The sequence below is a fragment of the Lytechinus variegatus genome, chromosome 1, assembly GCF_018143015.1.
Source record: "Lytechinus variegatus isolate NC3 chromosome 1, Lvar_3.0, whole genome shotgun sequence".
NCBI classification, from domain to species: Eukaryota; Metazoa; Echinodermata; class Echinoidea; order Temnopleuroida; family Toxopneustidae; genus Lytechinus; species Lytechinus variegatus.
In genome coordinates, this window is record NC_054740.1 from 32,566,735 (window position 1) to 32,628,663 (window position 61,929).

A 61,929-nucleotide genomic window follows, 5' to 3' on the forward strand; every position below is an offset into this window, starting at 1 on the left:
GCATCTCCCGTTTATCAAACATGAAATGAACTGTCAATACTGTTTTTGCCCTTCTAAACATGCTCAAGGTTGTGATTTGATGAGCCTGGTTAGATCATGGAGATTTCCCTGGTCAGATCAGGAATTCCTTGGTCAGAACAAGGAGATAGAGGTGAAATCTCCTTGGTCAGAATGGTCAAAGGTGGTTGATATGCAAGAAAGTGCAGAACACAAAGCAGTGTTGCATGCATATAAACTTGGAATGGGTTGAAAAGCACCACTGTTACATAATAGGCTGTGTATTCAAAACCACTGAAGCAAGACCAATGAAATTTTTATAGAAGTTAGGACATGAGATGGGCTTCCTATATCCATACATTTCATTGAGAATAATTTTTATTTTTGGAAGTTATAAAGCCGCATATCAGAGGGACATTTTTTTTGGGACGCGCTGTATGCAGCACTTAACAGATGTTAATTTTTATTGCCTCTGATAAGTATAAGCTTATATGTGGCATCACAACTGGATAACAAAAATAGTACTGAACTGTGATTATAATAAATGATGATATGGTCCATTTACCACATACAATATTTGGAGTTGATGTTAGATCTATAATTATTAGTTTATTTACAAAGTGAATCAAAACTTCTAAACATGCACTGTGAGAACATAGATAAGTATTATTACTACTAAATGGAAAATACAGCTTTTTTCTTGAATATTACTGATACTTATGAAAATAGAAAGTTTGTAACAAAAGAACAAGTACCATGATATCACATATATTTATATATATATATATATATATATATATATATATATATATATATATATATATATATATATATGCCTACATCCTACGTAAGGGCGAAGTCTATGAATGGGTTTATTCCGTCATAATACACATATAGACGTACAAAGGTAGAGGGCATTAAGGCGCATTACGAACATTGAAAGAAGACAACAAAATTCGCCTTAAACACAGATGTAGAGAAATACATATATGTATATTATACTGTATGTAAATATTGGCTATCCATACATAATGAGATTTGGTCAATAATTAAAATTGTTGCTTTTGTTCTATGGCACTATGCCATCATATCTCTGATGATTTGACCCAGGCTATTGTTGTGGGTGGGGGGGGGGGGTTGAATTTCTGACGATTTTCCATTTTAGCTAATAAATACCAGTACGCATCAGTTCTTACACTGTTAGAAAATTTATCCTTAAACTAAAAGAAGTTCCTGCAGCAGAGTCTCGAGAACACCTGTAATCTTACCAGATTGCGTAATCTTACAGGAAATTGGTATTTGGTGTGTGTAATCTTACAAATTTCCTTAAATAAAACACTCTTTTCCCCTTTTTCTAACAGACATGTTCTGTTAAATTGCAGAAAATTCCTGTTTCATGAATCTAAAGAATGATTCTGGTATTGCTTTCTGCAAAATCTTCTTTTATTTTTCCTGTAAAATCAGGGTTTTTTTAACAGTGTAGGCTTGAGAGTTAGTACCTGTGTTTTTCTCCCCCCCCCCCCCCCACCTTCACAGATCTGAGTGTCAGTTAATTTGTGATTAAAAGGTGTCTTTCTAGTGCACTTAGCATACTTACTACATGGTAAAGTTATACTCGAATTAAAAATGCCCAAGAATGAGGTCAATTTCATTCACATTAAAAAAACTCAAATTCATTCAGTAGAAGATATTAAAAAACATCACAATCTTAACAAAAATTAATAAACATGTTAATAAGTCATATCTTTATATATATCACTGGCATCTATGATTGCATATAATTCTTGGCTGACATAATATTTGAACTTGGGATAGAAGGATCACTTTGGAATGTTTCATAAATTTGTGAGCACTAACTGAATATCCAGCTCAGAATAATGAAGTGAAAATCCTTTTTTTTGTGGGGGGGGGGGGGGCTGAAGAGAACTGGCATCTTGTTATTACTACTATCAAAAATGCTTGTGAAACAATGCCCCAATCTTGAGTATAAGGTACATCTATGTCATCAACACTGATATTCCTAGATCTGCTTCAACTTACAATCATCATCTCAATCATAATGATGGTAAAATAAATACAGTAAAATAAATTAGTTTCATCTTAATTTGAACAGTGAGTTAAACTCCCTGATTTGACAAAATGATTTAAGAGGTAGAATTTGGAATATATTCTTGGATACCAGGTTCCCATTCCAAACTCTGGTTTAACTCAAGCCATGGTTATGTCAAAAAGTGTAAAATATTGTTTGCATTTACTCAGATATTGTTTATGTGTGTGTGCTCACTGGGATATATGTATATTCACAAGCTTGAATGATGTAGAAAAGTATTTCATTTATCACTCAATACATATTTATATAATGATTTGAGTATAAAAATGTGATAGTAAATTGAATATCTCATTAAAGAGCCTTACATCACACTTGATTATCTATAGTTAAACAGTTTCCAACCAGAGATTTAGATCATCATCATGCAAGGTCTTGATATTTAGTCATTTTTTCTCTGTTTCTCTCACATATTCTCTATAATAAATTCTCATCTCCCCACCATGACATACATATTAGCTTGTTTTCAATTCAAAAATTTATCCAGATAGTTAATAATACGCTATAGATAGTATCCCTTACATTTAAATATAAAACATATTGATCCAACTAAAAATACAATTAAAGACACAAAGCTGATCCATTATATCCTTAATCATGGGTACGTGGACACCTATAAAACATCTAGAGTTGAATAGAAAAATGATTGATAAACAATTTAATAAGTTCACAAGCTCTACGCAATCATATAATCTGGATTCTAATTCTCACAGATTTTATTAATAGATTCTGATTAATATAGATTTTAAAATATTAATCAGAATCTACTATTAAAATCTGAGAGAATTAGAATCTAGATTATAGGATTGTCTAGAGCTTATGAATTTACTATTTTGCTTATAAAAATGATAATTTCACACACCCAGAATAAAGCATCCACGTGACGTTCAAAACTATCCTTATAAATGCAACTTCTGAAGGTTGCCATGGTGAAGAAAAATAGTGCAGTAGGTTTCATGGTACACCATGTATCCTTTTAGAAGAAGAATGTGCTTCAGGAAGGGATTCCACTTGTAGGCAGTTGCATAGTACTTAATTTTGATATCAATATCTCTATGAAAAATATAAACACAAACAGGATGCATATATGAAGTCAGCAAATTGTACAAAAATTATCAACAAGCAATAACCCCTTAAAATTTGTATGAAATATAACAAACATTCACAATCAAACCTCAGAATGTCTGTTTTACATATCACAAAGGCAGCTTTAGTATTTAATAACTGTATGAGTTTTCTCCCAAGTCTTGTTCTGCAATTTCACTTATTGCTACTTTTAATTCAAGAAGTCAATACCAGATGGGTTTTAAGTTAAACAGCGCAAAATTGGACAAATGTTTTCTTCTACGGGGTCATGGATTGTTATTAATGAGATCCATCCCAAAATGGCAGGACCCTTACCAAGATTTGGACAAAACCATTCTCATATTGGCCATACTGTGGTTTAGAAAACCAGTCGTCGATGCACCTACTTGTGAACGATTTGATAGGAAGTGGAAATATGAAACTGATGACGCGCTGTTGTAAAGAGTGAATGGGGGTCCCAATTTCATGATAATACCCGCCTATACTTCTAGAGACAGTAGATGAAAATTTGTACTTAATACATTGGAGGAGAAATTCTGTATTCTGCACAAACAACTGATTGATAAAAAAAAAAAGGTGGAGCGCCTCTGGCAATCTAGCCTGCATTATGTGATTTGATATACTAGTAGCAGTAGTGCTAATTTTGAAAACAGCTATCAATTGAATAATTATTCACAAAAGAAAACATTCATATGATAACAAAATACTATGTCATTGACCCAAAATTAAGTTTGACCATGATCATGTGACCTAAAACGTGTGCAAAACAATCATTTATAGTTGTACATTAGTTGATTACCCTTATGTCTTTGTTTCATGAACTAGATCCATAAAGTTTTTAAGTTATGATGTCAATTCAACAAATACCCCCAACATGGCCAAAGTTTATTGACCTTAAATAACTTTTGATCTTGGTCATGTGACCTGAAACGCACAGAGGATGTTCAGGGATACATGGTTGCTCTTATGTCTAAATTTCATGAACTAGATCAAAAAATTTCAACTTATGATGTCAATTCAACAAATATCCCCAACATGTTTGTTGACCATATTGACTTTTGACCTTGGTCATGTAACCTGAAACTCAGGCAGGATCTTCAGTGATACACCATTATCTTTAAAGTTTCATGAGCTAGGTCCATATACTTTCTAAGTTACAAAGACATTTCAAAAACTTAACCTTGGTTAAGATTACAATGTTGATGCCGCCGCCATAAAAACAATGCCTATAGTCTCGCTCTGCAATGCAGGCGAGACAGAAAGTACCCCTTCTAACAAAAAAATACTATTTCAGTTACCTAAATCTCTATGACTAGGAGAAAATCAAAGCCTTAACCACAAAAAATAGCACTGTCTTTCTTAAGGTTGAAATAAACATGTAAAAATATTAGCACATCCCACATTGATATATGAATCTACATGCCTTAGTTATTACATTGCATTCACCATTACAAGGCCAAAAAACTACTTTACAAATATTTAATTGAATTCTAATTAAAGACATTTTTAAATAATTGACAGCTAGAAATTCATATATACATGACATATTTCTAAAAAATAATAATCATTCTTTGGCAGATATTACATGATATAAAAAACATCACACACAAAAAATATGAAAATAAACCAATTACTAATACATTTCTGCATGAGAAAAAGAAGAAAAATTGTAGGATTCTGGCCACCCCTATCTCAGCCTTGGCAGTGATATAAACTGACGTTGAATTTTTTGAAGAATCTCTCTACTTGTTTTCTCCCACTAGCACATTTTCCACCAATAATTTAAAGTGTTTTATACATGAGTGGATTTCAACATGTGAAAGCTATGCATGTGATTGGAATGTTATTATTGGTTTAAAAAGAATAATGATGATAAATCAGAGTGATGGAAGTTGACATGGGGTTGATATACAGTGAGTCCCAGAAAAAACGAAACCGAGATTTAGCGATCATTTATCATAACTTAATCATAAATAGAAGAGACAAATGACCTACCAATTTAAAGCTTAGAATCTCCTCTTTCATCTGATATTACCTGGGTTATTTCTTATTCACGCATGAGTGAGTAAAAACAATTTGAAAAAAGGATACCAAAAATTCATTTGGCGGGGGGTATCTGGGTTTCAAAAAGAAAACCATATTTCTGAAAAGTTCAATATCTGCTCTTTAATTTGGTACCTCAATTACAGAAAATGGTTGAGAAATAAAAAAGTTCTGGTCATTTGAAATAAGGCTTGTATTTCCATAATTTCATGAGATAAACGTGTTTTCACCGGTTTCCCACAGAAGCTATCGCATGGTGAACAAAAGGTTTAATGCATGGCTGATCGTCAACAAAACGGAGTGTCGAGTGAGTTTGAACGCCAGCCTGGAGAACCTCTTCATTTTATGAAATTATTGAAATTCAAGCCTTATTTACCGGTTAGATGATTTGTGTTACAACATGGCTATCCATCAACATTCATTGGCTATCTGACAACTTTAGACCAGAGAACAACTTCAGAACAATGTTCAGTGTCTGAATGCTAAAACATCCAAGATACAGGAAAAAGAGTACAATATACGATCAAACACACGAGATATGAGATGCAATATATTATATTCCAGTCGAAAAAAAATGATTTGTTGGGACATTGTGGGATTGGTGTTACTATTAACAAGTCCCTCTGGAAGGATGTAAAAAGAGTTGGTTCTTATCATAGGGTATAACTAGTCTAAGCAACAAATTATCTCTTATATAAAATAAGATAAAAATGTTTTCCTCTTTCCTGTACAAGATATTGTTAAATAAAACTCTAAAAACCATCAATCATATACTAGTAAACACCATTCCTTGTCTCTCAGTTGAACTGTCGTAACACAGGTTCCACTGAACATGCTTAGTTTGAAGAACAATCCAGCTGGGTCTTGAAGGAAGACTAGTGCCACTCAAATGCCACGTGGCAAATCAACAGGTAGATCATTGCAACAAAGGTGGTGCAAAGCATCATGGGAAATCCAACCCTAGTGAAGGGAGAAATGGGGCAAAGGGTCATTTCAAATTCATCATAGGATATCTTTGTATGTCTTAATTGCATTTAAATATTAGAATAATTACAACTAACAGATGAATAAAAATATGATTACAATCAATGTATGATTCCAAAAGTATAATTAAATCTAAAATCAAACATGTAGGTGTATTTTGTATATGCACTTTTTAGCATTTCCAGAAATCATCATGGTTTTGAGACACATACTTTGGAATGGGAAAAATATAATGTGACACTGTGATTTAAGTATGTTTCTAAAAATTGTGTGGATCGACTGGCATACTCAGCATATCCTGAAAATGGCCAGACGGATAATTTTGAACTTGAGGTATTAAGTTTTTCACCTTCTTTAAATCTGCAACATTCATAGGATTTTTAGACATTAATAAATCACCAAAAATATGTTTTATGAAAACTTTTTATTACATTTTATAAAATTGCGATATTGATCCTCATAAAATGATTGGCCAAATTCATATGACCAGTCATTCACATTAGCTAACAGGTAAATGCGCTCATGACTGGTATTAATGAATAAATGTTCTGACCAGTCATGGCTTTAAGATGGTGATGGTTCATCAAATAAAAAGGTCCCACATCATTATTATATCAAACATGTAATACAAATCAATTGTTTGGGAATAAAAATATTTACCCACACCAGGTACATTCAAAACAATCCAAAATGTGTTAGAGCTGGTCCAATTAATTAATTAATTACCGGGTATTGCTAAAACCCTTGGTGATGTGTAATATTATTTTGTAGGCCTATACTATATTTCGATCTTGCTTTTCACTTCATCGTCATAAACTGCAATATCCAATAAATGAAGTTTATCTAATCAGGAACATTGACAGCAAATGGTGTAGGTTACTTCTAATGCTATATTGTCATCAAGATAATCAATTTTCTGAAATGAATGGATATGCATACCCTTTCCAATTATCGTCAATCTCGGGTACACATACTCGCACTGGTATGTACAGCTCCATTGCGGTGATCTGTGGCTATTGAAGTATGTTGTATAATTCACTATTATGTAGTTTATGTAAAGTCGAATTGATTGGAAACATCGACTTTCAGGTTATAGTTATCTTTTTCCCCTTTTTCGGCATCCATGTGACTTTCCTTATCCCGTTGCCTGAATCTATTCATGTTTGTTGATAATTTACCAAATAATAATAATAAGTGATATTACTCACTTGAAGAAGTCAAAGAAAGTAAAGCCATATCCATGTTGATCAGCTATCCCAGCACACACCACGTTGGCCGAGGCACCGATGAGTGTTCCATTGCCTCCAAGACACGCCCCAAAGGCCAACGCCCAAACCAATGGCTGCAGAGGGAGCTCTAACTCCTCACGCTCAGCAAGATCTAGTATAATAGGGATCTGATGTACATACAAAATTTGGTACATAGCATTTATTCATAACATGTGCGAAGTAAATCATACACATATTTTGTTTGAGAGTGCATGAAAAGGGATTTGTACTGATGACCCTATGTATGAAGGCTGACAATGATTTTGAGTTGACAATAATTTAGCGAGGAGAATGCATATGATTATTTGATAAAATAAACAAAATGATTTTGTTTTGATATAATAGCAAATGCCAGGTACATTCACACAGTCTAAACAACTGTTCCAAAGGGACACACAGGGGCGGATCCAGGATTTTCCAAAAGGGGGGGGGATTTTTCGGAGGAAAATTTTGACAAGCAAAATAAAACATAACAAAAACAAATTAAGAATATTTTAAAAAAAGGGTCTTTTTTACATTTTAAATTGTAATTTTGCTTCTCAAAAGGGGGGCATCTGCCCCCCCTGGATCCGTGCTTGGGGACACATGTGATCAACCTCATTGATTTAATTTCCCCTTTTAATCTCTCTCATGATCTGGTCTCCTCCTCTCTCTCTCTCTTTCCATAATTGCCTTTTTGTTGAACTATTTGATCTTTCCATTCCATCTATACACAACAAAAAAAGTAAGTCCCCCCTAAATCAAATTGCTGTAACTCTTGAACGGAATCATTTTGTGATATGATATTTCGTAGGTGATTTTCTACATTGAGCAACTCCTGGGGAAAAATGAGATTGATCGGTTGAGTCATGCATGAGTAATTAAAGATTGAATTAAAAGTGGCCATTTTTGAAAGTCACAAGAGTTGTTTTTCAGATTGTGCAAATACAAAGTTGGGCAAAAGTTGTTTTTAGGTAAATTTTATGGTGTTAATGCTGTTTTACTATCCATCATTTAGCCACTCCACACACAATTTTGATATCATATGTTCATGGTTGAGTGAGCACAATATTGCAGGGGCTGCGGAAGCGGGGGTGGGGGGCTGTGGGCCCCCATTTTTTTCCAAAAGCATGTACAAAAATGTAAAAATGACCATACGGTTGTGATGATTTTTTGGTCGGCCCCCCCACTTTTGGCTCAGCCCCTCCCCCACATTTTGTAAACCGTTCCGCGGCCCCTGTCTTGTGACGTATCATCACAGGGGTTTCTGGTAGTATCCTCTACAACTTGTTAGGTCATATTAAAATTTGAAAATGTCGGTGGCTCCCCCGATTATAGGCCCCTCCCCCATTTTTGAATTTTGGATCCACCACTCTTTTGTCTATAAATAAAACTGATCATGGGAAATTGTTAGGAAAAGAATACATTTACGTAGTATAAAGAGTATTCATTCTAAGTTTTCGAATGTGCTCGCTCAACCATGGAAATGTTAAAAGTTCGGAAAGTGTGTGGTGATAGAAATGATGGATGAAAAAAACAACAGCAATTATAGTAACATTTGAAACCGAATTTGCCCCCAATATTCACCTTATTACCCTTTAAAATGAGTCTGTGACATTGAAAATACCCATTTTCCCACTTTGATGCGTGCTCACTCATCCATAACTAGACAAATCGATTTAATTTTTGCACAGAATTCTGCCCATATGTTGATAAACATTACTTCCAAATGACATTGCTAAAGACCGCCTTGAAAAAAAGTTCCACAATATTGAATAAGGGGTTACTTATTCTTAAACATATGCACCCATAATGTACACAAGTCTATGAGAGAGGAAGTCAACATTTTAACACATATGAAATGAGGGTTTGTTTCATGGATGGTTTTTGTTACTTCTACCAATAGTTATTTCATGAAACTTCGCACATGGCTTCAGAGTAACACTATCCAAAAGGCGCGCACACCAAAATAACAATTCGAAATGGCACAGAGTGTGGCCTTGAACTTTCTTCTCATTTGCAATATTTTCAAATATTGTGTGCTCACTGATACATTAAACATCAGGATTTTCATAAAAACCAAATCAAATGAACCATGCAAGGTTTGTGACAGATATCCATAGTCACAAATTGCATTTTTTACACTAACGTAAAAAAAGAGCTAATCACATTCCACATGTTCATTCAAGCGTGAATGTTTACTTAAATGCCTTTGAATCATTGAAGCATGTTAATTGGTCATGAACATAACAAAAAAGATGTTAAAAGATCAGTTTCAATTACCCAAATGAAACAATACTTGCCTATGATAATTGAATATTGTATTTTTTGTTTTCAATAAATGTTAATTGAACCATTAAACGATGAATATTGTTGAAAATACTCTTCCCAAAAATAACTGTCACCATATTCTATCATTTTTATTGATAAAAATATGTAAAAAATCCAATTATAGCAAATTTGGACTTGTGTTTATTCAACCATGAAATTTAGCCCAAAAAGTTGTATCATCTTTTAGAAAGTACCTTTTAGAAACCTTCTATTTTTCATGATGAAATTGTGTAATCAGTTCCAATAAAATGGAATCAAAGTCATGATATTTGGCTTGTGACTTTTGAAAAGTGACATTTTTGCCTTCTGATGGTGCTCACTGAAGCATGACATAAAATACGTCCATAACATTTACTCAGAGGGTAGTTTATAAAATTACTTACACGCTCATGTAAAAATATATCAGAAACTCGCATTGGTTCGGAAATTATTGATGTTTGTTCAAGGGGGGACTTACTTTTTTTGTTGTGTATATTTATTTGCCCGTCTTTATTTTTCTAAATCTAATCTATTATTCTGACTTTCTCTCTATCATTCTCTCTTTCTTTCTTCTTCACTTCCTTTCTTACTCCAAGAATAGAGGCTTGCGTTTATGCATGCTACTGACTCATCATTCTTTTGCTGATGCTTGACTCGAGTTGACATATCTACTTACCATTGCTGTTGTAAATGGTATATTATCAATGAAAGATGACGCTAGGGCTGATACCCAGAGTATAAGAATAAGAGCAACAGCTAGTCTGGCATTAGGAGGAACATCCTAGATTTGAAAGGGGAAAAGAGAAGATATTATCACTTAACAGGTGTCAACTGCATTATATACATTCAAACGTCCCAAAATATTCATCACCTCAAGCAAACTTTAAAACTAGATAATAGGCATATCATTATCAGTATGACATAGGAATAAATGGCATGAGATCCTTCTATTGACAAACATACCAGAAATACACAGAAACAATGGAATCCCTTCTTGTCGAGTTTGCCATGTACAGTTGTCCTCAAAATTATTCATACCCCTTGTGGAAAAACATTCTTTGGTAGATTCTTTACTTGTAAAAGCTATTATGATGTAACTTTCTTTGTATCCTTTGTCTGCTTGTTGCTATGCATGATTTGACATATGAGCTGGCAAGTCTTCATTAGCATAATAATAGATAGGGTCGAATCTTATTTTTTGCACTTGTTCAGAATTATTCATACCCTTGCCAATACCTCAGCAAAAATGTCCTTTTATGACAATGCGCATTATTTTCACTGTCTGGGAATGTGTTATTCTTTGTTCTATAGTTATTTCAAGATGTTCCAATGAATTAAATACCCTCTTTGTTAAAAAAGCCATTAAACAATGATAGAAAATAGCATCTTTCTAAAAGGGTATAAATAGAGGAAAGCATTCTGTTTATTCTCAGTCTCTGATAATCATGGCCAAGAAGAAGGAGCTCAGTGAGGACCTACAGCAACGTCTTGTGAATGCCCACATTGAGGGAAAAGGTTACAAGGCCATTTCCAAGCAGTATGACGTCCCTGTGGCAACAGTCCAGAGCGTAATCAAGAAGCACAAGAGGTACAACACTGTGAAGAACCTTAGTGGGCGTGGCAGGAAGTGCAAGGTGTCCCCTAAACTTGCCAGGAAAATCTGCAGAGAGGTCAACAACAACCCCCGGACCACAACCAAGGCCCTACTTGAAACGCTTGACCGGTCAGGGACGAAGGTGTCCCGGTCCACCATCGAGCGAGTCTTGCACAAATGAGGTCTCCATGGACGCAGGCCTCGGAAGACACCGTTGCTTAGGAAGAAACACTTGAAGGATCGACTGGCCTTTGCTAGAATTCATCTGAAGCAAAATCCAAGCTTTTGGTCAACCATCCTGTGGTCTGATGAGACGAAGTTGGAGTTATTTGGCCATATGGATGTTGAATACGTCTGGAGGAAGAAAGGGCAAGCATACAATCCAAAGAACACTGTGCCAACCATCAATGGTGGTGGGCACATAATGCTATGGGGATGTTTCTCTTCCAGTGGCACAGGGAACCTCGTTAGAGTCAAAGGAATCATGAAAAAGGAGGATTACATCCAGATCCTTGATGAGAACTTGAAGGAATCTGTCAAAAAACTCCAGCTTGGCCCTAACTGGAAGTACCAACAAGACAATGACCCAAAGCATACTGCCAAGCTGGTGAAGAAATGGTTCAAGGACCATGATGTCAACGTCCTAGAATGGGCAAGTCAGAGTCCTGACCTGAATCCGATCGAGAACTTGTGGCGAGACCTGAAAGTCAGAGTGATGGCTAGGAACCCGACTAACCTGACCCAGCTTGAGGCCTACGCCAAGGAAGAATGGGCCAACATCCCGCAGGAGACGTGCAGGAAGCTTGTGGACACTTACAGGAATCGTCTAGAAGCAGTCGTAAAGAACAAAGGCTATGCTATTGACTATTAATGAAAGACATTGGACTCAGAAAACCTAGGGTATGAATAATTTTGAACATGACATTGTTTGAAAATCTATGAATAAAATACCCCTGAAAAGAGAAATTTCTTGAATTGTGCATTGTTATTCTTTCACTAGTAGGTCACACATAAATCATAGAGAAACTTGAAAAAATGCATACATTTCATCACAAACATGAAAAATCACATATCAACAAGGGTATGAATAATTTTGAGGACGACTGTATGCAGCAGATATTTTAAAAAGAAAACAAGACAAAGACATGAATGAGCTTCAATATTTGAAAAGCAGGACACCTACCTCAATAATACCAGCCACAAAGTTTCCAATATACTCAATTAGGCCAAGTTCTGTTAAACCCTGAAAATATCAAAATAAAACATAACGATGAACTCATCCCAATAATGACAAGTATCTATCTGAACTTAGAGAACTGCTAAACAAAGAGTTCCGTGCAAGCCTTGCGTGTGACTTGCGGGTGGCTATCTTTGCTACCCGCAGGCCGCACGCAGGTCACCCGAATTGAGAGTACATGTATCTCGCATGCATCTCATACGCAGTTGCCCTCAGAAACGCACACAAGTCTAATTTGCATACAGAAAAGTTTTGCACATACTCAATACTGTCTTGCGGGTGAGTTATGAGCATGTTCAAGGCTTACATGGAATGATGTGACAGGGCCTTAACCAAGCCATTAGAAATGCCGGACGTAGCCATTCCCACAAGATGCATGGCACATGTAGCATATGGTGCGTGAGCTTTCTTGCTTCAGCACCTTCTCTCTGGAATAATTTGCCGTTGAATTTAAGAAATTTACCATCACTGGAGACCTTCAAATCTAAACTGAAGTCTTATCTTTTCTGACAGTATTAATTATTGGCACTTTGACACTCATCCAAACTTTCTCATTCTTTCTTTTCTTGTGCACCTCGGAATAGAATATTTCTAGATAGATAGCGATATAAATATTCCTATTATCATTATGGTAAGCTAAAATAAGTAAATCATCTTCTTCTCTGGGCTTCATAAAACAGAGATACTTGGAATCAATCACAAAACTGCAACAATCAATATAGCATGTGCATATAGTTCAAGATATTCGCTACCAACTAATCAGAATCATGTACAATTTGCAATTAATTTCAAATATGAGAATTATGGTGCCCAGTCTCCAATATCACTGAGATTAGTAATTGATCATACAAATAGAATTAATTGCATTGACCACAATGCACGATCAATCATAACATGGTCTAACCAGTCACTAAGCTCTGTCTTACAGGACTCTAGATACCCCTTTCTGAAGTTCAATCCCCCTCGTTAAAAAAATAATTTTCGCTTCCTTTCTCTCCTCGACTATACTTTTATATCTTTCCCATCCTTAAAATTACATTGTGTGTTAGCACCAATCCGAATTTGAAAAAAAAAATGCTGCCAAAGAAGGAGTAAAAGAGTTTCATAACCCATTCCAACCAATACATTTACATGATCAAAGCATGCACATTCATCAATTGATGCAACTTCGATTCACATTTTATCATCAAGAAAAACTAAACTTGCAAATTACTTTGGGTATTAACAAATCAGTTTTTGACAGTAATACCTTGGTCACATTTGCTCTACGGCGGCCGTACGGCGCGTCGAAAATAGCCGTACTATTAATTTTAATTCAAACCACCTATATGTAGTTGGTACAAAAAATGTTAAAACAGCTGTTTTCGACTCTCCGTACGGCCGCCTTAGAGCAAATGTGACCCAAGGTATAAGTGGTATAATTGTCTTGAAAGGTTTAGTTCTAAGACCCACCTCCATGAGAACAAAGAGAGCTGCAAAAAAGAGCAATGTAGCCCATTCCACACGGTGCATTACATTCTCAATATCATGCACATCTGCTAAAACAAGGAGTGCTACAGCTCCAATGACAGCAATCCAACCTAGAATTTAAAAAAAATAGTGTTTTATTTTTATCAAATAAGAGTTGCTTCACTTTAGAATAATACATGCATTTATAGTAATGATTGTGATCACAAAGGGTATCAGTAATAACAGTATTGATATGAATTAATATAATATTCAAATTCTAATTTCAATATCTTCTCATTTCGTTACAAAAATCAAACTAAAGGAATCTCACTTATAGATGGTTCATATTGTGTGAGTGCATCGTGGTCTAGTGGTTCTGACTCTTGCCTTTCAAACAGAGGGTCGTCAGTTCAAATCCTAGCCATGGCATGTTTTCCTTCAGCAAGAAATTTATCAACACTGGGCTGCACTCGACCCAGGTGAGGGAAATGGGTACCGGCAGGAAGTAATTCCTCAAAAAGCTGTGCACACCAGAATCGGTAGACTAGCTTAGCCGGGGTAATATAGAAGCGCCTTGAGCACCTAGCAAGGTTGACGTGCGCTATACAAATCTTATATTATTATTATATTTGAGTATGGTAGAGAGATTTAAACAAGACATCGATTAAAATTTCTTTGTGAATTTTGAGACAAAATAGTTTGAACATTAACATATAATGGGGTAATCAAACTTACCTAGATCTAAGTAAATAGTATCTACTGCTGAGTGGATGAAGAATAAGAGTATTGTGACTATCAATATGAAGCTGCATTTGGCCAACAAAACACTATCTGTGATGCGATACTGCAGATACAAAAATTCAAAGAAAATATACAATAAGGTTAATTAATTGTACATATCAATGGTATTAGCACTATATGGCAGTTTGCATTCAACTGAAAAGGGAAAATATAAAGACACCATAATGCAATAAAAAGGTATGTGGATGGTAAAAACTGAAACTAAGTGTTTATTTGTCATTTTTTGAACTGTGCCCCGGTAAAAAAAAAAACCATCACAAATCACTTCATGAAATGCTACCTGAGGAAACCATCGTCAATTTGAGATATTTCATTAGCTTAAAAGCAGGGCCGTCGCCAGGGGGGGGTGCGAACGCACCCCCCTTCAGAACCAAAAAAAAATAGATAAATAAAAAAAAAAAACAACAACCGGAGGGGGGGTAGGGATACTTGAGGGCTCTTTTGAAAAAGATCTGGCCGGCGGGCTATATAACTGCATGAAATTGAGTTAATACGTTGTTTTTTTTGTTTTTGTGTTTTTTTTCATAAAAAGCACCCCCCCTAGAAAAAAGCTGGTGACGGCCCTGAAAAGAGTTGTGGGCCTTTCTGAGCACAAAGCTAAAAACTAGTCTAACGCAGAACAGAGAATGAAATGATCACTAGCAGAACAAAGGACACATATCTCCCAATCTTTACATGTCAAGTATGATAAGAATAATTTATAATGGTGTTGTTTTCTAAAGCACACACTCTACCTAGTAATAGTTCTTTTGTATAAAGGAAAGGTTAATCAAGAGGATCAAACGTATAAAGTGAAACCTGTCTATAATAACCATTAAGAGGAAACACAAAGTGTAATACCTTTCTAGGCAGGTGATTGCTATAGACAGGTTCCATACAAATAATATGCATCCGTTGAATTCAGTTTTAGCTGACACTATAAGCAGGTGATTGCTACAGGGAGGTGGTTGTTAAAACAGGTTTGACAGTATGTCTGAAGATGACTTTAGGGAATGCTCCACGTGGAGTAGAAAAAGTGCATGGTAAAGTATGAAATACTCATGACTATTAAAAATCAGGTGATTTCATTGGTAATGTGTTCTGAGCACTTAGGTAGGTTGAAACTGATGATCACTTTGAAGGGAATAATCATTATTCCATTACCATGATTGGCTTGTACTAAATTAGAGGTACATGTATGCACAAATTTGATATGATATTTACTAATCCTAAGTCATATCGATTATTTTGAAAACCGGTGTTCGACAGCTCTAATTCGATCGAACATCGAATATTGAAGGCGGGGAAAATTTAGTCTTGTTTTTGCGTCGATGCGATGCGCTTTGCATATATGCACTACGCACTGACGGTATGCGCTGGCGTTGGCCGGATGAGCGTTGCACAAGCAGATGACAGCAAAGTTCGTTTGTATTTTCCATGATCACAAAACACACAAAAAAAGCCGGGGACCAAAGCAGAATTCTTCCCAAAATATCTTCAACAATGATATTTGCAGATGACAACATATAAGTTTAAAATGAAACAATAATAAAGACATGAATCACGCAGAGTCGATCCGAATGATTTTCGGTCAACTAGCATTCGCAGTCCATTCACCAGCCCCGTCCGCAGCTCCGTACACTCACTCTGCCGAAACGACAGGCGTGCTTGACGTCAGCGCCAGCAAACAAGTGCAATCAACGGAGAGCGCTATAACTTGCCTGAGATTGTGTAGTTGGATCCAAAATTTATGGGAATAAATACGTAATTTTCTCTGGATGGTCATTTGAATTGCTATTCATTGCTGATATAACGATTGTGAGGAAAGATTGTGGAATATGAGTTATGACGATGTTCGAGAATTAATCCTGATAATGACAATCCAGTTTTTTAGACGCAATTGAGCATGCGATCAAAATAAATACGAATGTTTCGAATCGAGCCCTAAATTCATCTAAATTATTACGATTTAACAAGATTTTATGGTCATACTAAGAATATTGACGATGTCAGCAAAGTATGTTATGTTCATATGGAAGAATTAATACTGGCCGGATTATTTCTATTGTTATTCCATCTCTGGACGTCTCCTCCAAGCTCCGAGAAAATAAGCACAATGCGCATGCGTGTTCGATGACGTATGACATATTTTCCCATTCATGAAATCAGAGCCCAAAGTTGGGCACAAACTAGCTTCAAATTGATGGGGAAAAAAATCAAACGCAATTTTCTCTGTTTTGCCATGTAAAATGTTATTATATGGTGATATTACGAACTTGAACAGAGTTTTTGCATGTAGACAATGTTCGAGAATCAATCCTGATGTGATGATTATTTTTTTAGACAAGTGCACTAGCTCGAAGTCAAGTCGATCGTCATGAGATGTCCGCCATTGAAAATTGAAACGAAATACAAACGTTTCACATCAAGCTCTAAATTCATATTAATGATTATCATATGCAAATTATTGTTAAATATTACGATTAAATAATGTTCTATGGTCATGATATTAATATTGTTCATGAAAGCAAGATTTATTTTACGTTGATCGCGTCAATTTCCGGCCATTTTCTGGTTTGATTAAAGAACAGTACTGCGCATGCACGATCGATGGCCATGACTTCCATTCATGAATTCATCGTGCATAAATTATCTCGGCACGAGCAGACGAGTAAGACTCGAACTATGATCGAAATAAACTTCAAATTAATGGTGAATAGCATCATAATTACTCTATCGGTTTCATTTTGGGGGCAATAGAAATCAAGTAAGTAGTAGTAAAGTTGGACATTACTGATATTTTGATGATTGATTGTGTAAACCAAACGAATCGGCTGGCCGACGTATTTTTTATCCTTTTTTTCGATGCACCAATTTTGCAAAATCTGCACCGGTGTTCGATGACATCGATCGAACACCGATTTTAAAATCGATTCGACTCAGGCTTAATATTTACCCTTTGTTCTAATTCTATCAGCTTTTCCTTCCAGTTGAGATTTTCATTGGCTATATGTCTGTAAAGTGATATAAAAGAAGTTATTGACATGATTTCAATCATTGTTAATATATTCAATATCATGACAATAACCATCATCATCATTATAATCATCATCATAATCACCATCATCATAATCACCATCATCATCATCATCATCACCACCGTCACCATCACCATCATCATCATCATAATCACCACCAACACCACCACCCCCTCCACCATCATCATCGTAAAATGTCAAATAAATATGAAGAGCAACAATTATACAGTGCGTCCCAGAAAAAACGAAACCAAGATTTATCGATGATTTATCATAACTTAATCACATATATAACAGACAAGTGACCTACCATTTTAAAGCTTAGAATCTCCTCCTTCATGTGAAATTACTTATAACATTTCTCATTCACGCATGAATGAGCGAAAACAATTTGAAGAGGGGATACCAAAAAGTCACTTGGCGGGCTGTATCTGGGTTTCAAAAAGAAAACCACATTTTAAAAAGATTCAATATCTTCTCTTTAATTTGATACCTCAATTACAGTAAATGGTCAAGAAATAACAAAGTTCTGCTTATTTGAAATAAAGCTGGAATTTCAATAATTTCATAAAATGAAGAGGTTTTACAGGCCGCGTTGTTTATGATCAGCCATGCATTAAGCCTCTGTGGGAAACCGGTGAAAACACGTTTTTCAAATGAAATTATGGAAATACAAGCATTGTTTCGAGGGAACAGAACTTTTTTACTTCTTGACCATTTGCTGTGATTAAGGTATCAAATAAAAGAGCAGATATTGAACTTTTTAGGAATGTGATTTTCTTTTAGAAATTCAGATACCCCCCGCCAAATGAGTTTTTGGTATCCTTTATTGTTTTTGCTCAGTCATGCATGAATGAGGAATAATCTAAGTAATTTCAGATGAAAGAGGAGATTCTAAGCTTACAATAATAGGACATTTGTCTATTGTATTTGTGATTAAAGGGGAATGAAACCTTTGGAACAAATAGGCTTGTGTAGAAACAGAAATATCAAAGAATAAGAATAAAGAAAGTTTGAGAAAAATCGGACAAATAGTGAGAAAGTTATGAGCATTTGAATATTGCAATCACTAATGCTATGGAGATCCTCACATTGGCAATGCGACATGGATGTGTGATGTCACTGATGAACAACTTTCCCTTTGGTGGACTGTAAAATACCCTCAAAATGTCTCTTTTTGCTTTTTCTTATGATGAAACAAACTCTTTATCCATGATGTATTCTTAAAAACTATGTATTACATGCCCTCATGTAGACAGAACACATGATTTATGGATAGATGTGATAAAAGAGGCAATTCTAGTGAAATACATACTTAAGTAATGGGGAGAGTTGTTCACAAGTGACATCACACATCTCTGTCGCATTGCCAATTTGCTATCTCCATAGCACTAGTGATCGCAATATTCAAATGCTCATAACTTTCTCATTATTTGTCCGATTTTTCTCAAACTTTCGTTGATCTGTTTCTTCGATTTTTCTGTTTTCACAAAAGCTATCTTGTTCCAATGGTTTCATTCTCCTTTAAGTTATGATATTCATCGATAAATCTCGGTTTAGTTTTTTCTGGGACGCACTGTATTATAGTTATACATTATTATATCAAGAGTATTCTATATAATAAAATATTGAAGAAAATAATCCCAGTATAGTCCCATTAATCAATATGATCCTGTCTCACCTTTGTTCATAAATTTGGTTTCTGAGTTGTGTCTCAAGTTGAGAGACCTTCTGGAGAAGTAAAGCTTTGACAGTATTCTCCTCCTTTGAAGCTACCATGATCCGGACTGCTGCCTGGCGCCATACCTCAATCTCATGTTTTAATTCTGTGGCGGAAAGAAAGCAAATGATGACAATGACGATCGTGATTGTGACGGTGAGGATGATCATAACATTGATGATGGTGACAATAGTGATAAACATTATGATTTTGATGATGGTATTGGAAACGATGATGATAAAGATGATGATGCTGCTGATGATGATGATGAAATTGTTGACACTTGAGACAATGATGGTGATGATGGTAATGACAAAACATAATGTTATTGATGACGATGATATCGATGGCAGTCATGATGAACATTGTAATGATGATGATGATCATTATGCTATATACATGCTATTTCTTTTTTCATCATTTTAGTTTATTTACAGACTTCAACAGAATTTGACAATCAATATGCATAATATATGAAAACAATAAAACTAAAAAATAAAACTATGGTCTCATTAAATGATGAATAAGGTGATATTAGTTTCATCTCAATATATACAGAAGAAAAATAGAGGCAATAAGGCCGAATAAATAATAATAATAATAATAACAAACCTCTTAAACTGATTTGTAGAAGATTACAAAAAATAGATATGGGGGGCATTTTATGATGCAATTTGAGAGTAATTTGCTCTCGGCACACCAGGGTGCAAAAGCTTGAGTTGTCAGTGAAAGTGATTTTCATATTGCTTCATGGCATGCTCATAATTACCTCTAATAGCAGGTGGTTCCAGGGAATGCAGATTGATGCGCCTATACAGTAGTCTTAGGGCTCCGTACCCTACGATCATACAGAATACTATTCCCAAGCTAAGATGAAGTGTAAATTCTGAAAACCCTATACCCTGGAGAGGTAATGCACAGAAAAATCAATGGAATAAAAATCATCTTTCATATCCTTGCTGTATGGTTGATCAAAAACAACTCATGTAATAAAGAAATGTTTCCCTATCATTCAACCAGGAAGAAAAATGATGAAGTGGTTCCAAATCTCATCTCTTGAAAGACAGGGTTCAAGAGGCTGTTTCATAAAGCTGATTGTATAAAGAGTGACTTTAAGAATGATTGGTGATCCTTTCTTGTGGTAAATGATATTGACCATTAAATGTTCATTGATGATTATTTAGAGCTTAAGAAAGGTTCACCAGTCCTTCTTAAAGGTCAAGTCCACCTCAGAAAAATGTTGATTTGAATCAATATAGAAAAATTAGACAAGCACAGTGCTGAAGATTTCATCAAAATTGGATGTAAACTAAGAAAGTTATGACATTTCAAAGTTTCGCTTATTTTTAACAAAATAGTTATATGAACGAGCCAGTTACATCCAAATGAGACAGTCGATGATGTCACTCGCTCACATTTCTTTTGTTTTTATTGTTTGAATTATACAATATTTCAATTTTTATGAATTTGATGATTAGGACCTCCTTGCCTGAAGCACAAAATGTTAAATAATGGAATTCCACGTGTTCAGGGAGGAATGAAACTTCATTTCACATTACAATGACGAGAAAATCAAAATATTTCATATTTCAAACAATAAAAAACAAAAGAAAAAGTGAGTGAGTGACATCATCGACTCTCTCATTTGGATGTAACTGGCTCGTTCATATAACTATTTTGTTAAAAATAAGCGAAACTTTAAAATGTCATAACTTTCTTATTTTACATCCGATTTTGATGAAATTTTCAGTGTTATGCTTGTTGAATTTTTCTCTTTTTATTCAAATCAAGTTTTTGTTGGGGTGGACTTGTCCTTTAATACAAAGTTGCTCTTAACTCAATACAAACAGCTTTATGAAACACCCACCAGGGTTCAAATCCTACTCCTGGCATTCATTTCCTTCAGCAAGAAATTCATTCATATTGTGCTGCACTCAAGCCAGGTGGGTGTTTCATAAAGCTGTTTGTAAGTTAAGAGCGACTTTAAGAACGACTGGTGATCCTTTTGTAGTACATGGTAATACTTCAATGGCGATGGTTTAGCGCGTAAGAAAGGATCCCCAGTCATTCTTAAAGTCGCTCTTAACTTAAGAACAGCTTTATGAAACGGCCCCTGGAGAGGTAAATGGGGAGTTGGCAAGAATCATGTATTCTTTAAAAAGCAGAGTGCAGATATAAACGCTGCATTACTAAACCCAGGGTAATCATGCTGTATTTATTGTATAGCACACAGAGAGCTAAGAGTTTTTTTTTTTCTTTGGCTACTTTTCACAACCTACATGCACATGTACTGCTTAAGTTAATGGGAATTTTTCTGGGGCTCTTTTTGAATTTCCAGGGCTCTTTTCACCCTTAGCCCCATGTATTTCCCCCCTTTCACTTTAATATGAACCTATGTGTACAGAGACTCAAACAACCAAATTCATGATAGAAGTTTAAACTTGGAGAGGGTACAATACCCCCATCCTACTTTGAATGAACACTCAAGACGGGGGGAGGGGGGTAAGGGGGGGGGTAAGCATACTTTGGCCAAGTGTGCACCTCCAGCATTAATATGGGCATTATTCAGTGTGCATGCACACATGCTTACAAAAACACAGGTTGGGGTTTAAACCAGGAGGTTTATAGCATGGAATTGTGAGAATAATGCCTTTGTTTAAAGCACTTTTTGGAATTCAGACCATTATATCATTTCAGCCTTGGAACATTGTAACAAATGAAAAATACACTTGTTCCTATTGCCCATTTGGTTGAATATACAAATAAAAACATGACTGCAATTTACACCCCACACTCAATTTTGGCCTAAAATATCTATACTCACAACATTTCCTTTCAGGATTTAATCACTTTAAAATTAGGAATAAGAAGTGATTTAGTTTCATCAAATTTGGCATAGTAGTAAATGATGCCTCAATGGTTTTATGCCCGGGGGGGGGGGGCACTCGACCAAAAAAGTGGTAGGGGTGTGCCGCGGGCGAGACAAAAAACGGGGGCCTTGGAGCGGGCTTATTGTAAACAGGAGGGTCCTCAGAACGGGCTTCGGAACTACAAATATTTGTGAAAACGGGGGTCCTTGGAACGGATCGCCAGCGTGTGAGTGCGCTCGCGCAGAGGCGATGGTTGGACAGTGATCTGCGGCCGCTTTGACCAAAATTGCTGCTCAGTGTAGCAGATCAATGCGATCAGAACGGCGTAACGAAAAATATACGATGCTTTGGAGCGGATTTCTTTCTTCTTTTTTCTCGATAAGAGGAAAAATGCTATGCCTTGGAGTGGCTTTCTTCGTTCTTTTTCGCAATAAGACAAAAATGCTATGTCTTGGAACGGAAATTTGAGTGTAAAAATGGGGGTCCCCTCCGCGACACATACCCACTATGCATTATATACTGAGTGCCCCCCGGGTTTTATGCAATGAGGCATGATCTTACTTCCTCACTAATATCATTCTATTGTTTCATGCACAAACTATAAGATCAATAATGGAAATGTACATGCATAGCTTATGCTATATAGTAGCATTGCGTGTAGGTACATATTCTTTTTCCAGATGATGTTGGCAGTTTATCTTAATTATATAATAACAATAAAAAAAATATGCCATTTCCTCCACCATTGGACCATAATGCCCGATGAAAAAGATTTACAAACAGAATACCTTAAGTTATTGAAACAATAATTAGCATAAAAACTCCATTAATGAAATCAGATTACACCATAAACCCCATCAACAGTCCCCTTAAATCAATGCAGAAGGTAAAATGTTAATTAAGCACCAACACCGCCAATCCTAGGTTCAAATCTCAATGAGAACATGCTAGTGAAATACCAAGCAAGATGCAGTTCATATATATTACTTAGCTGAGACTTTACATTATTCACATTTTCAAAGTTAATTACCATGCACAGACCTGCTATCTCCTATTTTAATATTTCGATGCTAACATATGCTGCATACCAATTGTATTATTTGCTGTAAGCGGGAAGTTTATAATCTATATAGGTTTAATATATAAACAACAAACAATGGGGAGAGTTTTTGATATATATAGTTACTGAATATCATTCCCAGAATTAACGGTTGTCTGTTTACTTTACATCATGTATCATTCATTCTGATATCATGAAGTAAGTAAGAGAAAATGAAAGAAATATGGACAAAAGAAACAGATATCATAAAATAGGAAGATAATTTCCCAAAATATCTGAACTTTCCCCAGCATATAACAATCAAGGTAGAGAGAGATACACTGTAAAGGTAGTACAGGCAGAAGAATATTACCCAAAAGCATTAACGAATGGGAGGTTATTGAAGAAGTGAAAAAAATACCAACAACATAATTAACCAGAGATATGAATTAAAACAATGATAAGACTATTTAGTGTTAAGATTTCATTTTAACCACTACAGGACATGAAATATTTACAATATATGATGTACATTATACATATTGATCAATTATTTGTAGGTCTATATTTAAAAAAAAACATAGACTACAAAATATACCAGTCATCTTGAAAGAAAACAATATGATAACCACTTGTATTTTAATTACTGTAGTAATTTGAAAGACAACAATGTGATAACCACTTGTATTTTAATTACTGTAGTGACTTGATAATATTAATAAATGGTACTCAAAAACAAATCCAATACAATTAACACAGTATTATTACAAAAATGGTGCAAAAGTGTTAATAGGGAAAGAATTTTAAGAACTTGTTGGTTATTATAGTCTTGATATATGGGATTTTTTTTTTTTGGGGGGGGAAATTTAGTATTATCTTTTAATACTCCCTGAAATAAAGAGGCATCATTAGTAGTTAATTCTACTGTATATTGGATATCAAAATCACAAAGATTAATTGCATATGAGTGATTAAGGAAGACATAAATCAAAGTTCAAGTCAATGTCAATTAAAGTCGAAGTCCAAATTTACTTTGAGATATAATCCTGTTATTTGATAAGATTTAAACCAATCATTATCAAATCTGTGCAGTCTTTTCTACCACCAGATACCAATAGGTAGAAAATGAATTGTAACTGTTCATACTTTAATTGCACGTAAGGACTTTGATTTTGAGTTTCTGCCTGCATTGTCATGAATATATATTTTTGAAGGAAAAGTTGAGATTTAGATATCTGCATTTTGGGTATTCAATGCTTAGTACAATTATATACTAAGAACATTGGAGGATCCACAAATCTAAACCACTTTTACCCACAGACAGAGACCAATCTCTCTTTGATTTTGATCTATGGCAATATCTACATGTATGTCCCTAGGGTGCCTGGATCACTTTAAATGTCACCTTAACTTCAAAGCTTTGTTAATGATGATCTGTCAAGCCTAGTCATCGCAGGAATTCACTACTTGAGTTTGATACATTCATTTGTACAATGACAAAAAGGCCTTCCAAAGAAGGTATTAGTTTGGTATTAGTTTCCAAGGACATTATTAAAGGGTCAATTGATGTTCATGGTAAAATATCTTGCACTACATACAGTAGGGGAAGGCGGGGTAAGTTGAGCATAGGGGCAAGTTGTGCCACCACCTCCAGGCCAATAATGAATGAGTCAGACATTGTGGTGGTGTCATGTATTGATGCCCCATTACATCACCCTTTACCCAACTATATTGTTTTCGACTTTGAAACAAAAAGTACTTTTTTAGACGAAAAAATACAAATTTCAGCCAAAAAAAGTAAAAAGGGGTGTAAAATAGTGGAGTGCTGTTTCCCCACACACGTCTTTAAATATGATAAAGAAATAATAACAATATTGTTAGACCAGGTATGGATCTTCATTATTTTCATAGTCTTTTCAATGATGGATGCATAAGAAATGAGTGGATGTGAAAATATCGCATTAAGTTCGGACTGGGGTACTTTGAGCCAGCCAACATGGGGCAAGTTTTGAGCCATGGTAATTCTTATGGTAATAAGAGTGAAAAAATAAAAAAAATCTTGAAAAATCGTTGATATGCAGGCAGAAAGGTGTGAATTCACATGACAGTTCTTTTACTTTTAGCGGATGTTTGTATTTATAGAGAATTAGCAAGTGAAAAGACTTGAAATAAAAAAATGTCATGCTGCTTCTTCCCGCATACATTATGTACATAGTTTTTGTGGCCCAACTTACCCCAGAAAATGGCACAACTTACCCCACATATGGGGCAAGTTGAGCCATTTGACATCGTTTTTTTCAAAGGTCACAATGAATTTCAGTGTGGGGGTAGAAAGTTATATATAGGTGAAAAATGTTTCCCAAGAATCAAATTTTTAGGCAAGGTACTTATTTCTACAATATTATTAGTCATATCAATTCTAACTTGCAAAATGCAAAAAGTGTCACAACTTACCCCGCCTTCCCCTATATATTGTAATTGTACGCATCTATCTACTGATTTGCTTCAGAGGTTTGAAATGTGAGCCACGCTGAATGCACCAATTTTACAGTCAATTGTCTTCCAAAAGCCATGCCAGACTGTACCTTTCAAAACTGCCATAATCATAGGTTTCGATCCATGAGCGATAGTGAACTGGCCTTTTTTTCCACGCATACATAGTCATAGAAGCCATATCCAATACCCATTGACCAATAGACATTGATTTTTTAAAAGGCAAGATCTATCAGTACATACATGAAAAGGTGTTTATTTATCTAGAAATTGGAAATTGTTTCCTACCATTTTGTTTTCTAATCAAATAGAATCTCACTTTCTTTGTTGTTAATAATACAGATCAAACAGGGGTGTTAAAATAATGTATATTATTGCAAAGATCTGTAGGGTGAAGGCAAATTTTTGGAGAGATCTAATGCCAATGACCAATCAAGATCATTGTTACAAGCACACTTTGTTCAAAACACTGACCAGGAACCAATCAGAGTTGTTCTTTCACATTTGCAATTCACTGCAAACCTTTATATTACAGGATCCTGATGGGGATAAGATGAGGAACTCATTTGACATGTACATTATGGATTGCATAACTTCTTTATTTTTACTCAAAATTTGCAAGACAAAGATTATGTTTACCCTTAGGCATACCATTCTTATTTAATAAAGGAAAGGGAATGGTGGATTTCAAAGGAAGAATGGGAGGCAACAAATAAATGCACATACAACATGCAGGCCATTTGTATGCCAGGAACGGTTTTCATGCAAGACATTCACAGGCAGATATGTATAAAATACGGATAAAACTGAATTACATCTATTAAAATCAACATTTTTCATAATACATGTATACCTAAAGGGCAATAAAAGATATACTAAAATCAATGACAAATCAATCTGGAACTCTATCTTCAATGCAAACAAATTTTGGCAAATAAGTCTAGTATTAGTATTAATCTAGTTTGAAAAACACATAAGTCATAATTGGTACACTGAGAACTTTACGTACCTAAGAAATTCAAGATTGTTGAAATGTTACCCCCCTTTTGTTAGTGAGAATGTTCTTATTTATTATTTTCATTGATCACTGATCAACAACTTTTATCATATTTGGGAAGTACTCCCCCTATAGTTTGCTGGTATCGTATTCATCAGTGTTTTGTTTTGCTTGTAAGCTTATTGTTGGTGTTGGTTTGGGGTTTTTCTACAATTATTTAATGTTGATTAGAATAGTATTTCATCATAGAAAAACAAATTAATTAGAAAAAAATTGAATTTTGTTATCCTACTTTACATGTAGTGTGTGACATATATAGTCAATCATGCCTTACTGCCACATAAAAGAAGATATGAAATGAAATAGAACACAACACAAGAAAGTGGGAAAATGGGAAGTCTATTGGGGTGTTGCAAGAAACTTCCGATCAATTGCAAGTAACTTGCGATCAATTGCAAGTCTATTTTAGGTCCCTAAATTAATCATACATCTTGCAGTTAATTGCAAATTAGTGATTGATTGCTAATCTGCTCCTTGAAACAAGAAGTTTAATCTGATTTGCTAAAGCTAACGTTGATCTATCAGTTGTAAAATTGCAACAGAATATTTGCAATTGATCGCAAATATTTTCTCGCAACACCCCCTTAGTCTGATAATAGGGACAGTGCAGGATATCTATCAGGACGGGAAGATTTTCATCAAAAATATAGAAGCATAGTTATAATAAGAAGGCTCTTCCTTTCACCAAACATAGAGACTGCCAACATTAAAAAGGGACAGTTGGCAGGCAGGTATTACTTTGACAAATTAAACCAATAGGCCCATATTCTGAAGACTGGTTTGACTTTATAGGCCATGGTCTATACTCTGTGCTAAAATTATGGAAAGCCAAAATCTCAAACTTGCATTTACAAAACATGTGTCCTATCTTTACTTGGCTCTTTCCTTATATTTTAATGCTGGAGAGCCATATTCAGGCATCATTCCTAGTCAGTTATGAATAATTTGTGTGTCAAATGAGCTGACAAAGTGAACTTGTACTGTCAGATACCTGTTACAATTGGCTATCCATAGCTAAACCACAAGTTTAGACCAGAATTTAGATTTAAACCAGAGTTCAGAAGATGGGCCCTCGCATCCAATTTAAAGGTAAATGCCAGTTTTGGTAACGATATCAAAATGAGTTCGTACAGAATCCAATGAATTGACCACCAAAGTGTCTGTTTGTACAAATAAAGAATATGTGCCAAAGGATTCTGGAAGAAATTGTGTAATTGCTGAGAAATTAGCAAATAAGCACAGGATTCGGGTCAAGCGTCGGGCACGACATTCAAAGCAATAATAATACACTGTCCCACGTGCGCTTATCTGTGTTGGTGATCTTCAGTGTGAACATTTTTCAGCGTAGATTTCAAGATTTCACAAAGTTAAGTTTATGTGACTGTACCAGATCTAGATCCTCGATCATATACTGACAATTAAGCCTGGTTTTACAGACTTTCTCATGAAATCAGTGTTTACTGCAACTACTGGCATTTCTCTTTAAAATTATGTTTCAAAATGACTAATTTTAAGAGCTTCCACCCATACTAATATCCATCTACAAAGATATATTATCCAATTGTACAAGCATTGTTTCACTACAATAACAATAATAACTGCTCTGTCATTATTCATATCAGAGGAAGGAAACAAGTAAAATCTCAACTGCAGTCTATTAGTGATACCAAGGTTAGGGGGGTTAGATCTACACAATGTTAATATAACCATGCAAATCTACAATTAGTCAGGAAAAAAAATCACATATTAGTTGAAAGAAATATCCATACATAGCACACAAGGGAACCAGCAAAAGACAACCAAGGCACTTTGGGAATCAATGGCGTTCATAAACTACTTACCAATACATAAGGATATCTGTTTTTCTGTCAAATGGAATCAATGGAGTGATGCATGGATAAAGATGTCATGATAAAATACTGATGAGAATATAAACCTGCTGATAATACTGTTACTGAATTATGCCATGCCTTGATGTGCAAATATAATATCAAAAGCTTAATCTGTAGATTATAACATGGATTTAATAAAATTCACTCCTATCATGAATAAATTTATCCTTCATACTTTTCTTCATTCCATAAAAATATTTACATATGTTAAATTACTATGTTTGTTCTATGAATATCAATGCATAAATAACACTTTTAAGGAAGTTAATTTTATATACAACCTCAGTATCACAGGTGGTGACCTACTTTGTCACATCTCAAGTCAACTAATTAGTTGTACTAATTGATTCTACAGGAATTACCCTTTCCAATATTGCCAATATCATAAGAAAAAAAAATGGAGATATGTTGCCACAAGACTGTTTCAAACAAGTGAAATGATTACTTTGAAAGGTGGGTATGGAGAGTAATTTAATTCATTACATAAAGACATGATGCAATGGATTCAAAAATAAATCTATAACCAAATATGTCAGATATATAAATCAAACAAAAAAAAAAATTGTCGCAAGATAAATTATTGGAATATAATTGAAATATGAATGAACAGATGAAATAAGATGTCATATCAATAATTTCACCTATCTTTTTTTTTCAGTTTCGAAATGTGTTTGGAGTTGACAAGAATAAATGTGTGGTTCTGGAGGGGATTTAACTTAATAGTGTCTTCAAAATGTTGCCCCAATCTGATAATAATGGAATAGTAAGGTCAACAAATTTGTAAATGGGGGCAACATTCATCAATATGATTACACAAAAATAAATATGAAAAAGTCAAGATGGACAAAGTTAGAAAAGCAAATGCTTAGAAATTTCCCAGATATTCTCTGAGACCTTCTCCATATCTCAAAAGATATGATCTGATTCACAAAGTTATGTTCAGTGAAATAGAGATAATACTTACGGCAGCTTCAATCTCTGAGTTGGCAACAATGATGACGTTTGGAGGGTCTCCGATGGCTGTAGCTGTACCTCCTATGTTTGAGAAGATTACTTCAGCTATCAACACATGCCTAGGATCAATGTTGAGTACCTCACAGAGGCTTCAAGAAAAACATAAAAATAGAAGGAAAACAAAAATACTGCTTGTTAGTTCTACCAAAAAAAATGAAAAATCAATGTGGAAACAAACTGGTAAAGTAAAGTAAGAAAAAGGATCGATATCACACATTCAATTTAATTTCAATTTCTGCATACCATCAATAAATCAAGATCTTGGTTAGAGGATGCTTAAACTGGTAACCCCAAATGCAAATTAAATTCAAGTTTAATCGCATGTAGTTGCAGCAGCTGTAGAAATAGAAGCAATAAGACCTGGAAATATACTTACATATTTTCCCCTGGTAGCTGCCCCCAAATAAAACAAACATACATGAATGAGCCTTCACATGAGAGAAATAAATAAAAAGAAAAAGAAAATTATTTGTTGTACAACTTTCTGTTGAATTATGGAGAAGGTGCGGGGAGGGGCTATCCAGACACCGATTGTACATGATAAATGTCATGTGATATGCAACACACCAATCACATGTCTCGTATTATTCTTACCTAATAGTGACAGGGGTCATGAGTAGAATGGTAGTGACATTGTCCAAGAAGGCAGAAACAATACCAGAGAAGAGACAAAGAATGGTAACCAGCGTCCAGATCTTTCCCTTGGCCCACTTGTAGGAGAGCAAGGCACAGTAGTCAAAGAAGCCGGTCTCAGAAAAGATGGCTACTATTGTCATCTGAAACAGAAAATAAAAGAAAAAGGAAATGTTATACTGCGCTTCTCCTCTTCCTCCATATGTCCTTCTTGTTTATAATGATAATATGCAACGTTTGTATAGCATTAACGTTTCCAAATGCTGCATGTCATTACCCTGGCATTAGCATAGCTCTCTCACATTTAAGGAACTCCTTCCTGGGTGGAGAGCGGCGAATGTAGTGATAACGTTTTCCCCCATCTATTCTTCTCTACTCAAATCTTTTTATAAACAGTTATTTTTCACTGACAACTATTATAATCTACTGAAATCCTTGCATCTGATTGGCTCAGAAAGAAGTAATCAGTGGAAATCTTCATTTATGAAACACTCCCCAGATCATTTTATATTTAAGCACTCACCATTCCCCAAAGTAGAGCGAGGACATCATAATCTAACCATGACATCACAACCTCTAAAGGTGGACGTTCGTTGTAGCTGGTCAACACAGCTAATGTAGCAAAGGATCCTATCATGGCAGCTGTAGTCCTATGTACTAACTGGAAACAAAATATGGACAATTTAATATTCGCATGAATTCTGCACCTATTTGGTCTTGGTCTATTCAGGGTTCATACAAGAATAGAAAAATACAAAGAATTTTTGAATGAATATTCTGCAACTTTTAATTCATTTCCAATGAGTATAGCCCCCCCCAAAAAAAAATGAAAAAGAAATAAACAAACAAAAATAAAATAGATGTCTAAATAAATAAAAACAAGTAATACTAATAATTTATAAAAATGTGATAAAAAGGAGAAAATAATGTCAGTCTCAACTATTTAGTGCAAAACTGGTTATTCAACATTAAACAAGTGGAATGCCTCTGGCAATCTCACCTGCATCACGCGGTTCAATATAGCAGCAGTGCTGACTTTGAAAACTACTCTAACTCGCACAAGATGTTCAGTGATACATGGTTACTCTTATGTCCACTTTTTATGAACTAGACCAATAAACTTACAGAGATATGATGGTTATTCAACAAAAAAACCCAACATGGCCAAAGTTCATTGGCCTTACATGACCTTTGACCTTGATCATGTGACTTGAAACTCGCACAGGATGTTCAGTGATACTTGATTACTCTTATGTCCAAGATTCATGAATCAGATCCATAAACTTTCAAAGTTATGATGGTAATTCAACAGATACACCCTATTCGGCCAAAGTTCATTGACCTTTGACCTTGGTCATGTGACCTGAAATGCGCACAGGATGTTCAGTGATACTTGATTACTCTAATGTCCAAGTTTAACGAACTAGACCAATAAACTTTCAAAGTTATGATGGTAATTCAACAGATACCCCCAATTCGGCCAAAGTTCATTGGCCTTACATGACCTTTGACCTTGATCATGTGACTTGAAACTCGCACAGGATGTTCAGTGATACTTGATTACTCTTATGTCCAAGATTCATGAATCAGATCCATAAACTTTCAAAGTTATGATGGGAATTCAACAGATACCCCCAATTCGGCCAAAGTTCATTGACCCTAAATGACCTTTGACCTCGGTCATGTGACATAAAACTCATGCAGGATGTTCAGTGATAATTGATTAACCTTATGTCCAAGTTTCATGAACTAGGTCCATATATTTTCTAAGTTATGATGACATTTCAAAAACTTAACATCAGGTTAAGATTTCGATGTTGATTCCTCCAACATGGTCTAAGTTCATTGACCCTAAATGACCTTTGACCTTGGTCATGTGACATGAAACTCTAATAGGATGTTCAGTAATACTTGATTAACCTTATGGCCAAGTTTCATGAACTAGGTCCATATACTTTCTAAGTTATGATGTCATTTCAAAAACTTAACCTCAGGTTAAGATTTGATGTTGACGCCGCCGCCGTCGGAAAAGCGGCGCCTATAGTCTCACTCTGCTATGCAGGTGAGACAAAAAATCAGGTTTCATAGAGCAGTTATATTGCCTAAATTATGATGTCACTAGATACACATACAAAATGTAACTTAGACACAGCCAAAGAATGAGCTTGATGTGCTACGTGGCAACTTAACCTCATTTGTATTCCTAAACATACACAACAATGGAACAGTCTGACACTATGACATACCTCAAACCCAATCAGGACATATACAGCAACTAAGATAATGGCAGCCCAAACCACCTCTTCATTTGATGACGAGGGTAAGAGGGTGTGGTCCGTTTGCATGGTTACCAAATCATCAATGTTGCTTTCAAACTGCAGCTCGTAACTGGTATTATGACCACATCTATAAACAGAAAATGATTGGAAGTCAAGTATCAATATTTCTAGCATTCTAATAATATTTGTATAGACAAGATGATAGCATGTCCTTGTATCAATCAAATATTGCAAGATGAATATGAATAGTGGAGAGTTCCCTATTAAATGACATAATTGGCAAAATTGCAAGTTACATGAATAAAGAGGAAGTGTACTTCTGACATTATATAAATGCATTATGCGAATGCATCATTTCAACAATTAAATTATCTTCATCACCCTTGAATTGCTTTTCATGGAGATCATGTCAAGCTCAAACTTTATATAATTCCCATGTTATGATGTTGAAACATTACCTTTGATTCTATAGATGTATTCAATTCAATGTGCAAATGAGGGATATGAAATTGTTAGCTTTCCAAATATGTTTAAGGAGACTAGCCAGTCTGGTTAAGCTAGTGTACAGGTACTCTGCACATTGTAATTCAAGTAATATTTTGTCAGTATTAGTACATGCACAATGCATGCATCATACATAAAAGACATTAAAAGTTTACCAAATGTTTAATTCATTACTCATTATTGTGTTTTTAAGAAAGCAATGATGAATCGTTTTTTTTAATTGGACACAAAATAACCTCTTATCTATAATAGCATATTTTTATGAGATTAATCTACAAAAAATACTAAAATAAATGCATATTTTTACTCGCTGCAAACATACATGTACATGAAAATTGATCTTTATCACATTCATCTGATAGACTCGGTGTAACATAGCTGGTATTTCATGGAATAAAGTATATAGTTTGACAATGAAATAATGCAAATTGTTATTTTCATACTGTATTACACCACTTACCCTTCTTTAAGATCATGGTATTTCTTCTCCATTTCTTCCCAATAAATACTTTCTGATAGTGGATATTCCCGATATACGTTATAGACTTCTGCAACCTCATAACAAATAGCGCCCCCTTTAGAGTAGTCATAGCCAACCAGTCGGACTGTGATATTCTCTGTTGAGTTGCCTAATTCTACAATTGGACCCTTAAAGCTGACTTTTATTATAACATTACTGCCAAGATCTGAGATTTTGGAGGCTGGTCCATTGGGTAGGATTAAGGAAAATATACACCACAGGATAGTGGCCGGGTCACCATGGGACTCAAACTTTATAGTAGACAATAATGGTCTACAATGTATCACTTCTAATAATATACGAACCAGAGGAGCTACTATGCCTTTAATTGAGCAAAGGTCACAAAAACACAAGAAATTTTTACTGTTACTCCCCTATTATTGGGTCAGAGAAAAGTGTCATTCAACATTTTACCATTAACTATGCTAATAGCACTGGCTGAACAAAAAGTGGTATTGTGTGAACATGACATTCATTCATGTAGGACGATATATTTCCCAAATCATGGTATTACAAAAGACAATCTTTTATGTAGTCCAAATATGCAGAATCATCCAGGGGGGCATCTTACAAAGAGTTGTGATTGATCCCATCAATCGCAACTATGGACTATGGAAAGCCAGCAAAGTCAACATATAAAATGCATGTTTGTTGAAAAGTTTTTCTAGATATGAATGTATATCCATGAATCATTGATTTCTTGACAATTTAGTGTCCTCCTTTGTTTACAAATTACATTTTGTAATTTTCCAGTAGAAAAAATTATGACACTGATGGATTTCCATAGAGTTATGATTAATTGGATCAATCGTTATGCTTTGTAAGACGGGCCCAGATCTTCTTCTCTGTTTTGCCTTAAACAGATAGGAAAGCATTCTTTGAAGGATACAATAAGGATGATCCTGTGATATAGAGAATATTTCAAGTTGAGGCAGTACTTCATCTTTCAAGGTGAAGAATACCTAAAGAAAAATAAAATAGAATCAAACAAAAAAAGTAAGAATTAAACTGATTATACAACCTTCCCAATTAGCTTATAATGTAATGAACAAGCAATGAAGAATTCATTTGTGATGGGATATTACATCGAATGGCTTTTGATACTATTAACGGTAAGTGATGAACTAATAATGGGAAAATCTAGTTTCAATGTTTATAAAACAGCTTGTTAGAATTCCAAATCAATGATACTCCTTGCCATCGAGACTCATTTCACTTTTTTTTCACTTGTGGGGGAGATGGGAATCCCCCCCCCTCTAATGAATATTCCTTTCTTGACAATTAAACAATATGTTAATCTGTGATATATTCAATTCAATTCATTTATTTTACTAGATACAAATAACATACATACAGGTAAATAACAAAAATGATAATACAGTTAAAGTATACAGAGTACCGTAGGCTTCGAGTGCATTTAAGATCCTTTAGATCTTAGAAGTTCCCGCCCAGTAAAGAAAGAAAAAGAAGGGATACAAAATAGAATATACAAAGACAAAAGAATACAAGGAAAAACAAACATTAATAAAATTAAAATAAAGTGTTTGCCTTTCTAGGAAAATAATAGAAAAACGGTAAAGGACTAGCGTATGTGGAGGGTCACAGAAAATCGACAGGTGAAATTAGAGAGAATAAGTGTAGGAAAAGGGCAAACACAGAAATAATAGTCATGTTACAATTACTTAGTTTTTATTCCAATTTGGATTTCTATAAGAATCTCATTTAATTTCCCAGAGTTAGAATAAATTGAAAAGTCATGTTAAACTTCAAAAACAGGAAACGTGGCATACATGGCTTTCCTTTCGTACCACTCAGGAACCTGCCTCTCACATCATGAATTGGATGACCTCTTGATCATACAGGCCTAGAATAGCATTCAAAATAGGCAGAGTGGCTACAAGTAGCTTTCATCATTGCCCATTTCAGTGATAATTTAAAGACCAATCAAAGAGACTTTACAAAATTTCACAATCTAATATAGATTTATCAATGTATGAATACACAGGGAAATGTTTGAATTAGGAAGGGTTCACATTGAAGTCTCCCTGACAGTCTAGGAGACCTGGGGAGCGTTTCATGAAAGGACTTGTCGGACATTTTATCTGACAAGTCCCATTTTATCCGACAGTTACCATAGTAACAGTACCTCTCAGCTAATCAACATCAGAGAAAGATGTCAGATCTGACAACTTGGCAGATGAAAATGTTGATGAAACACTCCCAAGGGAAGCATTTCATGAAAAGATTACTCAGTGATTTTCAACCAACTAATATGTTCTCAGCCAATCAGATACAAGGGTTTGCAGTAGAGTTTTTATCAATAAACTCTCATTGCTAGTCTTGTTGATAATCACATGTTTTTTGCCACTTAGCGATATTGATAACTTTTCTCTTGTTGTGAATAATACCAGCGATTACGTAAGGACATGACAGTGATTTTCTGTGATTGCGGAAAATGGACAAAATTCACTGAAACAACCTATTGAAAGTGGCTTTTTCAAACAGAAAATCATGGAAAACATATTTTTCCTCAAAATGCACAGAACAGAAATAGAATAAATTACTCCAAAATCTCAACAAAATATGAACACTTCCCAGCCACAAAACATGATCTCACTTCGCTATAATCATGACAATCCAAACATCGTGACTGCACTCGACTCCATTCGATCGTATCAAAAACATTCACAAGCACAAGCTTAAGTTTAGCGACCAAAAAGTACCAAATAACGTAGGAGGCAGCACATGACTGTGTTGCTGCCCTCTACATTTGAAGATGTACAGCATGATATCAAATAGGCGAAAGTCATTGACTGCTCAGAACGATGTCTAATAAGCCTCCAAATTATTGATAAAACTTTATCCAACCCTAAAATAATGCTAGTAACATCTACAGGTCAAATGTCATTGCTTCAACAATCAAACTTCCATCCTGAATGCGTTATCAACAAACGTGCACCATTGGTTGACATCATTGGATTTATTCGACAAAATAGTTCTAAAAAAAAAATCTCTGGGACATTAAGTTCTGTTAATGCCATTAAATGGTTCTATTTTTGTTTTCATCACCTACATGTATCTGGAACATGGACTGGAAAGTTGATGATTTCTTGTACTATGGTCACACACCAGAACTGACAAAGTCAGGAAAAATGTCTTTAATTTTCTAGTCTTGTCATTTGAATATGCTGTAAAGGTGGTCAGGAGAATTAAGAAACTATTCTAAAATACATTAAGTGTGATGTCAAAGATCTGTGAATATTCAAGATCACTGTGACAAGAGTAACTACATGTACTTTCGTTCAACTTATTTATCATTATTTGACCTCTCTGACAATTTTTTTTGTCGGGGATAATGCTTAACTTAAGATTTATGAACTTACCGTGCAGACAAACATGGACAGAAATAAAACAGCAATCTTTGTATATCTAAGATAAAGCCTGCAAAGATATAATGAAAAATTACATTGATTACATACAAACATATAGAACTACTCATAATTCTGCTCCAACGACTCCTATACTTCTCAAGAACTGTTGACACTATTTTAAACATCGGAAAACTCTGAAAAGTGGATACAGGTACGTCACAAATTTTGTCACTTCCCAATCAAAACTAGAGATGCTCGGCAGGTCGCGCAGCCGAGCACATGAATCCACCGAACCCACCGCATCATCCTTCATTGCGATATATAGAGCTCACACAGAAATCTGACAAAAAAATACAATTATCATGGCGACAATGACCCTAGCATGCAGGTCCCCCAAGTCCATCTACCATCCAAGTGTGGTTGAAAAGTGACTTATGGTTGCAGAGAGAGAGTCTTGCATGTGAACTTCAACGTTGACCTGAAAATGACCTTTGACCTTACCATGTGACCGCTGACAGCAGCAAAACATGCAGGTCCCCCAAGTCCATCTACCATTCAAGTTTGGTTGAAAAGTGACTTACAGTTGCAGAGTTAGGTGTCATATGAGAGTCTTGCATGTAAACTTTAACGTTGACTAGAAAATGACCTTTGACCATACCTGTACCCCAAATCCATCTACCATCCAAGTTTGGTTGAAAAGTGACTTACGGTTGCAGAGTTAGGTGTCATAAGAGAGTCTTGCATGTTAACTTTAATGTTGACCTGAAAATGACCTTTGACCTTACCATGTGACCTCTGACTGCAGCATAACATGCAGGTCCCCCAAGTCCATCTATCATCCAAGTTTGGTTGAAAAGTGACTTACGGTTGCGGAGTTAGGTGTCATAAGAGTCTTGCATGTAAACTTTAATGTTGACCTGAAAATAACCTTTGACCTTACCATGTGATCTCTGACTGCAGCATAACATGCAGGTCCCCCAAGTCCATCTATCATCCAAGTTTGACTGAAAAGTGACTTACGGTTACGGAGTTACATACAGGTGTCATAAGAGTTATGCATGTACACTTTAATTTTGACCTAAAAATGACCTTTGACCTTACCATGTGACCTCCGACTCCAGCATAACATGCAGGTACCCCAAATCCATCTACCATCCAAGTTTGGTTAAAAAGTGACTTACGGTTGCAGAGTTAGGTGTCATAAGAGAGTCTTGCATGTAAACTTTAATGTTGACCTGAAAATGACCTTTGACCTTACCATGTGACCTCTGACTGCAGCATAACATGCAGGTCCCCCAAGTCCATCTATCATCCAAGTTTGACTGAAAAGTGACTTACGGTTACGGAGTTACATACAGGTGTCATAAGAGTTATGCATGTACACTTTAATTTTGACCTATAAATGACCTTTGACCTTACCATGTGACCAAAGAATCCGACTGCAGCATAACATGCAGGTACCCCAAATCCATCTACCATCCAAGTTTGGTTGAAAAGTGACTTACGGTTGCAGAGTTAGGTGTCATAAGAGAGTCTTGCATGTTAACTTTAATGTTGACCTGAAAATGACCTTTGACCTTACCATGTGACCTCTGACTGCAGCATAACATGCAGGTCCCCCAAGTCCATCTATCATCCAAGTTTGATTGAAAAGTGACTTATGGTTACGGAGTTACATGTAGGTGTCATAAGAGAGTTATGCATGTAAACTTTAATGTTGATCTTAAAATGACCTTTGACCTTACCATGTGACCTCTGCCCACACCAAAATCAACAGGCTTCTTCGCTATACCATACTCAACCCTCATGCCTAATTTGAAGACGATCGGAGAAGAAATGCAGCTGATAGAGCGCTCACAAGGTAATCTCTGCGGCGGATGCGGCGACGTGAAAAGGCCAAAACCATAGTATCCTCCGAACAGAGTTCGGAGGATACAATAATCAGTCTTTATACAATCAAATGCTCTTTTTCATCCATTCTTGTGATCCACAGCTGACCATGAACATGTATAGAAAATGATAAGGAGATGGACATTTTTCATTTATGTACACTGAAAACAGTCTCCTACCCCCGGAGGGGCCACTTCCATTGACGAGTGGATACCATGCGCGACCATGGTGTCTCGAAAAGCACCCTGAACAAGTATTTTCCGTATTCCTGAAATGCACCCTTAATAACAAGTATTGGCGTGTGAAACTCTACATGTACCCTTTACACGTATTAAAAACAAAAAAAATACACTTGGCAAGTATTCCTTGAATTGAACCCTAAAGAAGTACAGCAAATTTTTTAATTATGCCAGGGATGTTGATCGTCAGTTTTACCTTAACCTACATGTATATCATTATTAGGTTTAGTATACGGCCCAACTTCCCACACCTCATGCAAATCGTACTCTAAACACGTAGGGTTGACTTTTGGGGCAAAAAGTACATCCTTTATAAAACATTTTAGTCCAAAGTTTTTATACCCTTACAAATCTGACACTAAGTTTGTAGCTTTTCTATCGAAAATAGATACCCTTATTTCATTATTTTAGTGTTTTTGATATTACATGTTTCTTTGGTCGCGCATGGTATCCACTCGTCAATGTTAGTGCCCCCCCCCTGCTACCCCTGACGCACTGCACCAGTCCATATCTAGATGAATTCTCCTGCAATGCCTACTGGACCTAGCAGTAGGATCGGTCCAGTTCAAGGGAGAGATGGTGAAGCCAGGTGAAAGGTCAAGTGCATGCCACATTTGGATATCAAATCTATGGCTATGTTTGTCATGCTTGGAGAATTTTTCTGAGCTGATAACACAGTTCTTTTGCTGGTAAGGATTTCCTTGCTTGTCAATTTAACAAAGAATATATCCTGCATTTAAAGTTAAATACATGAAAAATACATATGGCCACATTTATCAATGATCAATGAATTTTCCACATTGGCACATGAACGTTTGAACCTGTTAGAATGCCAACATTTTTTTTATTGCTGGCAGGAAATGCTGTTTTGCTTGCCAAGTATGAAGACAAGTGTAAAATTCATCAAGCATACGTGACAGAATGCAACAGAAAGGGGGATTAAAATCATCACAAGACTACAAATCCGCTTCTCTTTTTCAGCTAATCATTAATTTTTTTCAAAGCCAGCATGAATCTTCTTTGGCACTAATTTGTTGATTGTAAAAGGAAATCATTCCCACCACAAGATTCATCCTGGCAGGAAGCAATTCAAACGTGACAATCAAAATAGAAATATAATAATCTCACAATATTAAAGGTCAACAAACGTCTTGTCAATGATTTCTGAATTAGTTATTACTACAATTTTGCTGACTAATGACTACATTCCTCACTCAAATGTTTGTTATTAATTACCCTTAAAAAACCAAAAATACTTTAAGATGCCAACTGTCATGATAACAACCAGACTATTTTACCCAAGAGTAATTAAACAAAGTGTCCATCAAATATTTCTATGTGATATATGAATAAAACTGAATCAGCCAAATGATCCCTGTATAACAAGCTGGTACACAGGGAAGCATTTCATAAAAGAAATAGAAACTATAAACTACCGGGTAGTTCGCTCTGAAAAAATCATAAAATATCACACTAGCTTTACAGTGTACTTGTTTCCTACTGTAATGTACGTACAGCCTGTACTTACTTTGTTTGATTGGAAGGCTTGCATCTTGATAACATTCTTTTAAATTTACTATTTGACGTGTCCCCATCATCGTATGCTAAGTCATCCAAAAGCATCTTATCCCATGAGAAAGATGTTCTCTGCGATGTCTCAAATCTGGAAAAATCAATCCAAAAAACCAATCATTAGAAATAGTTTGTTAAATGTCAAATGTATAGTATACAAAGAAGCTACAGGTGCATATCTAGTTTATGTTTCGGCCGCACTTTTAAAGTTGAGACAAAAAAGTGAAACCACAAATTTTCATACATTTTCATCACTTGCCACCTGGGTTTTGCTTTGGAATGGTTTACTCACAAGATTGTCTCTTTGCCTCATGAGTGCTGGAATTCTAAAACCGATGCAGAATATGTAATGGCAACTTTCTGAACCCCCTCCCGGAAAAAAAATTGTGATGAATGCTGAGTAATCTAGACTGCTGGCCACATACATGTACTTGTACATGTAGAGGGTTGTGCAAATTCAAGCCCACTTCAGTTGTACACATACATACGTGTACATGAGCTTCTATGGTTTGAATTTTGAGCTCTGATATTACAGTTTAAATTCCCAATAATTTTTAAATAAAATTATTGCTACTAATGAAAGGGAAATCTGTCCATTCATGTTTCCATGGTCCAGTGTACATGTACAGTGGAGGTGCCGTGGCCGAGTGGTCTAAGGCGCCTGGATATACATGAAAATGTCCGGGGTTCGATTCTCGGCTGCGGCAGCTATGCCTGTGAGCAAGGCATATCTTCAATGCTCTTTTATCCTGCTTTCATTAATGGAAATGTTATTGGTAACTAGATGTGAACTTGTTTTTTTTTTAATGTACATGATCATTGTGCATTTTCCTTATGGTGAGATTTGTAAAAATATGTAATAATTAAAAAAAATCAAATTAAGTTAAATTCAATTCAATTACTTCTTGAATAATATATGTTTTGCAATAACTGACTAGAATTTCAGAGTGTCTTGTATTTTGACTGTCCAAGTCTGGTCACCCTGGTGTAATCCCATGCTTAAAATCTAAAACTCAGAATATACAGTACATGTGTGTCATCTTCGATCTGGATAGATTTAGAACTAAAACAGACAATCTTATCAATTCGATACAACATTTCAAGGAGTTAACAGGGTTTAATATGGAGTGTGCTTTTTCCTGTTTATTTCAGTATAGAGAAGATAAGTCCTTTTCCACATGACCAATCAAAATCTTTGGTAGAACACAAATGGTACCAGGAGTAAGATATCGGCATTATTCACAAACTTCATGCAAAACACTGAGTAATCTGGAAGAATGGAACAGAACTTAAGAGACACAACAGTATACAAATAGCGAATAGGCATGAGTGCGATGGTGCGAGATTTCGCATGAGAAAGATGCAAAAGAAAGATGCTCTATTTAACGAGGCATTAGCCGAGTTGAATAGAGCGTTTCTTTCTTTCACCCAAATGCGAAATCTCGCACCATTGCACGAATAAGAATCTTCGCTATTTGTGTTGTACAACGCCTCAGAATCTAGCGAAAATATGAAAAAACAAGAGTTTTTCCCTCCAGTAATCTATGAAAAGGGAGCAAAAATATTGAAAGCCGAAAGCAAAATCCCACAAGACGGGCCCACAAGCGCACATGATCTTGGACAGCATTGCGCATTTAACCAGCGGGCTGTACGCGCATTGTCACCTTATTCAATGAAATCGCATTGTGATGTCACCTCCTTAAGCCGTGCAATGGTACATTTTGGATGGTACGTCTTGTGTGCAACGGTACAAATGTGTGACATTCAGCCTCCCATTTGATCGCGTACAACAAGCTAAGTAGGCGTTGTACAAATAAGATTGTTAAATTCGTCCTCTTTTGTTTTACTGATGGTACCGTACCTGATTTACATGTACATGTACCATTCAAACACAATATTTTCAACGGAATACAGACTTACGTTTTCCAAATAATCTTGAAAATTGAAAAATTTCAAGATTAGTTTTTGTTCTTTATAGATTCAATGACCCCCTAATTATCCTTAGAACTGACCAGTGACCTGAAATTACACACATCCATTTGGCAATTTTTTTTTAATGTTTCTGTTAACATGTAATTTAAAAATTATCTTTAATAATCTTGGTTCTGGTTTTGATGTTGACACCACAACATGTTCCAAAAATGACCTTGACCTTGATAGCGTGACCAGGGGAGTGTTTCATCAATGTTTTCATCCGACAAGTTGTCAGATCTGACATCTTTCCATGATTCTGATTGGCTGAGAGGCACTGTTCCTATGGTAACTGTAGGATGAAATGGGACTTGTCTGATAAAACGTCTGACAAGTCCTTTCATGAAACGCCCCCCTGAACTCATGCCAAATTTCAATGACACTTAATTATTATATATTACATTCAAGTATCATGAAATAGGTCCTTCAATAATATGACACTTTATAACAATGATTAAGATTCTATGTCGATGACACTGTCACGTCCTTCAAAAAAAGGGGGCATGTATACATGTCTTACTTCTGCTTTGCAAGCAAGCAAAATACACATTATAATACATGTAGGAAGAAAATAAAAATGAGAAAACAAAATATACATGTTATTATTCTATTATTACTTTCTTTAGACCTGCCTTCTACAGCAAAACAGTAAAACTTACATTACAGGGTGTAAAGTACATGCAAAAAGTTTGTTAAGGCTATAAAATGTGTGATAAAAACACTGCATACTTTGATCACTATTTTCAAATCAATTTTCAGGAAATACTATATGTACAGTCCCTGAGGCCAGCTCCCTTCCAGGTTTGGAGTGAGGGTAAGAGGTTTGGGATAAGGGCGAGGGGCTGGGGTGGGGGAGGAAAAGAGTCTTCCTTCTACAGAAAGTAGTCCATGCAAATCAGACCAGGCACCAATATCACTTGCAACTGTTTCCATCATTGTGGCAACTACCATGGTAACAGGGCTATTAGCAGCCAATCAAGATGCTGCAATGGCAAAGTTACCATACTTGAAATGTGCACCATTTTAAAAACATGACAAAGAAGTTTCTACATCTGGATAAACCAAGAAATTAAAAACTTAGCTGGCTTACCTGTGATCATCATCATTATCATCATCTACAGCGGATTCCATCTCTTTGTACACTGAATTGCTGTGAAGTATAGAGTGTCCATTTGATGATATACTACCATGACTGCTCTTGCTTTCATTCCCATCCAAGAGTCCCTTTGTTTCACCTTCATCTTCCATTTTCCTCAGCTACATACGTGTATCAAAATAGCGATGACAGGATTTAGTTGATGAAAGAAGGGAGGAGTCGCATAGAATTTGATGTGGAATAAAAATTGATTCTTCTCTCAATGGAAAGTGTGCTCCTCGTTCTGCAATTGAAAAACAGGTGCCCCAATAAAAACTTGCTTTAATAACAAATTTACAATAAAAGTTAAAAGCTACAGAAATCCTTCATAATTGACTGATTGTAAATTTGTTTCAGAAAATGTGCATGTGAAATTGTAAATATTAAAGGACAAGTCTACCCCAACAAAAACTTGATTTGAATAAAAAGAGAAAATTTCAACAAGCATAACACTGAAAATTTCATCAAAATCAGATGTAAAATAAGAAAGTTATGGCATTTTAAAGTTTTGCTTCATTTCACAAAACAGTTATATGCACATCTCGGTCGGTATGCAAATGAGGAACTGATGACATCAATCACTCACTATTTCTTTTGCATTTTATTATATGAAATATTTTTATTTTCTCGTCATTGTCGTGTGAAATGAAGTTTCATTCCTCCCTGAACACGTGGAATTCCATTGTTTTAACATTTTGTGCTTCAGGCAAGGGGGTCCTAATCGTCAAATTCGTAAAAATTCAAATATTGTATAATTCAAACAATAAAAGACAAAAGAAATATTGAGTAAGTGACATCATCTACTCTCTATTTTGAATGTAACTGGCTCCAGTATAACTATTTTGTTAAAAATAAGCGAAACTTTGAAATGTCATAACTTTCTTATTTTTCATCCGATTTTGATGAAATTTTCAGCATTGTGCTTGTCTGATTTTTCTCTATTGATTCAAATCAACATTTTTCTGAGGTGGACTTGACCTTTAAGTCTTTAATACACAGGACCCAGATGTGAGAAAAGGAAATTGTTAAATTACTCACAAACACAATGTTCACTTTGAAATAAAATATTTTCATGTACAGTGTACATGTATTATATGAATAAATATTTATATTTACTATGGTCGTATACATGTATATGCAAAAAAAAAATCCGGGGGGGGGTGAATATTAAAGACACATACATTTTTTTAAGAAACTTTATTTGGAAGAATAAACTTTTTTAAGAAACGTCAGAGCGAAGCGACCGAGCTTGTAATATAGGGGTCTATTTTCTAAAGTGAAATTGAATGATTTCATGCACACACTTTTGGTGAAAATTTTCAGAAAGAAATAAAATTTTCAAAATTTCAGGTACGGCCATGCTTGATACAAGTATACAGTGCGTATTGAAAAAAGGTTTACACTTTGAAAAAATCCTGTAGAATTATACATTTGTAATATCCTGAAGATTTTTCCACATTTTAACATTGGTACAGATCCATTTAAGCAAATCATGATATAAATGTCGCAAAAATATTTCCGCTTGAGTGAGCACCACTTACTTTTGAAAATTTAGTGTAGATTATGAAAGGATATACATGTATGGGAATTATTCAAGAATGACAGAACCAGCTCAGACCCCTGTTAAGGTCACAAAACATCCACACATGAAACTCCAGTTCTAACAACATTCTGAGGAAGTAAATGTGCTATTAAGCAATCACAAATCAGACTGTATTTGACATCCCTCCTTTCAGTTTCATAGGATAATTTGTTACTTATGCAAATAGTAGATCACTCAGTGACATCTCAAACTACAGTCTGTTGTCATGAGTGTTGAAATTCTTTAAAGGTTACTTGTACAAGTACATTAACAAGAAGCACATACTGATTATAAGTTACCTTTAATCATCACATCCTGGAAATGTGCCTCCACTGTAAACAAATCCTTATCCTCATTAATTAATTAATCTTCTAAATCAACAATGAATATGCACATGCAGACCAACCACTTTGACAGAGCATTCCAAAGCAACACAAAATATGTTTAAATGTACTTGTGTACATAGTTGGAGTTGAACTCTTTGATCACAAAGAAAACAGAATTAACTATAAATCACACAAGTTTATTAAGACTTTTAACCAATCATACTTTAAGTAGGCCAAGGTTTCTGTTTGTACACTATACATGTCTGGATTGTTTATTGGTCTGAAGACTAGTAGTATTTCCAACAGGTGTATCATTGGTTTTTTTTGAGAGGGGAGGACAAGACAATCAGATATATATTTTTTTCCGGTTTGAGGGGTAATATAGAATTCTGACCTCAGATGACGAGACAAACTGAAGGAATTTTTTCTCCCGTTTAAGTGGGTAAAATACATGTAGCATTCAGACCTCTCTTTTAGTTTAAACATCTTTCTTGTATTTCTTCATTACTTACCTTTACCATTAAGATTAAAAATCATGACGGGGGGGGGGTGCCTCCTGTGGATGCAGCACCACTCATGATTTTAAAGAAAAAGTTATTAAGAGATACACATGATTTGTGTTAATCCAATAAGAGTCTTGATTTAAGATTGATTTAAGATTCATTTGATTTGAAAACAGGACTGGGATTATAAAAACTACATGTAAATAATGGCTGAGGATGAAATGGGGGGGGGGTAACCAAGAAAAACCATGAAACTAGTCAAGTGAAGTCAAAGTTCTATGACATACGTATGTAGAAGCCCCTTGTGATAAATCAGCATAAAAAGAGACAAGTGCTACATGTATGTAGTATGTTTGTACTAAAAAAGACATAACATTCAATCCATAATAGCAAGCTGTTTCAAGTACATCTGAGGTTTCAGTCTCGTAGCGTTGTTTACTCATTAGTTTCACAATCAGTTTAAAGCCAAGTTAATGAGAAATAGCTTTGAAAACACTTGACCTCGTACAGAAACAACTGGTTAACTTTGTTTGGACAAACTTTTCGGGAAAAAAAACTCACAATAAACCCCATTGAGGTCTGCCAAGAAATAATAGTGTACACTGATTGAGATTTTCAAAGCAAAAAAAAAATTGCACAGAATCAAAGAAAGGAATACAGTACACTGATGTCTTGATGCAAACAGCAAAATGATACAGGTACATACTGTACATAAGCAAAATTTATATTGATGCTGTGTAAACTATTAAGAGTTAATTAGTTAAATTGTACAGTGGACATTATTTAATAAAACAACACTTGACAAATTATTGATCAAGAAAACAGGAGGAGGTACTTATCTTATCGATGTTTTGGTATCAAAATATTCAATAACACATCCTATTCATATATAGACCCTGGAGGTATACTATACATAGACACTATTCTCACTACAATTCAAACCTAAAAACTGGAAACAAGCTCAGGAAACCAGTTTGGAAGATCACTTAGCTGGCATTTTCATTGATCACATGAAAGTGATTTAGAGCTGTAGTGGGAACAGGGTTTTATAGTTCTTGTTCTTCATTAGGTTGAGAAAATTATATGTTTGGAGGTAGAAAATAAAGTTCTAAGTCAGCAAACTCAATTATCAAACTGAAGAGGAAATAAGTGAAACAGACGCAAAATAAAGAGAACTTAAACTGAAGAAGTCTGCTAGTGCACTGGATCTTCACTCCCATTTGAAGAAGTCCTTCCAGTATGTGCAATAGAAAACTCAATCCTCCCAAAGACAACAGAAAGAGGGATATGAAGAAGGTTCACACAAAAGTACAACATCAATGATCTTGTTTGGCTACATGATTCTGTCAGGAACAAACTAAACCCAAATTGGACAGGGCCATACTCAATCCTATCTTCTTCAGACAATGGACTGAACTACAGAATAAATGATATTCACAACGAAAAATATCAGAAGGTTGTCCATCACAATCGTCTCAAGTTTAAAGATCCAAAGTTCCACAATCAAAGACAGTAACAGACAAACAGCCTATTAACCAAAGTCATCCTATCAACCCTCCTTCAAACACTCAACCACAGTTTGAACCTTCCTACATCGAATGGTCAACTGACCATCCCCCAACAGCAGGCAGATACTGACCAACCTTCATGGTCAGGGCAGTCTGTACCAGCACAAGAAGTTCACCCACGATCTCTTTCTCCATCTTCTGATCAACCTTCATGGTCAGATATAAAGTCAGACTACATCAGGTCCCAATGATCACTTATCATGGTCAGAGGAACCTATCCAGCCGAGACCAGATACCCTGCATCATCCAGACATGACTGACCACCAGCCACGGTCAAGAAAGTCGAAAACCATTCCAGGCTCTGAATCTCACTCAAAAACCAATCCAGGCTCTGCAACTAATTGGAAAACCAATCTAAGGTCTTCATCAAACCAAAGACAAGTAGCTGACCCCCGTCAGTTAACACCAATCCAGGATCTACACTACAACAAAGAAGAGTAGCTGACCCCCCATCAGCTAATGATGACCCAAACCTAGTCCAACCACCAGGCCTAAGTTCAGCTGATGTCCAACATGCTAATGCCCACGATAAAACTCAACCAAAAGACGATACTGTTACCATCTCGCGTTACGGAAGAAAAATTGTTAGACCAGGGGCCTGTTGCAGAAAGAGTTGCGTTTAAAAGCAAGTCAGAAAATCAAACGCAAGTCCCAAATGCGCGCTGTTGATTGGTTGAAAATCAAGTTGCGCATGATTTTCAGAGTAACAATCGATTGCAACTCTTTCTGCAACGGGCCCCAGAACGCTTTAGTAATTCAAGGAAATGATAAACTTTGATATTTAATTCATCATTGCGCATGACATCGACTTATGGTAACCGATAATTGAAAGACTGAACATTATCGTCGACATCCTCTTTCTGAGATGAATCAGAAATCAAGGACATTTTAAATATTTCGCGTAAAGAGAAGAAATTAACCTTTTCTATATATTAACTGACTACATATATGGCCAACTTGAACTTTCATCAAACATAGTTAATCAGCTTCATCAGCGTATTTTTTATGAAGATGATATATTCTGGACTCTCATATATTGATTATAAAGGCTTTTTCATTGATAATGTAAACAGACATCTGAAGCAAATTATTTCAATGTGCCATTTGGTCTTTTATGCATTAGTGAAATTTTGTATAGTTTCATGTTACATTTGAATATCGCACGTCGTATACATGTACATGTTTATTCCCTTCATGATTGATGCCATTTTACACATATTTCAATCTAGTACAGGAATATACAAAATTCTAATTTCACATTATGATTATGCCAGAAGCATTAATATTTCCTGTAGATTGCTGTTTTGCTTGAACTTTTAAATTTTGATTGGCAGTTTTCTTCATAAAATTGTAAATTGTCAAATGAGTTTGCAGAAAAAAAATTTGAAATTGTGTAAATTTTGCAGAACGAAAACTAAAAGGTTCAGAATTGGTTCTTTTTATAAAGAAACAAGTATATTGATTTATTTTGCAAAGAAGCATTTAAAAAAAAGACACATTTGTATTGTTTGAAGTCTTGCAACAGAAGTCCTTTAAAAAAGGGAATGAAACATAGTATTTCAGAAGTTCCATTTTTTGCACAATTTGAAAAAAAATTTTTACTTAGATAAAAAGTAACAAAAGAAAAAGTCATTTCTTTTGTATTTTAGAATATACATTGTATATGATCCGATTTTGAAATCATTGAATTCTTGGGTCATACATGTATTGTATGTGATAGAAAATTGTCCATATTTTTTTATATGTGTATAAAAGAATTTGATGTTGGACAGTTTTGGTTCTAAACCTTGTAAAAATAAGATTCAAAGAAGAGTTTAAAAAGTTTTGTTTACAAAATAAGGTCGCATTTTATGAGTAAAATGAAAAGTTTGCAATGTACATATTTTTTTCCAAAGGTAAACTTACAATGTAGATACATTTTGAATGACGTACTAGATTTGTCAGTTGAATTGTGAAAAGTTAAATTTAGGTGATATTCAATTAGAAAAAAGTATTGAGATAAAAATTTCATTTTCAGGGAAATTTCAAGAAGTTTGCTTTCCCCACAAAAAAATATTTTGCTTGGATATTAATTTGACAATGTTAGATAATTATTGAATTATTGTATAAAAAAATGTATATTTAGTCTTTTTATAAAAGAAAAGGTTTTCAAAGTTTTGGTCAAATTGTTTATGACTTCGACAAATTGATGTAATTTGTTTTTCTCTGATCATAGAATTTGTAAGATACTCTTTTATGATGAAACAGTTATTTTAATATGTTGATTAATTGATCATCACTTCTTTGATCAAGGAATAAAAAACTTTCATTGCAGAATTGATTTGTATGTATAAAAAAAAAATGTTATATTTCGAAGTCACCATGATTGATATGAAATATAAACTTGATCTGTACTTTATTCAGGTATCATAATACCCTGAATATCATAGTTGAAAACATACATTTTTATATTGTCAAATATTTTTTTTCCTCATACATGAAGATTACTGCAATTTTAAAATGAGGACATTTTATTTGAAAGAGGAGATATTGTTTGTAGAGCTGTAATGTGAACAGGGTTTTATAGATGTGTTCTTCATTATTCTTGATCATCCTCTCTTCTCTTGTTAGTCATCAAAATTCCATCTTTTCTTCCATCACCTTCTTTACATTCCTTTGAACATGCCAGAATCACTCTTCCATCCCTTTCTTTTGTTCATGCTCATGTTCGTACGCATCCTTGACTAAAGATTGCTAAAGGGGGTTACTGGGGTATCTCACTGGGCTTGAAACTAGTTCGCGACTAGTTCGCGACTACAAATTTTGCTAGTTGCAGAGACGTCTCCGCGACATCTCTGAGACGTCTCATGAAAATTACAGAGTCTCCGAGGAGTCGCAAGAAGATTAAACATGTTTAATATTTTTGGAGACTGTTTCTAGTCTCCGCGACGTCTGCGAGAAGTCTCCATCAGTTGCTGCGACGTCTCGGAGACTAATGATATCCGCGACTGCTGAGACGTCGCCGCGATGTCTCCGCGATGTCTCAGAGACATCGCGAAGACCTGCTGGAGACCAAAAAAAAATTATAATACATTGCGGAGACGTCTCCGCGACACTTCTTCACACTGTTTGACCCACTTCAGAAACCACGTGACTGAACGCGTGCTGATATCCCTCCTCCTGCTCCAAGTCAGGTGTATGATCTTTCAAACGTTCCATTGAGACGTCTCCTTGGTGAGAGCGCAAGCCATTTTTGTCTCCGAGACGTCTCCGCGACTGCAGCGACTGATAAGTTGGAGACTGTCGCGGCGACGTCTCCGTTGGTGAGATAGGGCCTTTAGTTCTTATTCTCTGATTGGTTCTCTCCCTCTGACTTAGGTTCATTATTCATTAGCAGCTATTCATTCGCCATGTATATTCATGCATTTCTTTTATTTGCTATCTTTGATATTTGAATATTCATCATTTACCTTTGTTAAATCATGCATGTTAATATTTTATGCCAAATAAACTCCAGACGTTTAAAGTTATTCAGCCCAGGGTAGTTCATCACAGGCAATCATTGAGTGAGATTGTTTCATGTCTCCAGAAGTTTTCAGAACCACGCCCTATACCGCTCTTGCCACTCTACAGTGATTTTCAAGACCACTTCACCGAAAGCGATCTTGCTTGAGTCCGCTCTCAGTTTCTTGTGAAACTGAGAAGCATTCTCCACACAACATGTGCAAAGATCGCTTCCCGAAGAGTAGTTATTGCTTAACCAGTTTAACAAGGCAAAGCGATCTTGAAAACTACAATGTGATTTCTCTAACCGGTTCCAAGATCAATTCGGCCATTCTCAATACAGTTTCCACTAACCAGTTTTATGACGGTAATGAGAACGGGGTCTAAGGGCGTGTTTATGCTTCCACTTTTCAGGTCAGAATTGCGTTTCCATACGTGATGAGTCCAAAACACGATTGCGTTCATTACTTTCATTTATACGACATTTCAGAATGCCAATCGTAAACTCACAAAAAACGTTTCAAAACGTTGTTTGACCAGAATCAGGGTTTCTGGGGAAGTATAAAATGGAACCACGATCGTAAACGTGTTTAAATGATGTCATGTGGTACATGTACATGCTTCCGGTGAGATGAAAATCTGCGGGCAAATACAGTCGCATGGTTCTATCCATGGAATTACATGTACCATCTCCCTGGTTCTGATAATGACCAATGTACATTTGCATGTGTGAAGTACTACTCTTCTAATTTGTCATCACCATGAATGAGTTATGATGAGTGGACATCGCTGAGCCCAGAGCCCCAGTAAACAAAAAGATGTCTTACCATTTCCTTACATACTGTATACTTTAATATTCTTTATTTTGGCTATTATCATCACCATGGTGGAAATTCTAGGGCAATGTCAAGTAGCTCCATGCATTTACCAAAATATCGGAAAAATAAACTTTCGAAAAAGAGCGTGCCCAATTTGATCCTGCTTTCCTGTTCCTTTCTCCTTTCCATGCGAAGCCAGCGAAGAATAAGCATAAACAGCACTCCCAGAACCACGTTTACGATCGGCATTCTGAAACATTTCTGAAACATCTGAAGCATTTGAAAACGCTGATTCTGTCTACGCAATGGAAGCATAAACACACCCTAAGTCTACATTAAAACTAAGCCTATAACTTCGTCTCAAAAATCATTTTTCCTAAATCTCAAAATAACTATTTTCAGATCAACATGTACAAACAGTGTTTATAAAGCTTATCATGGTTCATTAAGTTCCTTTTAAAAACTAATCAGCTGGAAAGCTTACACATTATAAAAAAAAAAGAAAGGCTTTCAGAGAAAAATCTTCAGGATACTATTAGGGTCGTCTGAACCAGCCTGAGTTTTCAAAATATCCGGCAAATTATCCCGATCTGAGCAATCTAAATATTATTTGTAATGGAGAAACAATTATCGCACTAGTTTATCTCGAGATTGCAATCCCAAGTCAACTTAGGATTATTTGCACAAGAACGCTTTATTTTAAGAATTATCATGCTAATTCGAAGGTGCAGACGCACTCAGGACTATTTATTTACGGCATCAGACCATAGTGCATCGATACCTTGCCCGAGCAGGAATCGCTTTTCCTGCGATGTGGAGACGGGGTTTCTTGAATCTCGAGATTAATCGCGAATAGGGCCGATCGGGCTAAAATCTAGAGATTGAGCAAACTTGGGCTGGTGCAGCACCACTTATTGTTATTGTTACAGGATCAACTACACGACTGCTTCATCCTGTGACCTAGGTGTATATATGGATGGGCGCCCAGGTTGTAATAAATTGCATGCATGTGACAATATTATCAACTTTATAGTTGAATTATTTGAACTGAATAAGATTTACATGTACAGTGTAATTAGATCTCATATATTTCCATTTTATTTTTATTGATTTTTTTTCATAATTTTATTCAATCAAATATTTTTCATTCATTCATTCTTCATTCATATATATGTTTGTTCTTTCGTTGGTTCATCCAACAATTTGTTAATTCATTCATTTATTATCATTACTTTTAATAAGGTATTTGCATAATTTGATTTTTATTAATTTCAATTTTCATATGAATATTTCATCTTATTTTAGGAGAGGGGGTCTGTTAATCAGCTTCCTTCAACCCACAATACTTTTCTCTGCTCCGACACTAAAATATCACACACAAAAACCTCTTGCCTCTTTTAACAGGTCATCCAACAACATGATCTGATAATACACACATTGAGTTCATTCTGTCTAGGCATACTGTCAAATCGGAATGCTATTTTAAAGCCGATTAGTTTTAAACCCCTTAACTCAGCTTTTCATGTAAGGTTTCTCCCTGCGTGACTGCACATGTTGAAGCGATTTTGTCAGGATGCACCCTTCTACTGAAAGTGAAATCTTTAGTGGCCAATAGCATGAAAGGGTCTTTCCAAGGACCGTCTTTTGTGTCGCATACCTGTTAGATGATGCGCTGTATGCAGGATATTTCTGACATTTATGATAAATAAATAATATTTTAGCTAGCTTTTAAAGGTCAAGTCCAAGTCCACCTCAGATAAAATATTGATATAAATCAATAGAAAAAGTCAGACAAGCATAATGATGAAAATTTCATCAAAATCGGAAGTAAAATAAGATTTTTTTATATTTTGAAGAACTTTCACTTATGTTTCACAATTTAGTAACGTGCACATGAGAATCGATGATGTCCCTCACTCACTATTTCTTTTTTCTTTTGAATTATACAATATTTCAATATTTAGAGATTCCACAATAAGGACCATCTTGACTGAACCATGAATAAATAATGGTAATTCCACATTTTCACGGAGAAATAAAACTTTGTTTCACAGGACAAAGGGGATAAAACTAGAATATTTCATATATGTAATAAAATACAAATGAAATAGTGAGTGATGTCATCAGTTCCCTCATTTGCATACCAACTGGTACACATGTGCATTGTTTTTTTTTTAATTATTAGCAAAACTTATAAATGTCATAACTTTCTTATTTTACATGTACATCCGATTTTAATGAAATTTTCTGTGTCATGCTTACAGAGCTACATGTACCAAGTCTCACGCATTATGCGTGAGACTCACGCATTTTGGACTCTTGTTCATCCCCTCAAATCTCTGTCTCATGCAACTATCAAAGCCTATCCCCATATACATTGTACACAATGTCTGTGATCTCACTCAGATTCACAGAAAATCTCATGCATAGCTGGTCTTTGAACTTGGCATCTCTGTGCTTACTGGAGTTTTCTTCTTTTTTTTATTCAAATCAACTTTTTGTTGGGGTGGACTTGTCTTTAAATCAATTTTTATTCAATTTCATGGTGTACATGTAGAATATCACATCATTATATAAACAAATATTTTGTTTAACGGATGAATGAAATATGTTTGTAGGTAACTTATTTAAAATGCATTTACATGGCGCATCATAATAAATGGGTGACGAGAGATGGTTCTTGCCAAGACCCTTTCACGCAATCGGCCCAAGATTTCCTTGAAAGAACATAAATCAGTTGCAAAAAAAATACCAAAAAAATAATTTAATCATTTGAATACCAAGAAAGTCATAAAAAATGCCACAATTGGATTGAATACTATTATCACTTTCAATTCATCAGTTGTAAATAGAAATCCTAACCCTTGTTCAAGTTTCTGTAGCATTCAAGGTTCCCATTCAACGGATAGTATGTCTTGTCTTGTCACTCCATTAATGCCCACAATCATTGTATTGATTATTATGGCACATGAATGTCAAGATTGACTTGACCTGAATTTTGCCGGGTCTGACAGGTGCAACACCCTACTCTTTGACGAATAGTGTATTGGTTTTAATAGGCATAGGTTGTGACTCTCCAGTACACGGGACCAACATTTGCGCCCTTTCCGATGGCCGGAGTGTTTTCCAACTGCATTCACACCGGCACTGAATACAGTGGTGAGGCATGCTTACACACAACGCTATAGCATCAGAATTTTTGTGAGATGCGTTTTGGCATGAGCGGAACTCGAATCCCTCATGCTGAGATCTATGATCTCTTAAACATGCGTTCTAACCAACTGAACTACGCTGCCTCCCTAGTATGGTAGTGGATCATATTATCCAACACTTTTCCCGGGGGGGGGGGCAGTCAAATATATTGCTGTACACATGCGTTTTGGACGCGGTCCGCACGTGCACTCGTTACAGGTATAAAACACACCTACATCTCAAGATGAAAGAAGTACTAACTTGCCCTCGACATCTCAAGATGAAAAAAGTTATGTAATGACTTGCCCTCAACATCTCAAGATGAAAGAAGTACTGACTTGCCCTCGACATCTCAAGATGAAAGAAGTACTGACTTGCCCTTGACATCTCAAGATGAAAGAAGTACTGACTTGCCCTTGACATCTCAAGATGAAAGAAGTACTGACTTGCCCTCGACATCTCAAGATGAAAGAAGTACTGACTTGCCCTCAACATCTCAAGATGAAAGAAGTACCGACTTGCCCTCGACATCTCAAGATAAAAGAAGTACCGACTTGCCCTCGACATCTCAAGATAAAAGAAGTACTGACTTGCCCCCAACATCTCAAGATGAAAGAAGTACTGACTTGCCCTCGACATCTCAAGATGAAAGAAGTACTGACTTGCTCTCGACATCTCAAGATGAAAGTACAGACCTGCCCTTGACATCTCAAGATAAAAGAAGTACTGACTTGCCCTCGACATCTCAAGATAAAAGAAGTACTGACTTGCCCTCGACATCTCAAGATAAAAGAAGTACTGACTTGCCCTCGACATCTCAAGATGAAAGAAGTACTGACTTGCCCTTGACATCTCAAGATGAAAGAAGTACTGACTTGCCCTCGACATCTCAAGATGAAAGAAGTACTGACTTGCCCTCGACATCTCAAGATGAAAGAAGTACTGACTTGCCCTCGACATCTCAAGATGAAAGAAGTACTGACTTGCCCTCGACATCTCAAGATGAAAGAAATACTGACTTGCCCTCGACATCTCAAGATGAAAGAAGTACTGACTTGCCCTCAACATCTCAAGATGAAAGTACCGACTTGCCCTCGACATCTCAAGATAAAAGAAGTACTGACTTGCCCTCGACATCTCAAGATGAAATAAGTACTGATGAAGGAAGACTTGATGGTTTAGCCGAATCATTTTGAATACTGCTATTGGTATTGTTTTCTCAGTTAAAGTTTTAGTTCATACACTGTATGTTAGATATCTATGCTTTGTTTTCTCTGATAAAGTTTTAGTTCGTATATATTACATTGTATGTTAGATATCTATGCTTTGAAAAAAGAAGAAAAGTAAAGAAGATAAAAGAAAAAAGAAAAGATAAAAGAAAAGAATATATTATACATGTATATACATACATGTATCCTTATCAGTACTGGAAAACATGAAAACATTCAAGAATTGAGAATAAACAAGGTTAGAGTGCAGTTTGACAACAATGGATAGATTAGTATGGACAAAGATGGAGTAACCCAACAACAAGAAGCTAAGTGTGTATAAAAGAACTTAATGTGGCAGCAACTATCAAGCTACTTTACCCCGAGAACCTATCCATTTCTATTTTCTTTGGGTTACCCGACATACGGGGCACATATAAGTATTCATGGTCATAGCCTGAATCGGCAGTACATTAAACACCTGCCCCATGATACTCAGGCACCTATCACACTGTTTGACTGTATCATTAGCCGCCCATCGTCTGGCTTTTGGCAAAGGCAGTTAGTTTTGTGGCGGGGTGGGAGCCACTAGATCATGTAGATGTAGGCACCTCCTTATCTCGACATTCGATCATGGTTCAACACTACAAGTGTTTTCTTGACTTGTACCAGGCCTTCCAATCTCCAAGTCCAACTTCCAAGTACCAGAGATCCATTATTAAGGTTAAGGTTAGATTTAGTTGTTAGTATAGTGAGTGATTGTATTACCGACCGGCCTTGTATTACCGAACGCGCACATCGTACATGTCAGAAAATAATTTTATACGCTCAAAACTTTGCAACATCCTTCCAAAGGGAACTTGAATAGAAAGATGATGAAAAATGGTCAAAAACACATTTTCAAAGTCTTAATATTCTAAAAATAATAAAACGGGTCAAAATAGCTCATCGGTGATTTTGTTGTTTTCTCAATATTTCCCATAGAAAATACACGTTCGGTAATACGATACCTTTTTCAAGTGACCAAAATATTTCACATGCGAACAGGGGTCCGATTGGAAGCTAATATCATAAAAAAGAAAATTGATTTCGGCAAAATTTTTACATACCGTATTTACATTTTGTAGGTAATTGTGTATTTATGGTGAAAGTTTGATGAATTTTATGAGAATAATGTGTTTGATATGATTGAATTCATGAAAAGTGTTCGGTAATACGATCCACTACCATACCGGTAGAAGAGATTAAAATTAGGCCAGGCTTCAAATTAAATTACATACCCAGCCCCAGGATACAAATTTAATGAAAGAATTATCAACACCATCATAGTCTCAAATTCTCAATCACAATGACAATGCCTTTTATATTTTACTCAAGGTGGCGGAGCTCCATACAGTTCTCCAAATTGTGACAGTCTATTTAATAAAATTAACAGCTAGTAGTAGTATTAGATCATCGCCGTTCTACCTCAAGGCTCAGCTCGACCAAGGAGATAGAGGTGATATCTCCTTGGCTCGACCGGGCAGCTGCTAGCCCCCAGAGCCTCTGGCAGAGTCTGGCACGGAGTAAGCGGCCGCGGCAACAGATCATGCCCCTTCACTTCATTCTTCTCCACGTTCTCCTGCCCCGTCTCCTGCTCGATCAATATACATTCTCAGTTTGATTACAACTTATAACAAATACCCTAGTGGTCTTCAAAAAGTGGTACAAATAACACTTACTACTTTTACACAAGCTCTTTCTCTAACATCACTTCGGATTCAGCAGATCCTCAGCCGGATCAGAGCAGAATTAGAAGCTGGTAGTACCGGGTACCGCGTCTGCCGCCCGACTGTGCGCTCGCGTTGTTTGTTTATGTCTGATTGTAGTCTGCTTGAAAGAGTTTTTGTTTCTTTTAAATCAACAATCTGTACTTTCCTTTCGTACGTAAGGAATAATATTTTGTTCAATATTACAGATCAACAAAATCATCATTTACTCAATGCAATGACTACCTCGTCCCTATAAAAAATGAATTTTGTACAGCATTTTCTGAGCTTACCTTGCGCTTGTGAATACAGTCTATATGAGTACCGGTACCGTAATTAGGGTGGGGCCAAAGGGTGGGGCCATAAAAGTTTTTCTTGAGCGAGCCGACGATTCTTTCCCGGCAAAAGCTTATACAATTAAGTTATACTGTTATAGTCCCAACCTTTGCCCAAATTCATAAAACATTTTTAACAACAATAGAATAATAATTATGATAATAATAATTATGAGAAGAATAAGAATATACAGTACATTAAGATTATACAAATATTATTATTATCAATCCAGTCATAATTCATAACAATGATGTAAATTAAAACATAGTATCCCGCGCGTGCACTCGTTAAAGGTCAAGTCCACCTCAGAAAAATGTTGATTTGAATCAATAAAGAAAAATCAGACAAGCACAAAATTTCATCAGTCGGATGTAAAATAAGAAAGTTATGAAATTTCAGTTTCGCTTAATTACTTTAAACAAAATAGTTATATGAACGAGCCAGTTACATCCAAATGAGAGAGTCGATGATGTCATTCACTCACTATTTCTTTTGTTTTTTATTGTTTGAATTATACGATATTTCAATTTTTACGAAAAAAGTGGCAATTAGGACCTCCTAGTCCTCCTTGCCTGAAACACAAAATGTTAAAAGAACGGAATTTAACGTGTTCAGGGAGGAATGAAACTTCATTTCACATGACAATGACGAGAAAAGAAAAATATTTCATATAATAAAATGCAAAAGAAATAGTGAGTGATGTCATCAGTTCCCTCATTTGCATACCGACCGAGATGTGCATATAACTGTTTTGTGAAATGAAGCGAAATTTTAAAATGCCATAACTTTCTTATTTTACATCCGATTTTGATGAAAATTTCAGTGTTACGCCAATTTTTCTCTTTTTATACAAATCAAGTTTTTGTTTGGGTGGACTTGTCCTTTAAGGGTATCAAAAACACACTGAGATTTTCAAAAAGACTGGTCAATGGTCAATCGCAGGGTTAAACGTATTTAGGGTGCATGTGGTTTTTTCCAAAGCTTTTTTTAAGACTAGCCAATTGTGTTTTATTTATTTTTTTGCAAATAAGCTTTTTCCCCGGGGTCATATTCTGGCGACAACTTGTTTAGGGGCCAAATTTTGTAACTAAAGCCCGCGAAAACTTTGCTTAGTGGGTTATTTTGCACTAGAGAAAAACTCGCTCAGGGTGTGTTTGGAAATAATTTGGCCACGCGTGTGTATATACATTAATACATTTGACTGGCCCTCCTGCTGGCATATTATCTGCTGAGCAGCTCTTGATACTCCCTCTAATTATCTCTCAGACACCGTATCAACAAAATCAACACATTATGGAGAACCATGCATGCAACCCCCTGCTCGTAGACGAGGCTACCAACAATGACTAGGCCACATCCCCGCTCCTCCTGGATCCATCCAGCCTGGATGTCTGATGACAGTGTTCTCCTTCTTGTCAGATTTCGTTAAATATATGTATAACCGGGGTATAACCAATCATGTTTAAAGGTAAAAGATAGTAGTTGTAGCACTGCTAAACAATTATTTCACTGAGAAAGTCTTAAAAATCAAGGTTCAAGGGGTTATAATGCCACTATGTTATCCATAGATGTAGTTCTGGTATACATTGAAATAAACTAATCTTCGTGAAATCATAAAATCTAAAACCAGTGTAGTTCTGATGATCACCGTTAACACAAAAAGGCATAGGGCATATTGTTTGGAAAATACCCCAACATTTTATGGAATTCCGTGCTTATTTTGTTCAATTCTCAGCAATAACACATTTTTTTTTCCAGAGCCATATTAGGCACAGATTTTTTATTCATACACACAAACACTTAGGTGGTCATTTTTCTGATAGAGCTCATTTTGAAATTGTTGCCATAATCGGTATTTATCTTGAAGTGATAATACTCAATTGTTTGCTATTTTCTTACTATGATTTTTTTTTTGTTATTTCTTACCAACAAGAGAAATTCTTCCCAAAATTTTGCTTTGAATTTTTTTTTCTAGGTCCCCCTCATTTATTAATTTGAATAAAAGTTCCTAGTATTCATCAAAATTCACTCTGCAGATATATTATTGTGGATCATTTTCTATTTTTGTGAATCAATTTCTATAATCATTCTTGTTTTATTCTTGGTTTCCATTTTTCAAGCCTTTGAGGCTTTTTGGGATACCTTTTTCTTTCATTGGTTTTTTTTAAAAATCTCATCTTAATGTTTCATGATTATATTTATGTTCAAAATAATGTATGATATCTTTATGTTTTTACTTGTATATATTATTGAAAGAAATAAATGGGGTATTTTCACTCTCCCTCAATACAATTAATTTGAATAAAAGTTCCTGGTATTCATCAAAAATTCATCTGCAGATATATTCTAGGATCTCATGCATGTAGTTATGGCCTCACTTTATTCGCAACCAAGCGAGTATATGTTCTGCCTGCACATTGGACTTTCATACACATATTTCCCAAGTTTTATAATGCAGCAACAGTAAGTTTGAGCAATGATGTCTTTATGACTTTGAACCTTGAGATCTTTTCCATGAAGTAAATTATTTCAATCTGCCAAAACAATAATCAATATCGGTGATCGTTTCCCTACATCACACATTTTTTTTTCACGCATAGATCGATCAATATCATTGCATGGGTTCTCTTTGGTTGCAAATCCTCAAGGCCACCACACATAAGGTGTGTTCAGACAATGCCAATTTTCAAATTCAAACAGCAACATGAAATATGATTGAAAATGCTATTACAAAATGTGAATATGTGAAACAAAGGGTGTGCTCAGTGTTCCCGAAACCCTGTAATAAAGGTAAATGTCTTTGATTCACGGTTTGGAGGAAAATTTACGTGTCGAAAAGATATGTATGGAAACATGATCAGCTTAGATTTTATGACCTTTAACATCGCGAATGCAACATTTAACACGATTGAGGTTTTAAATGTCTTTTAATTTGCTCTCACAGTGAAAGCCTACACAAGAACGTCCCAGAATGGACCTTTCTTGTGATGGGTCAAAATCTGCCATAAAGCTGCGCTAACAAAAGCAGCAAATTTAAAGATGATTGACAGACAAACATCTTTATATTTTCAACACTGAATGGTGCACCCTGATC

General features: G+C 35.5%; 1 protein-coding gene across 3 annotated transcripts; it reads right to left on the reverse strand.

Moving 5' to 3' along the window:
* Nucleotides 1-5,595: 5,595 nt before the first annotated feature.
* LOC121411624 (P protein-like) lies at nt 5,596-58,783 on the reverse strand. Of its 3 annotated transcripts, none has more exons than XM_041604442.1 (20): nt 58,473-58,783; nt 44,027-44,193; nt 40,922-41,056; nt 37,277-37,334; nt 34,783-34,855; nt 33,834-34,074; nt 32,837-32,996; nt 31,114-31,251; nt 30,552-30,733; nt 29,908-30,046; nt 28,893-28,916; nt 20,362-20,494; nt 19,554-19,698; nt 17,791-17,848; nt 14,790-14,898; nt 14,058-14,185; nt 12,552-12,611; nt 10,451-10,555; nt 7,426-7,613; nt 5,596-6,193 (listed from the first exon to the last, which is right to left on the reverse strand). In XM_041604442.1, exons 2-20 carry the CDS (start codon nt 44,182-44,184, stop codon nt 6,109-6,111), a joined length of 2,319 nt encoding a protein of 772 aa, XP_041460376.1. In that variant the 5' UTR covers nt 44,185-44,193; nt 58,473-58,783; the 3' UTR covers nt 5,596-6,108. The 3 variants fall into 3 exon arrangements, with proteins under 3 accessions (XP_041460376.1, XP_041460371.1, XP_041460384.1); XM_041604437.1 differs by having other exon boundaries at nt 44,027-44,315; XM_041604450.1 differs by lacking the exon at nt 28,893-28,916 and having other exon boundaries at nt 44,027-44,315.
* Between the last annotated feature and the right edge of the window lie 3,146 nt (nt 58,784-61,929).

Bases quoted from the DNA above. Each gene is read 5' to 3' on its own strand.
- LOC121411624 (XM_041604442.1), bottom strand. From the start codon at position 44,184: ATGGAAGATGAAGGTGAAACAAAGGGACTCTTGGATGGGAATGAAAGC. The intron at 19,699-20,361 runs GTAATTATGAGC...TTTCCGCCACAG, and splicing joins GGAACCACCTGCTATTAGAG to AATTAAAACATGAGATTGAG. The intron at 12,612-14,057 runs GTGGGTCTTAGA...TGATATTTTCAG, and splicing joins CTCTCTTTGTTCTCATGGAG to GGTTTAACAGAACTTGGCCT.